General features: G+C 35.4%; 1 protein-coding gene and 1 pseudogene across 1 annotated transcript; both read right to left on the bottom strand.

Moving 5' to 3' along the window:
- Positions 1-30645: 30645 nt before the first annotated feature.
- Positions 30646-46670, bottom strand: LOC131147834 (adoMet-dependent rRNA methyltransferase spb1). Its single transcript, XM_058097439.1, has 12 exons — positions 46276-46670; positions 44754-45263; positions 38491-38538; positions 38249-38404; positions 38056-38102; positions 37606-37762; positions 37463-37524; positions 36238-36424; positions 35944-36033; positions 34741-34880; positions 34518-34644; positions 30646-31886 (listed from the first exon to the last, which is right to left on the bottom strand). Exons 2-12 carry the CDS (start codon positions 45225-45227, stop codon positions 30879-30881), a joined length of 2496 nt encoding a protein of 831 aa, XP_057953422.1. The 5' UTR covers positions 45228-45263; positions 46276-46670; the 3' UTR covers positions 30646-30878.
- Positions 46671-47454: 784 nt separating this feature from the next.
- Positions 47455-60711, bottom strand: LOC131148392 (uncharacterized; annotated as a pseudogene).
- Positions 60712-72089: the final 11378 nt, after the last annotated feature.

Genomic DNA, 72089 nt, shown 5'->3' with positions numbered 1-72089 from the left:
GCTCAAACCGAACCATAGAAAGACCTTAGGGTGAACCATCGGTCGACCTTTGGTCGACCGACACCGGACTTTTTTCGTGTTTCCAAATTGGACCCAAGTGACCTTAGGACACTCACTTTTGCACTTGTATGTAATAGGCACTTGAATAGGGTTTGAATGTTGCAAGAAGGGACTGAAATGCACACTTGGTGCACTTTCGGTCGACTGGCCAACTCAGTTCAATTTAGCCCGGTCGATCGAAACCGATCCGGGTCAACTGTTTGACCTAGGCCCGATCGACCGAACCCTTATAGGTCATTTAACCTCGGTCGACCGAACCTCCTGGGAGTCAACTTTTTGACCTCCCGGTCTACCGACTATATTTGTACTACAGCTACCTAGTCGACCGAGGGGTCTTGGGAGAATTCCCAACAACCTGGTCGACCGAGCCCTGTAGTTCAAAAAGGCCCCGGTCGACCGAACCTCGGTATTTTTGAAAATCGCCCTTTCCCGGTCGACCGACCACTCAGTTCAAAATGCCCCCGGTCGACCGATCTACTTGAGTCCTGGTCGACCGAAACACTTTTGGTCGACTGGACCTCTCGGGTTGCTTCTATTTTTACGGCGGTTAATAATTTTTTAAACAGGGTTAAATTATCTTAAGTGTCATTAAACTTTCCTAAAAATCCCTAATAAGTCCTCAACGGTCAAAATTTTCAGCATGTCTATATATACTCCTTCATTTGGTGGATTAAGCACCGATTAGCGAAAAAGATTAAGAAAATCTCTCTCAAGCCAAAATACTTATTTTTGCCTCTCATTACTTATACTTCTTTTGAAACCTACTCCAGCTTACATTCTTCGTCTATCTAAATCATTTGTAAGTATATTGAGTATCATTGCTTAGAGGTTAGCTCTCCATATTGTTGCATAGTTGAATCGATTTTTGAGAGCATAACCTAAGTTTTCTAAGGAGGCTTTGGCAATAAGCCTGCCCTAAGAAAGACTTGTTGTGACATCCCAAGTATTGCATTCTCATTGCAATATCTTAGGAAGTTCGTTTTTGTTTGGAGATTACAAAAATACTTTCAAACATATCCAAATATCTTGTGGTGTTCATATTGATATATTTGTGAAAAGATATTTGTGTGTGTGATATATCAATCTTTGTGGTATTATTTATACAAGTATATATATCATCTACCGAAAACAAAGATTATCTATTTTGCAATCCAAGCATATACACATTTGTATGATTGACACATTCTATTGATTGATTATGTTGAGGCTTATTTGATATTCTGTGTGAACACGCTTGATTGAATATTTTGAAGTACACAGATTATTATTGACACTCTCACGTACGTGCTACAATGATAGAAAACATAGTTGAGAGTTGACATACTTAGACCACACAGAGCTTACTTTTTAAATCATCTGTGGTGTTTGTGTTTGTGTGCATTTGTGGTACAAATCTGCTTTACGTGAAAGCACTCCTGTATTGTACCTTGTGATTGTATATCTGAGAGATTCCAGGCGTGGCCTGAGGGGGCGGTAATCCAGCCCGGTAAGGATTGGTGTAAAGGTTAAGGTCAGCCCTGTGTTAATTTGACCTAGTTTGTATAGGTGCTGCTCCACCCGTTTAAGTGAGCAAGGTATTGTGATAATCCTTGTGCTGGTTAGCCAAGGCGGGGACGTAGGCAGTTGGCCGAACCTCGATAACATATCTCTGTGTCATCCTCTCTTTACTGCTTTCTAGTGCTTATATGATTGTTTAAACTACCTTATTTAATTTCAGGTATATTTACATTAATTGCATTAGATTGACCCTAGTCTTGTGAACATACTGATGTTAGAAAGGAATACCTAGGAGGTAAAATTTAAAAATACCAATTCACCCCACCTCTTGGGAACACGGTAAAGCTAACACGATATTAGGGTAAAGGGAAGTTACCTGTATGAGCAGGTAAGCTTCCCTATTCTCAGGAACTTCGTTGGTAAACTTGGGTTCTAGTGAAAGATTTTGGAAATGAAGGTAAAAGCTTTTGAAAGCTTATCTTGTATATCTATATGATGATAAATGGGAAAAGGTATATTTTCTCAGAAAATACTAACACTGATATGCTTATTTGTTATGATATAATGAATCTCATATTGCCACACACTATAGATAATTTTTTCCGTCTTATTGAGATGTGTCTAACCCAATCCTTTAAATATTTCAAGAAACCGAGATAGACCCAATAATAGAGCTCCGAGGTAGAGGGGAGTAGATACCCTGGGTAGTCAAGGTGAGTATTTTGTGCTAGGGAGGTTAATTCTCCTAGAGTTTCTATGGTTGACTTGATTATATGGATGGTAGTGTACTCTAGTATGAGTATTCATTATAGTATGTATGTTATTATGTAACGACCTCAAAAATAATGATATTTAAATATTAAAGAGAGATGGAAATGGAAATAGAAACGGAAGGAGGCAACAGGGAGTTCACAGGTCCTTGTCGACGAACACAAGGAGTTCGTCGATGAACTCATAAGTAGGCCTTGTCGATGAAGCCACGTCTCGTCGACGAGAAAATACTGAGAAGGGTTTTTGGGATAGTCTGAAATTTGTCGACAAGGGAGGAAGTTCGTCGATGAAGTTATTAAAGGACTCATCGACGAGGTGACGTGTCTCGTCAACGAATTTGGCTCTATAAATAGTGAAAACCCGGATTTTAGATGAAATTCAACACAGGAAATCCTCTTCTCTCTCTCTCTCTCTCTCTCTCTCTCTCTCTCTCTCTCTCTCTCTCTACGTCCCTCTCTCATTCTCTCTTCGATTTCGGGCCTTTTTCTCGCTGGATCGAAGATCTGAAGCTACCACGACGCTCCTGACGAAGTTCTCTACGAGTTTGCTGGAGTTGATCGTTGGTGGAGTTGGCTTGGATTTCGTCCTAATCTCAGGGTAAGACATTTTATTTAGTATTTTTCTTTCCCTTAGTTATAAGAAATATAATATACAAAGAAATACTAATGTTTTGTTTTGGGGGAATTGATTTTTAGGGTGTTGAGTGGAAAACTCTGCAGGTATAGGGCCAGAATTTAGTAGGGGCTTTTCAGAATTAAGGTAAAGAAAATATGTTATGCTAGGGTTTTAAGAATATTAAGAGAGTTTTCAAAGATACATATATACAAGTTATTATGCAGTTTCTACAAAACGAATGTTTTAATGTTGTGTGGCCTAAGTAGATATTTACCTAATGTAAAATTTATATAGTACTTCAGCATATCATGTTGTATAACATGTATATATAGTTATTCACAGATGATTAACAGATAGATTTATATAGATTTTATTCAGTTCAGTATATCATAGTTTTTACAGAATGCTATGTTTTCCTAAATACCATAACACAGTTTATAAAGATAGATTATACAGTTATAGCATCGAGATATTATAGTTACTCAGATTTTACAGTACAGAATTAGAGTTTTATGGTTTGTTGTGGAAACATAATGAAAACAAAAGAGGTGTATATATATATATATATATATATATATATATATGTACTTATATAGTATCAGATCCTTATGGAATTATTATAGACAGATACAGTTTACAGAGCATGATACCGTTGCTATATATAGATAGAGTGCAACCACATATTTCAGATAGTGTGTGGGTACTGTCTAACCGTGCTCAAAGAGGATGCAGCTCCCCAGTACACTAGGTAAAGGGGGCCGGTTAGACGAGGTAGCAGCCAGTCCAGCACTTAGGAGTGGATGCAGCTTGGCTGGGCTGAGTAGTGTAGAGTATGATGACTTACCTGGAGGGCCGACCAAGTTAAGTCCCGCCTACAGGGCACACAACCCTGTCATAAGAGGTCAAATCATGACATACAAAGTCCTAGGGAAAGAACATAGTTATATATATGTATACAGTTTTATAATTTTTATTGTATGTAGTATGTTATAGCAGTATGAATGATAGAAAGTTCAGATGATACAAATATTTTAAGCTTTTATACATGTGTTTTATAGATTTTCCAGATCATGCAGTTTTAAATATTATTATTATAATTTTATGACTCGGTCGCCACACACTAGTAATAGCATATTTCCACTTACTAAGCGTCGACTCATACCATTACTTTAACATTTTTCAGGTGAGCCAGCTAAGCAAGCAGATCAGGCTCGCGGATAGAGATCACTTGGTCACCCTAGTTATAGGGTAAGTTTTGTGTAGAATTTTTTATTTTTGGGTAGTTGATACTAGAGAGAGAGATATATTATGTAGCTATGGTTGAAAATACTGAATTATGGTATTGTATATACATGTATATGTGGTTATGTGATTTATGTTTTTCTGCTGCATAGGGGTGCCCATTACATGCAGGTATTGGAGTAATTTATTATTGCAAAACAAATGGTGAAAATTTTGAGGATGTTACATTTTTGGTATCAGAACTTAGGTTGTAAGGTTCTGTAGATTCTAAAGTGCAGCGGAAAACAAGACCAGAATATAGGAAAAAGATTTGAGGTTTTATTCTGTGATCTGGATACATGATTTAGTGGTAGTTTCTGTGCTTTTCTTGGGGTGATAATTTCAGGAAAACCATAGTAAACTGTTGATGAGTCATGTGTTTGGGTTGCAGCAGTGGATTTTGGGATTAGGATCAGGAGGGATGGTTAATAAAGAATTTGGAGTTTTAGTTGAATAAGTTGGATCTGTAGGGAAATAGAATTCTGAAACGGTGTTCTATGTGTTTGCAGGATGGACCCAGGAGGCAATAGCGCTCACGCTAGTGGGAATGATGGTGCTGGGCCTTCTAACGCAGCAGGTGGGGATTCAGATGTTGTGCTACGTAGTGTGTCTCAGCAAGTTATGGCTGAGATAGCGCGGAGTTCTAGAGAGCAGGGAGGTCCATCTCCAGTTCAGGGATGCACCATAGATAAATTCATAAAGATGAATCCGCCAGCTTTTTCTGGAGCGACTGACCCTACAGTTGCTGAGAATTGGGTGTAGAAGGTAGAGAAGATCCTAATAGTACTTCACTACACCGACGAGCAAAGAGTTATGTACGCTACATATAAGTTGGCAGGGGAGGCCGAGAGATGGTGGTCAGCCACCAGACTGTTGGAGGAGCAGATGACGACTCTAGTGCCGATGACCTTGGCCTGTTTTAGGGATATGGTCTTTGATAGATATTATCCTGCTTCAATCAGAGAGGCTCAAATTTAGGAGTTCCTGAGCCTGTCCCGGGGGTCGATGGCAGTTTAGCAGTACGTAGCGAGATTTATCGAGCTCTCGTGTTTCTACCCATATATCATCCCCGATGAAGTAAAGAAGGTTAGAATGTTTGAGAGGAATTTGAGGCGAGATATCTACAGGCAGGTGGCAGTACTGAGGATCCAGGATTTTACAAAGTTGGTTGACAGGGCCATTATAGCAGAGGAGAGTCTACCGAAAGAGATTGAGACACAGAGTCAAAAGAAGAGGACTGCACCCTCGAGCTTTCAGGCGGGTCCTAGTCGAGGCCCTTGGAGGAGAGGTAGATCTAGCGGAGGTCAGAGACAGATGGTAGAGCAGGGTAGTCAGCCTCCCGCCATTTGTACCAGATGTGGACGGAGACACCCGGATGAATGTCGATTAGGGGAGAATGTTTGCTACCGCTGCGGGAGACCCGGTCATATGGCTCGATCCTATCAGATGACACCAGGTTATCTACAGACTCCTAGGCCATTTCGGGGAGGATACTAGGTGCCCCGCAGAGGTCAGCATAGAAATACCGCGCCGGCAAGGGTTTTCGCATTGACATCGAGAGATGTTGAGACGGCTGGAAACGTGGTCATAGGTACCTTTACTGCTTTACCATATACAATTGTTGTTTTCTTTGAAGCAGGTGCCACCTATTCCTTTATCTCGGCGGGGTATGTTAGAATAACTGGGGTAGAGACTCAGCTACTAGATGTAAAACTGTCTGTGAGTACGTCAATGGGATCTGTGGTTAGAAGCAAGAGGGTACTCTGGAATTTTCTAGTAAGTATTCACGAGAGAGTGCTATTAGCCGATCTTGTGGTCCTTGATATGCAGAGGTTTGATGTGATACTGGGCATGGATTGGCTAGCAACTTATCACGTAAGTATTGATTGTCATATGAAGGAAGTAAGTTTTAGACCCCCGGGCAAGTCAAAATTTAGATTCGCGAGTTCATGCGTACGGGGTGGTTCCTCCTCATGTCAACATATTTTATTGTCTAGGAGGAATTACCCTTACTTGTTTTTTAGTACAAGTAGCTATGAGGTTTGCTATGACTTTTTACTATCATCCGATCGTTACTGAGGCTTTTGCTTCTGTTCAATACATAATGACTGAAGCCAACTTCGGTTGGTTAATCCGATCAGTTCATTAATGGTCGGCAAGTATGATGGTCCTAATGATGATCCTGCATGTCTTTCGTGTGTATCTCACCGGTGGATTTAAAAAACCCCGCGAATTGACTTGGGTTACGGGTGTGGTTCTGGCTGTATTGACCGCATCTTTTGGTGTAACTGGTTATTCCTTACCTCGGGACCAAATTGGTTATTGGGCAGTAAAAATTGTAACAAGCCTCACCACAACTAGTGTCAGCTATTCAGGTGAGGAGATTGTTACAGGGTGGTTACCAGGGGTATGTCACATGCATAAAAGAATTGCCAAAAGAATAATTGGGACAAGCTGACATACCAATAGTAAGGGAATTCCCAGATTTATTTCCAAAAGAATTGCCTGGTTTGCCACCAGATCATGAGATTGAGTTCACTATAGACTTGTTGTCAGGATCTGCATCAATATCGAAAGCACCATACTGTATGGCCTCGGTAGAGTTAAAAGAATTGAAAGAATAGTTACAGGAATTGCTGGATAAAGGTTTCATCAGGCCCAGTGTGTCGCCTTGGGGTGCACCAGTTTTGTTCGTGAAAAAGAAAGATGGAACCATGAGATTATGCATCGATTATAGAGAGATAAACAAACTGACAGTTAAGAATAAATATCCTCTCCCTAGGATCGATGATTTATTTGATCAGCTCCAGGGGACCCAGGTTTTCTCTAAAATTGATCTGCGGTCAGGCTACCATCAGGTGAAAGTTAAAGCAGAAGATTTTTCGAAGACTGCATTTTGTACCAAGTATGGGCATTACGAGTTCTTAGTGATGTCATTCGGGTTGACTAATGCACCAACAGTATTTATGGATCTAATGAAGCAAGTGTTTCATCAGTATTTAGACCAGTTTGTGATTGTGTTCATTTATGATATATTGGTCTACTCAAGGAGTTTTGGGGAGCGTGAGCATTATTTGAGGCTAGTGTTACAGATATTGAGAGAAAGGAAATTATATGCAAAATTTAAGAAGTGTAAGTTTTGGTTAAAACAGGTCACATTTCTTGGCCATGTGATCTCAAAAGCAGGTGTATCAGTTGATCCAAGTAAAATAAAGGCAGCGGTGAGTTGGGAAAGGTCGGAAAATGTTCAGGAAGTCAGGAGTTTTCTGGAATTAGCAGGTTATTACTGGCATTTTGTGGATGGTTTATCCAGGCTATCAGGTCCATTAACATGACTTACGAGGAAAAATGTAAAATTTGAATGAACTGATGACTGTGAGAAGAGTTTTCAAGAGTTAAAGCAACGATTAGTTTCAGCTCCAGTACTGGCTATTCCTTCAGGGGAGGATGGGTTCGTAATATACAGTGATGCCTCTTTGAAGGGTCTTGGATGCATGTTGATGTAGTACGGCAGGGTCATTGCATATGCGTCTAGATTGCTTAAAGAATATGAGAAGAATTATCTTGTCCATGATTTAGAACTTGCTGAAGTGGTGTATGCTCTCAAGATCTGGAGACATTATTTATATGGTGGAAAATGCGAGATTTTCACAGATCATAAGAGTTTAAAATATTTATTTACCTAAAAAGAGTTGAATATGTTGTAAAGAAGGAGGTTAGAGCTTATTAAATACTATGATTACACGATTAGTTACCACCCAAGAAAAGTAAATGTAGTGGCAGATGTTCTAAGCAAGAAATCAGGGGGACCCGTATTGGCAGCTATGGAGATTCAGCACTCAATTCTGATGGATCTGGAGAGGCTCAGTATAGAATTGGTAGAGAAGAGTCCTCAGGCAGTTATTTCTAGTCTAGTGGTTCAGCCTACACTATACGAGAGGATTAAAGCAGCTCAGGGCGATGATGCAAAGTTGGCAGAGGTGATGGCTAGAGTGCGGGATGGTCGAGGAGAGGAGTTCAACATCATATGAAGGAGCTTTGCGATTCCGTACTAGGCTATGTGTTCCTGCAGATACTGAGATCAAGAGAAGTATATTGGAGGAGGCTCACAGATCCCTATACACGGTCCATCCCGACAATACTAAAATGTGTAGGGACCTACGAGAGTATTTTTGGTAGAGTGGGATGAAGAGGGAGATAGCCAAGTTTGTTCAGCAATGCTTGACATGTCAGCAGGTTAAAGCTGAGCACCAGAGACCGGCAGGACAGTTGCAGCCACTGTTCATTCCAGAATAGAAATGGGACCACGTTTCAAAGGACTTCATTAAGAGGTTACCACCAGTACGACAAGGATTGAATGCGATTTTGGTGGTTGTAGATCGTCTGACAAAAACTTCTCATTTCATCCTTATTAAAATTGGTTATTCCATGGACAGGTTGGCAAAGATATATGTTTAAGAGATAGTTCATGCCCATGGTGTGCCGGTATCCATATTCTCCGACCGAGATCCTCGGTTTACTTCACGATTTTGGAAAAATTTTCAGGAGGCTATGGGTACACAGTTAGCTTTTAGCACTGCTTTCCATCCCCAGATAGATGGTCAGACTGAGAGAACAACTCAGACTCTAGAGGATATGCTTCATGATTGTGTGCTTGATTTTGGAGGCAGTTGGATTCAGCTTCATTAGTTGAGTTTGCTTACATTAATAGCTATCAAGCTAGCATCGGTATGGCACCTTACGAGGAATTATATGGCATGGGATGTCGTTCTCCTCTTTTCTGGGATGAAGTAGGGAAAAGGCGAGTTTTGGGTCCCGAGATAATACAACAAGCGTCCGACAAAGTCCAATTAATTAGAGAAAGAATTAGTATAGCACAGAGTAGGCAGAAAAGTTACGTAGACACTCGCCGCCGGAAGTTAGAGTTTGATGTGGGAGATCGAGTATTTTTTAAGATAGCTCCTCTGAAAGGAGTTGTGAGGTTTGAAAAGAATGGCAAGTTGAGCCCTAGGTATATTGGCCCTTTTGAGATACTTGAGAAAATAGGGTCAGTTGCCTATAGGCTAGCGTTGCCACCATCTTTGGCTAGAATTCATGACATGTTTCATGTTGCTATGTTAAGGAAATACGTCCCAGACCCGTCCCACATAATCAGTTATGCAGAGATAAAGCTGAAAGATTCATTAGTTTATGAAGAAACATCGGTACAGATTTTAGACAGAAAAATACAAGTATTGTGCACCAAAGAAATTCAATTAGTAAAAGTTTTGTAGAAAAATCACGCTATAGAGGAAGTTTCTTGGGAACTAGAGGAGCAGATTAGACAGAGATACCTGTAGTTGTTCCAAGAGGTATAGAGGTACTCTGGTAAAGTATAATAGTTAGATAAGTTTCTTTTGCAGGTACATGTATTGATTTTAGTTAGTAGATAGTTTTTAGTTTTATATGTGTAATTTTCTAGAACATATATGTAACCGTGATATTCTTCCACCACAAATGAGGGCAGGAAATAAAATAAGTAGACCCTTTTTTCTTTACGGAATGATGGAGTGTATAGATGGAGATGCAGATAGTAAATTTCGAGGAGGGGAGAATGTAACGACCCAAAAAATAATGATATTTAAATATTAAAGAGAGAGGGAAACGGAAATAGAAACGGAAGGAGGCAACAGGCTTCGTCGACGAAGCCACGCCTCGTCGACGAGAAAATATCAAGAAGGGTTTTTGGGATAGTTTGAAATTCGTCGACGAGGGAGGAAGTTCATAGATGAAATTATTAAAGGACTCGTCGATGAGGTGACGTATCTCGTCGACGAATTCGGCTCTATAAATAGTGAAAACCCGAATTTTAGACGAAATTCAACGTAGGAAATCCTCTTCTCTCTCTCTCTCTCTACGTCCCTCTCTCCTTCTCTCTTCGATTTTGGGCCTTTTTCTCACTAGATCGAAGATCTGAAGCTACCATGATGCTCCTGGCGAAGTTCTCTACAAGTTTGCTGGAGTTGATCGTTGGTGGAGTTGGCTTTGATTTCATCTCAATCTTAGGGTAAGGCATTTTATTCAGTATTTGCTTTTCCCTTAGTTATAAGAAATACAATACACAAAGAAATACTGATGTTTTGTTCTGGGAGAATTGATTTTCAAGGTGTTGAGTGAAGAACTCTGCGGTTATAGAGCAAGAATTTAGTAGGGGCTTTTCAAAGTTAAGGTAAGGGAAATATGCTATGCTAGGGTTTTAAGAATACTAACAGAGTTTTCATAGATACATATATACCAATTATTATGCAGTTTCTACAGAACGTATGTTTTAATGTTGTGTGGCATGAGTGGATATTTACCTGATATAAAATTTATATAGTACTTCAGCATATCATGTTATATAGCATGTATATACAGTTATTCACAGATGATTAATAAACAGATTTATATAGATTTTATTCAGTTCAGTATATCATAGTTTTTACAAAATGCCATGTTTTTCTAAATACCATAACACACAATTTATAAAAACGGATTGTACAGTTATAGCATCGAGATGCTATAGTTACTCAGATTTTACAGTACAGAATTATAGCGTTATGGTTATTTTGGAAACATAATGAAAACAGCAAAGGTATATATATATATATAGATGTACTTATATAGTATTAGATTCCTGTGGAATTATTATAGACAGATACAGTTTACAGAGTACGGTACCGTTGCTATATACAGATAGAGTGCAACCACATATCTCAGATAGTGTGTGGGTACCATCTAACCGTGCTCGGAGAGGATGCAGCTCCCCAGTACACTGGGTAGAGGGGGCCAGTTAGACGAGGTAGCAGCCAGTCCTACACTTAGGAGTGGATGCAGTTTGGTCGGGCTGAGGTAGTGTAGAGTATGATGACTTACCTGGAGGGCCGACCAGGTTAAGTCCCGCCTACGGGGAGCACAACCCTATCATGAGAGGTCAAATCATGACATACAAAGTCCTAGGTGTCGCGACGTCCCGAAGCGCGTGTGCCCCGAGCAGCGAAATAAAAAATGGGGTTTAATATTTTCAAAAAAAATAGGAACATTGGAGTCGCCAGTAACCTTAAGTGTGGTTAGAACACATGATTACTACCCCGTTAGGGGTCGAATGGGCCTATGTTACCAGAGTTGGGGTCGGGAGTTCGGTTACGCGAGGGGAAGGTACGAGCACCCCCTACGCGCCCATTCTTACGAACGGTACCTAATTAATTTGGAATTATCCCTAAGTTAATCTAATAAGTCTTTCAAATTACCCCTCTATTAGTGGATTTATAAATATACATGCAGTATAAATAAATAAATAAATAAATGATACAAAAATATATGTACTATATATATATTCCCTCAGAACTAAAGGTACGTGAAGCCCGAAGGCTAATACCCTAACATTAAAATCATAGGGATTAAAATCAAAAATATTTAAGAAAATACACTCCCAAATTTTTAAATTGTATAGAAAAATTTTATAGAAAAATACTAGTATGGGATGTTTTAATATATATTAATAGGATGACAAGCTAAGAAATTAAACTACCATAATATATATAATAATACTAATAACACACATCTACTAAAATATTACAAATATCAAAGTAAGTAATAAAATACCATAATATAATATATGTTAAAATATTAAAGATACTATAAAAATAATGCCATATATATTAGAATACTAAAAGAATATACACTAATAAATAATACTAAATGTAATCATAATAATAATATATAATATAGAATAAAATACTAAAAATAACGTAATACTAAAATATACCAACATTCTTAATATAAACGTATAATCTAAGAATGCTGAATATAGCAACATACTTAATATAGCAATATACTCATATACATCATACATAAATACGTACAATAATAATAATAATAACTTACTTCTAATACTACTAATGATAATAAGGAAATGATGCATAACATAATCTTACCTTAATATTAACACACAATACACATATGGAAGCGTTTACCAAGATTAAGGAAATAATTCGAACTTATGATCAAAACATGGAAACTAATTAACTCTAAATTTAGCGAGTGATTATACAAAAGTAGAAATTATGGAAACAATTTAAAGTTGATACTAATGCTTAAATACTCAATATGACCACTAAATGGAAAATTAGGAAAATGGGTCGAATCGAAAATTATGTACAACCCTAAAAATTAATATGCTACATATGAAATAAACACTAAATATGAACAATAATAATAACCCCACATATGAACATTAACTATGACAAAAATCCTAAACACAAAATAACCAACACATTTAAAAATGTAAAAATAATTAAAACCCTAAATGAACTTAAACCTAAAGTAATCAATATCCTAAAATTAGGAAGTTGCCTAAGCAAGATTAGCATGAAATCCTCTAAACATTGACAAATATGAACATCACATAAATATAAGAGCAAAATTTTTCACAACTAATAAATAATAGTATTATATATAGTAACAAATAATATACAATAATTTGTGGTAGCAAAATGAAACAATAAACCATGATAAAATATAAATATGCACATGACACTAAACAAAATAAACAATGATAAATCACCATATCACCCACATAATACACCACAAATATACATATATACGTATTAACAATATAAAATAATAAACCATAATAAACATAAATATATACGCAATAAAAATCATGTCAACAAGATTCAACCTTTGAACACTGAAATAAGCCCCCTAAAGAGAATCCTACAAAAAGAAGACAAATGAATTAATATTTACGTTAATAATAATCATAGAAAACAAAACAAAACAAGACAAGAGAGTAAAAAAAAAGTACAATAAAATATGACAAAATAAAAAAAAAATCCTGCACAAACATGAACAACAATTGTTAAATACTGTAACTTTAAAAATATTAATATTCAATATTTACAATATACAGCAAACACAATAAAAAATCCAAACTTGAATAATCTTATCTACATGTATATATATTACAATATACAGCAAACACAATAAAAATCCAAACTTGCATGTGTGGGCTTGCTGTGTGCATGTGTGTGTGAGTATACTTACAGGGGACTCACGAGGGGTTCTTGGTGCTGGTCGGGATTTGCAGGAGCCTGAAGCTGTTGCCATAGCAGAGGCGGGTGCGGCTAGTTCTGGAGCAGAGGCAGAGGAGCAGCAGGGTGGCCGCGTTGGTGGTCGCAGGGTAAATGCTGGCCGGACGCGTGGCTTCTGAAGTCTGTGCAGGGGTAGCTGGTCTGCTGCTGCTTCGGGTTCAGATGGTGAAGATGGAGCTGCTCGGGTTTCTGGTGGTTGGCTGCTGTGGGGGTGGTCGGTGCAGCAGGGGAGGCCACCGGTGGCTGGAGTCGTGGCTGACGTGGCTATGGAGGCTTCGTCGGAGATGACGGTGGTCTGTGGAGAGTTGCAGAGGGTGGTTAGTGGCTGAGATGGGGACGGCCTACGAGGAGGTTGTTGGGCATGGGCTGGCTCTGGTTCGTGCTTGGATGAGGGTGGCCTCGGCTGTGTGGAGAGGGCTCTGCCCGTGCTGGTGTGAGGGAGAAACAGGGGTGGCCGGAGGAGTGTTTGGCTGGAGCAAGTATGGAGGTCGGAGTTGGGTCGCCGGAGTTGCTGTTGTTGCTGGGTGTCGGCGGCGTGAAGAAGAAGAAGAAGAAGAAGAAGCCCCCCCACACTAGCTCTGCCCTTGGCCTCCTTTTGTAAATAAAACTCCCAAAATTCTAAGAATTCTTTCCTTTTTAATTTTTTCTTTTGTAATGATAATAATAATAATAATAATAATAATAATAATAATAATAGTAAGACAATAATAATAATGATAGTAATAATAAATACTAATAACAATAATAATGATATCAATAATAATAATATAGTAGTAGTAGTAGTAGTAGTAATAATAATAATAATAATAATAATAATAATAACAATAAAAGTGATAAAAATAGTAATAATAATAAAGTACTAATAATAATATAGGAAAATAATAATAATAATAGTGAAAATAATAATAATGATAATAAATAATAACAACAATAAAAATCATAATAATGATAATAATAATAAAGTATTAACACTAATCATATATACGATAGTAATAGTAATAAAAATAAAAATAATATATTGGGCCCTAGGCAAAAATAGGGTGTCTACACTAGGGAAAGAACACAGTTATATATATGTATACCGTTTTATAGTTTTTATTGTATATAGTATGTTATAGTAGTATGAATGATAGAAAACTCAGATGATACAAATGTTTTAAGCTTTTAGACATGTGTTTTATAGATTTGTCAGATCATACAGTTTTAAATATTATTATTATTATAATTTTATGACTCGGTCGCCACACACTAGTAATAGTATATTTCTACTTACCGAGCGTCGACTCACCCCATTACTTTAACATTTTTCAGGTGAGTCAGTTAGGTGAGCAGATCAGGCTCGTGGATAGAGATCACTTGATCACCCTAATTATAGGGTAAGTTTTGTGTAAGGTTTTGTATTTTTTTTGGTAGTTGACACTGGAGAGAGAGATGTATTATGTAGCTATGGTTGAAAATATTGAATTGTGGTATTATATGTACATGTATATGTGGTTATGTGATTTATATTTTTCTGTTGCATAGGGGTGCCCATTACATGCAGGTATTGGAGTAATTTATTATTACAAAAAAAAAAATGTTGAAAATTTTGAGGATGTTACATATTATGTTTGAAATGACTTCTGCTGTTAGGATTATGTGTATAGATATGAATGCATACCCAGTTCCCACTTGCGAGTCGGGTTATGTTTTACAGTATCAGTGGTTGACGTGGCCGATATGTGGATATGAATTATTATTATTATTATGGAAAAAAATGGTTTGAAAAATTGGGGCATCACAATTTGGTATCAGAGATTAGGTTTGTTAGGTTCTGCAGACTTTAGTAAACAGCGAAATACAATACTAGAGTATAGGAATGGATAATGATAAGACATGAGCCAGAAATTGTTAGAGGATGAGATTAGAATTTAGGGTTCTATCTTGCGACTTGGAAGCAGGAGTTCCGCGGTTGTTTCTGTGTTTTTCTTAGGGTGACAACTTCTAGAAAACCATAGATACCATCTCCGAATCGTGTTTCTGTGTGGTAGGATTGAATCTAAAATGGGGATAAAGCATGTGTATAGTGGAATATTTTGTGAATTTTGGTATGCTGGGTGTGATAGTGAGTTATGATGATAAAGTTCTAAAATGGTTTTATATCCTTTGTAGGATGGATCCAAGGAGTAGTAGTGCACAAGCTGGAGGTGATGATGCAGGGCCTTCCAGTATGGGCAGAGGAGACCCAGATGCAGTACTATGTAGTGTCACCTAGTAGGTGATGGTCGAGATAGCTAGAGGTACAAGGGAGTGGAGCTGCACGATTGTTCATACGGATGAGACCCCCATCATTTTCTAAAGGAGCTGACCCATTGGTAGTTGAGAATTGGCTCCAGGACATAGAGGATATGCTGGCAGTGTTGCCATGTACAGATGAGCAGATAATCTTATTTGCGACGTTTAAGCTGATAGGGGAGGCCAAGCGCTGGTGGAGATCAGTGAGGTTGTTGGAGGAGCAAAGACTGGACCCTATAGCAGTGACTTGGAGCCGCTTCAAAGAGATATTCTTTGAGAGGTACTTTCCTACTACAGTTAAGAGTGCAAAGGCAGCGGAATTTCTGCATCTGACATAGGAACCGATGACAGTACAACAGTATGCGGCAAGATTTATCTAGCTATCTCGGTTTGCTCCATGTCTAGTACTTGATGAGGAGAGGAAGGTGAGGAAATTTGAGGAGGGTTTGAGGCAAAATCTATTCAATCAAGTTATGGGCTTTCGGGCTCAGACATTTGCAGAGGTAGTAGACAGAGCTGTCATGATTGAGGGTGGCCTTTAGAGAGGCACCGCAACGTAGAGTCAGGGAAAAAGGCCTAAGTCTTCAAATGTTCAGGAAGAGTTTAGTCGAGGGCCATGGAGGAGGCAGGACAACAGAGGTGGACGGAGACAGATAGTGAGAGATCAAGCTATATAAGGCAGTCAGATGCCCCTTCCTTGTCCTACATGTTATGGGAGAAACTCGGGTGAATGCCAGCTCAAGAAACGGTCTGCTATCGGTGTTATCACCTGGGACATATGGCGAGAGATTGTCGTGCACCGCCGGCGACAGTGCCTAGTCTGAAACCGTACAGAGGAGGTCATCAGGCACTTCATGGTGGACAGTAGTGAAATACTACCCCAGCTCGAGTTTACGCACTGACACCAAGGGATGTAGAGGCAGCAGGAGATGTGGTGATAGGTACAATTTCAATTCTATCATTTACAACTACTATTTTATTTGATTCAGGGGCGACACATTCTTTTATCACCCAGCAATATGTTAAATTTTATGGCTTAGAAACACAACAGTTGGGTGTCAGTTTGTTAGTGGCTATGCCGTCAGGGGCTATGGGGATATGTGATAAAGTACTTAGCAATTGTCTAGTATGCATTTAGGGGGGGGGGATTTTAATGGCTGATTTAGTGGTTCTAGATATGCATGGGTTTGAGGTGATACTGGGTATGGACTGGCTAGCTACTTACTATGCCAGTATAAATTGTCATCAGGGCGACGTAGTATTCAGGCCTCCGGGGGGACAGGAGTACAGGTTTGTGGGGTCTTGGGTGCGTATCCCACCACAGTTGTTATCTGCCATACAGGCAGGACAGTTGCTGCTAGATGGTTGTCTGGGATTGGTGGCCTGTGTAAAGGCGGTATTAGAGGGTGAACTGAGGATGGAGGATGTCTCAACAGTAAGGGATTTTCCTAATATTTTTCCCAAGAATTTTACGGGACTACCTCCTGATCGTAAAGTAGAGTTTTCTATTGATCTAGCACTATAAAAAAAAAAAACTGATTTTTAGTGACGGATTCAATTTCGTCACTAAAAGTGAGTATTAGTGATAGTTTTATCAAATGTCACTAATACGACACTATTAGTGACGGATTTATTTGAAACCATCACTAATAATTTCATCACGAAAACTAGGAAAAAATTGCGGGAAAATATTTTTTGCGCAGAAATTATCTCAAAAAAATATTAGCGATAACTTCTACAGTATTAGTGTAACGCCCCAACCCAAGTCTGCTAAGGAGCACTGCGTCTCTCCTCCTCCACCTGGACCAAACAACAGGGGGTTTTATCGAACTAATGACTGGCCCCACAAATCAACACGTGTCCTTTTTAGTGTGTTTTTGTCATCACTCACATACTTCCTGAGAAAACTTCCCAGGTGGTCACCCATCCCAAGATTACTCCAAGCCAAACATGCTTAACTATAAAGTTCTTATGGGAAGACTCCTGAAAAGAAATGTGCACCTTGTTGATATGAGTAGTAACATATAATCTTTTAAACCTTTCATCCATGGGGTATCACATTCTCCCCCACTTATAGTACGCAACGTTCTCGTTGCGAACCCACATTTCCAAACTCAGGAGATGTGAATCTCATCACACTTCCGGTTAGGTGTTGGCTCTGATTCCATTTGTAACGCCCCAACCTAGACCAGACAACAAGGGAGGCGGGTCTTATCAGACTAATGAGTAGCCCCACAAACCAACACGTGTCTTTTTCAGTGTATTTTTGTCCTCACTCACACACTTTCTGAGAAAACTTCTCATGTGGTCATCCATCCCAAGATTGCTCCAAGCCAAACACGCTTAACTATGAAGTTCTTATGGGAAGGCTCCCGAAAAGAAATGTGCACCTTGTTGATATGGGTGGTAACATCCAATCTTTTAAACCTTTCATCCATGAGGTATCACAAGTAGTGATGAATTAAATCTGTCACTAAAAGACTCTTATTAGTGACGATTAAATAACCGTCACTACTATTATTTTAAAAAAATAAAATAAAAATTATTTTAGAGTATTAGTGATAAATTTAAAGATTCGTCACTATTAGCCCATTATTAGTAACGGATTTGGGAACCGTTACTAATACCTATTTTATTTTTTATTTTTTAAATTATATATGAGTATTAATGACAAATTTAAAAATTCGTCATTATTAGACCCTTATTAGTAACGGATTTGGAAACCGTCACTAATACCTGTTTTATTTATAATAAAAAAATTTCAAAGTTTTAGTGACGAATTTGAAAATTTATCACTATTAGCCCCTTATTAGTAACGGATTTGAGAACCATCACTAATACCTCTTTTATTTAAAAATTAAAAAAATTATTTTAGAGTATTAGTGACAAATTTAAAGATTCGTCACTATTAGACCCTTATTAGTGACGGATTTGAGAACCGTCACTAATACCTCTTTTATTTAAAAAAAAAAATTATTTCAAAGTATTAGTAACGAATTTAAAGATTCGTCACTATTAGACCCTTATTAGTGATGGATTTGAGAATCATCACTAATACCTCTTTCATTTTAAAAAAATAAAAAAAATTATTTAAAAATATTAGTGACGAATTTAAGGATTCGTCACTATTAGACCCTTATTAGTGACGAATTTGGGAACCGTCACTAATACCTCTTTTATTTAAATAAAAAATTAAAAAAAATATTTTGGAGTATTAATGACGAATTTAAAGATTCGTCACTGTTAGACCCTTATTAGTGACGGATTTGGGAATCGTCACTAATACCTCTTTTATTTAAAAAAAAATAAAAAAAATTATTTCAGAGTATTAGTGACGAATTTAAAGATTCGTCACTATTAGACCCTTATTAGTGACTGATTTGAGTACCGTCATTAATAGCTCTTTTATTTAAAAAATAAATAAAAAAATTATTTCAAAGTATTAGTGACAAATTTAACGATTCGTCCCTACTAGTTCTTTTCTTTTAATAAAATAAACAAATTTTTTTAAAGCTAGTAGTGACGGTTTTTGGTATTTGTCACTATTAGTAGAGTAGTAGTGATGGTTTGGAGGATTCGTCACTACTAATCCTTTTTTTAAACCCCTGGGTTTCCCCCAATCTCCCTCATTTTCCCTCCATTCCCTTTTCTATTTCCCTCCTCTCCTCTGTTTCCCACCTCCCCTCTGCATCCTCCTCTCTTTATCGCAGCCCCTTGCCGTTGCCCGTGGCCGTCGCCCCTCGCTTCGCCGTCGCCCCTCGGCCGAACAAAGCCCTCACCTCGCTGTCGCCCCTCGGCTGAACAAAGTAGACTTTTGGAGATATTTATTCCAAAACTCCATTGTTGGATGCCATTGATCGTCCCTTCTTCGTATCTTACCAAGTATTTTTGCCCGCAATTTGTTTTTCCAATCAGACTTTTAGGTTAAAGTTGTTGGTTTAATATCTGCTATTTGTTTGCAAAACTGCGATAATTTGATGTGTTGTTGCCTGTTTGGTTGCTGAAAATGTTTAGGAAAAGAAAATAATTGTGGGGTTTGTAGAAAGTGCAATTGTCTACTCAGTTGAACCTAGTGCAGGTATTTGGTATAAACACCCCAATTTTAACCAAGTCATTCTGAGAAGGTCCTTGGTGCTAAAACGTTAAACTTGTATTCTCGGAATTAGAAGAATCTGATTAAGTCTCAGTTGAGTCTCGTTTTATTTTAATTCAATCCACGTATTTTAAAATTGAGGTCTAGTATTTTTAATTTGAGTCTTGGTATCTTTTTGAGTCCTTTGGATTTTTAAAATGAGTCCAAGTTATTTTTATATAAAATCTTTTTTTTTTTAGTCCCATCTAGAAATAAATTAAGTCTTTTCATTTTTTAAAAATTGAGTCTTTCACATTTTAAGTTTGGTATTTTATTGAGTCCCTAAAATTCGAGAACTTTTTTTTATTTTTTGAGTCATTTTATTAAATAGAGTTTGGGTCTATTTTTCTTCGGGAATCAAATACAATTTATTGGACCTCACCTTTATTTTTTGGAGGAAAAATATAAAAATTAAAGAGGTATTGGTTTTTTATAAATGGGCTGCCGGATTAGGGCTGCCGCACACACTGGCTTAGGGCATCTTAGGGTTTAAGTTGTTTTTTTTTTTCTTCTTTGGCTTATAAAAGCCACAAGGCCGGAGACTAAGGTGGGGGCGGGGGCACAACACCAAGAGAGGAATTCCATTTATTTTCTCCCGCTCTCCCTCTTCCTCACCCGCACCCAACAGCCTCTCTTTCTTCCTCCCTCCGCTCCCAGCAGCAGCACCCTGGAATCCCCATCCTCGCCTCTCATTTTCTCCCTCATCTTCTTGTCTCTGCAGCCACTACCTTTCCATCGTCATTCTCTATCTCGGCATCCATCTCACACACAGCTGTCTCCCACTCTCTCTTTCTTCCTCCCTCCGCTACCAGCAGCAACCGCAGCACGGCCACAAAGAGCACAGCCCGCCGCCCATGTTGCTGTTGCCACTGCCCACTCGTCGTCGCTTCTCACGGCCACGACACCACGCAGCAGCAGCCCAGTCGCAGTCACCCACACCGCCACGCAGGCGAGCCGCGGCCCACACCGCTGCTGCCATCGTCGCTGCGCCCACTCGCCATCACCATGTCCTCTATCAATGGCGCTGCCAACTCCAGCCACAGAACACCCACGGCCGCACACAGCAGCTGCGCCGTCGCTCTCCATTCGCAACTCTGCAGATCCTGCCTCACCAGCAAAGCAGAACGACCACGCCAACAGCAGCAGAACACGCACAGCAGCCCCGACACACAATGGACAGCCGCAGCCCACCGCCATTCCCCTACCTGCTGTAAGTTCCCTGCACACACACACACACACAGAGCACAAAGCACGCAGCATATACACACACACAGCTAGGGCTGTACAAGGTTCGGTGCGGTTTGGTTTTGGCCAAAACCAAAAACCGAACCAAAATTTTAGGTTTTGGGATTTCCAAATCGAACCGAAATTATGCTTTAATTGAAAACAAAAAATGTGACGGTTCGGTTGCGATTTTTCAGTTTTAAACCGATTTTTTTTTTTTACAAAAAAAAATAACCTTTATTTTTCATAAAGTTGTTTGAAAATTTATTAAACATTTTAATTTTTTATAGGGATTCATAATTTTAACAAAAAAAATTTGTTGGACACTTTTAGCAAAAATAACCTTTATTTTTCAAAAGTTCTTAAAATTTATTGAGCATTTTTATTTTCTATAGTGGTTATATGAATATATTGCATGCTATATTTTTACCAATCATATATATATATATATATATATATATATATATATATATAAATCGGTTTTTCGGTTTTTTTGGTTCAGTTTCAATATAAACTGAAACCAAAACCAAAACCAAACTTTTTTATTTTTGGAAACCGCAACTAAAAATCGAAAACCGAAAAATCAAACCATTTATGGTTTCAGTCCAGTTTTCGGTATTTTTTGTACACCCCTGCACACAGGGGCGGCCTTGCCTTTAGGCAATTGAGGCGCCCACCTAGGGCTCCCAAATTTTTGGCCCCTCAATTTTTTCTTAATATAATAATATAATTTTTGGGTCCCAAATTTTTTTTTAATTAAAAATATTAATATTATTTATTATGCTCTATTCCCATAATTGACTTCCCAACTAACAAATAAATAAAATTATATTTTAAAATATAAAATAAATACAATTTAATTCTTCTTTTTTTCAAGTCTTAGACTTCCCAACTAACAACTTTATTGTATTTCAAATTATCTATTACTCCCATCTCTCTCTCTTAGTCTCTCTAAAAAAATTTTTTCATCTCTTGGTCTCTCTATGATTTTTGCTCCGACTATTGTGTTCATCATCTTCGAGCCTCCGATTCTCCATAATTTTCATCAACTCTAATTTTGATTTCAATGTTTGTATATTATTTTCACTTTGAAATTTTTTTTTTCCTATTTTTTCTTAGATTTTGGAAGCTTTGAGGTGAGAGCGTTGTATCCAGTAAGAATCTGATATCTCTAAAGTCTCGCTCGCCGATCAATTTGCAATAATAATAATAATCAGGTTATATTATTTCAATCTACTATTTCTATAAATTTATTAAATTTATTTTTATTTGTTTACATAATTTGTTAATTTATAGTTAGTGTTAATTTTGAAATTTAATTATGTCAACGAGAAAATATGAATCAGGATATGAAATCATTCGCCTAGGGCCCTTGATTGAATCATTCGCCTAGGGCCCCATATTATGAAGAGCCGGCCCTGCCTACACACAGCACATAGCACACAGCATATGCACACAGTACACAGCACATACACACAGCGCGCACACACACACACAGCACATAGCACACAACATATACACACAGCACACTGCAGAGACACATAGCGTACACACACAGCCCACACACACACCGTGCACACACACCCAAACACACACTTTTACACACACTTAAATGCACACATGCACCCATTTTTTTTTTTTTTTATATGATTGTTATGTTTGTGTTTTTTTTAGGGTCATTATCATCATGTTTACATTTAGGTATTTTTATTGCTTATTATTATTATTATTATTATTATTTGGGTGATATTGTGGTTTATTATTATTTTTATCATGTATATATTTAGGTAATATGGTGATATATAATTTCATATTGTTTTTTATTATTATGGTTTATTATGCTATAAGGTTGTTATGCATATATAATTTAGGTGTATTAGGGTTTATTATATTGTTTCTATTATCATGTATATATTATGATTCATTATTTTATATTGTATGTAATATAAAGGTTTACCATGTAATATTGTATTATTATTATGTTAAATGTTTAAGATTGAATATCAAATTTTGATTTGATTTATTACTATAAGTTTAGAAGTTACCATACTAATTGTTTACTTATTAGTAATAGTTTGAATAGGTTTCCATAAGTTCATTATTTGCTTGTGGTTAATTTGATTTGTTTCATTAATTAATTGCCTATATACGTGTGTATTGTATCTTTAATAGGGTGTTAATATTAAGGTAAATAAAATATGTATATTATTATTACTATAAATATTGTTATTATTATTCCTATCATCATTATTTTATTATTATCCTTATCATTTATTACTTACTATTATTATCATATGTATTATTTACTATTATTATTATCATTTGTTTGTTGTTATTACTATTATATTTACTACATGTATAGTATGGTATTATTATGATATTATATACTACTACTATAGTGTAGCATCACAATATTAATATGATATTATTAGTATAGGGCTATTATTATAGTAATATGTTTTTATTATTATTACTATTGTTATTACTTTTTATTATTACTAATGTTAAATATTCTTAGTATTCTTGTTTCTTGGGTATATTTATATTTTGTATCATGTATTATGATATTTTTTTTTTATAGTATTATTTATTTTCGTGTATGTATATCCCTATGATTTTAAGGAAAATGTATGGGCTTTCGGGCTTCACGTACCCTGATTCTGGGAGAATATATTATATATTTTCTTGTGTGTATTTCAAAATTTGCTAATAGGGAGTAATTTTATTTAGGGATAATTTTATAATTAATTAGGCACCGTTCGTAAGAATGGACGCGTAGGAGGCGCTCGTACCTTCCCCTCCCGTAACCGAACTTCCAATCCCAACTTTGATAACGCAAACCGATTCTACCCTTAATTAGATAGTAATCAAGTGTTCTAACCACACTAAAAGGTTAGTGGCGACTACATTCCTGCTTTTCTTAAAAATTTAAACCATAATTTTTATTTTTCTGACCCCGGGGCACTGGCGCTCTGGGACGCCGTGACATTTGGTTTATTGTTTTCATTATTTTAATTTTATTTTTTAATGTAGTATTAAAATTTCCATTACAAAATTTAATTCAGATTGAAATTTTATCCCCTTAGATTGTATCATTCATCCAGCTATTAATGAGAATAAAGGGGCAGCAGTCTCTTGGTTAACATTGATTGCATTTTCATCCTAGACTTCTTTTATTTTTACATGTCAATCATTTTCATGTGTGTGTTTTTCCATTTTGGCAAATGAAACTAAGTGCATGTGTGATCTGGTTTATGAGAAATTTTCCATTGCAAGAACTTACCATGAATTTGGAACTCTTGCAGTCAAGGATTTATGTTTTAAATGTTTTAGACCAAGTGCATTTTTTTATTTTTATTTTTTTGAATTTCAGAATTCCCAAGTGTTCAATTATCTAAGCACTCTCCCTCCTATAAATTAGACGTGAGAAGCAAGTTCTCTAATTGGTTGACTTTGCTCTTTGCAAGTTCTACAAATCAATTCTCTTTTAGGAGTGTCATTTAAGAGGCAGTTATAGAAAATCCATGATACTAATGGCCAACTTGGATAAAAAATTTTGCTTGGAAAATGAAAAGAGAAGAAAAATAATAAAGAAATTTATTTGTCGCTAAATTTTCTCTCAATATCAAATACCATTTGAAATTAAAAAATTGTTCTAATATGATTCAAAATTAAGAAAAACTACATGCAAGGATAAGTAAAATTAAAATGTTATTAATTGTGTGTTTTAGTATATATTTTTTATTGAAGGATACACATTTACACATGCTTTCAATATCCATTAAAACTTCAAGCTGTCAAACTTAAATATTTTTTACTCTTGATATATACTATAACAATTAAAAAAATTTTAAATTTATAAATTTTATTGTTGCTAGTTATTATTTTTATCATACTAAAAGCTAATAGGTGATTACTAATCTAAGAACACATATTTATGCTACTATCTTTGATTATAAAAATAAATAAAGAAATATCAAGAGAATCCAATCTTTGGATTGAACATATTAGTTCTTTTTTGGTAATTGCATAAGCATCCAAGCTATAAGTGTATCCACATGAAGTAACCACAACCATGGTGAGATTATGGAGTACATGACATTTGCTTTGTGGCACCTGTCCAATAAGGGATTGGAGGAGACTAATTGATCACCTTGTCTAAGGCTTTTTATATGTTGGTTTTTGAGTTTGAAAACTGAAACTGAATATTAGAGCATTAGTTTTAACCTATAAACGGTTTTGACACATTGACTCAATTTATTTTTTTTGATTTTTCGGAGCTTAAAATATTAGGAATTGGGGCTAACCCATTTCAATTGAACACAAAGACCAAATATTTCTATGGGCCACTAGGCCAAAATGAAAGGCCATAACCATTATGCCATTGCTTAGTGACTTGCCTCGCTTAGTGGAACTTCTCTTTTTGTCCCTAAAGTGACTTGGCTACAAATCTCAAATTTCACCATTTGAATGTATATTCCTTTCTTATATATTAGTGTATTGTTTATCAAATAAGTGTTGTGTTAAGATGTTCTGCTCTTCTTGAAATTATATTGCATCTCTTCTGAAATACTGGATTGAGTTGTCATACTGGTTGTGAATAAGCCTTCGGCATGGCTGATGTAGATTTGTATATTGCATGTTGGTAGTGAATCTAGGTTCTCGCATGCCCTTCTATATATAAACTCCTTTTCAGGTCAAATTATATTTGGAAATGTTCACTTTACAGTCGGCATACTAGCGAAATTTTGTTAAAAACCTTTTCAAAATATGAGATAATAGATGTTGAAGTATATAACTGTATAAACACCAAATGAGATTATTAATGTTCTAACAACAACAAATAGCTATTACTTGTTGGAAATCAAGCTCAAAAGAGGAAACTATGTCCATAATTTTCGAAAACTGCCCATTTCGTGTTATAAGAAATGATGCGATATGAGACTTGAGTCTGAACCTTTCTCTAAAGAGGGATCTGTCTTATTATGGATCCAGTGATATGGTAATATTGTAGTATGTTGTACTTTCATGCAATTACCTATAATTTTCTTCAAGCTTAATAGTGTCAATAAGTACACTGCAGCTTGTATTTTTCAGTGTAGAATATTTATTTCATAATTAATGTTACAAGTCATCGTTTTGTGCTTAGCTACTTCTGCATGTTTTCATGCTAATGAATTGAAATTGGTATTGTTTCCATTCCATGGTTGCCTCAATCAATTCCATGTTCTTGATCAAACTGTAAATTTTACAGGTCTGAATTTTTATTGATGATTTTATGATAATGTTGTAAATGTTCGAGAAACATCAAGACAATTAATTAAATTTCAATTCAGATAGAAATTTTTGGAGTCTTGATTTACAGAAATTTCAATTTCAATATGGACTTCAATTTCATTTAAAAAGAAATGATGGAAACCTATACAAATGATGGCAACCTTGAAGGAACTTTGGGAGATGTTAATGGGCATGATTATGCATAATTTGGATAAAAGATAAAGTGAAAAAAATGTATTCATGACTAGTATATAGCATTTATGGTATATAAATGTTAAGTGTCTAGCATGTGAAGAAGTAAGGAACATCCAAATCATTACAATAACCATCTTACATTCATTTGATTGTCCAAAATCATCATTATAAAATGTCAATCCAACTTTTGAATCGGTTTGTTTGATTCGACGAAAATAGCTATTCATTTAAATAAGATGGAGTATAGTTTAACTTTTGGGAATCTTGGGATAGTTATTTCTTATATATTCCTAATTATTTCATTTAACACTAAATAAGAAAAGAATACACATCCCCATAATGAAATTTTGAAATAATTATTTCTTGTCTATTCTTTATTACGAACCGTTAAAATGTTTCACATTATTATTTGTTTTATAGTAATAACATATTTTCTTGTACAACTAATTGAAAATAACCTGCTAAAACTAATCTATTCTTGGAAACATGCATTTTGCTATTTAAATGTAGCCTCATAGTTTAATTTCAAACAGCATAATAAAATCCATGAACAAGCACTTAACAAAAATCAAACATTTTTCATAGAGATGTGCTCCAAACCTGAGTGTTTACAATAAATAGTTCACAATAATCCAACCAGTAATGAATTTTATAAGTGCACAATAGTTTCATATAATAAGCATTAAATAATGTAATGTATTCATGCATCCCACAAACAATTTAAATCAAAATATAGTTCTATGAAAAAATCGAATGTGATATTCATGGTTTACATGACTTCCTTAGAACTCAAAAACAACTATAATAATCAAATAATGCAAATGAATCCATGATTGATAGAATTTTTACTTAACATATGCAAAAGTAAATTTAGAGATGAAGTTCAAAATTCGTTTGAACTTCACTTATCCTTTAAAAAATGTTTTAACATTCAGCACACTATAAGCATTCTCACAAATATGGTATATGACTTTGATTATTTTGTGAAAAATTTAACAAATTTTCGGCAGCATGTCATTTGTAAATAGAATATTTCTCAAACCTATAAATCCTAGATTATATGGCTAAGCTAAGATGATTGTGGCTAAGCAACAATTTTCATTTAAGATTTTCAATAAAACCATCATGTTTAAATCATTCAAGTCACGTGAAATTTCTAGTTTGAAACCTAAGCCAAGCGTGTGGATGAGCACAAAATTACAACTTTAATTTTGAAAGCTCCCCCAATCGATTTGAAAAATAACCCTGGTAATTTTACTAGATATTAATAATGTCATATGAACCAATCAGTAAAAATATTACCATGGAATACACATGTACCAGAGAATTTATAGCTAGATCTTGCAAGATGTTCCTATGCTCCAAGAACAATCCATATCAGTATATGCGATAAAAACAGGATATGATGCTCAATGTGCTCAAGATAACCTTAGATCGTTTATTTTAGATAGGTTAAGACTTGAGCTTTAGGAAAATGTCATCAACCTTAAAAAGGAACATTTAGCTAAAAACATCCATACTCATCATAAAAGTATGAATGGTGCAAATTATTTTGTGGTGAAAAAAAAATATTTTATCTTTTAAAAGTAGGAAAAATAATCCAGAAAGAATAAAATTCAACAAAATTGAGACAATACTTCATTTAGAAAGTTTATTTTAGATAGGCTAAGGTTTGAGGGCTTTTAAAATCCATTTGATTAATAAAAATCTATACAAGTATGATAGTGCAAATCATTTTGTGGAGAAAAGTGCCATTGTCTTTTAAAAGTAAGACAAAATATTCTTAAAAGGAATTTAACTAAACAAATCTGAGATAAAATTGCATTTATGAAGTCTATTTTAGATAGATTATGGTTTGAACCTTAAAAAAATAGGTAAAAAACATTTATACATGCAGAAGTATATAGTGCAAATCAATTTGTGGACAAAAGTGTCCTCGTCTTATAAAAGTAAGACAAAATATTTCTAAAAAAATATTAAATTAAAAAAAAAATGAGTTAAAATTGCTTATAAAAGCTTATTCTAGGTTGGTTATGGTTTGAAACTCTAAAAAAAAACCCATTTAGTTAAAAGTAGAATAAAAATAACAATATAAATAGAGAAGGTGAAAAGAAAGATAGAATAGGCAAATTAAAAGTGAGTTTTATTTTAAGGTGACATTCAAGAGTTGTTGTTCAAAGTTCAAACTAATATGGAATAGTTAGGATACATATTCCCTTTGTAAATTTTTGGAATGGTCATCTATTGTCTATTCCACATTTATTGGGATACCACCAACATAATTTGGCTTGGAATGACACCCCTTCCTATTCATTTGTTCTTTGCCTTGCCCATTCCATTTTGTAGACCATAACAACCTATCTATTGAAAGTATTGATTTTTGCAAAGAGTGATAGACTGGGTTATGATAAAAATAGATGTGAGTTTAGGTTGCAAAGAGTGACAGGCTAGGGTATGATTTAATAGAAAAAAAAAATTATAGTAATAAATTGGAACACTTAGGCTTGATTAAGGTTGGTGTATTTGGTAGAGTCATGATACACGGACATTCAGGGTATAATTTCAGTATTATATAGATTTATCAGATTATTTAAACGTTATGTAAATTTATTATGAATATATTTATAAGCATGGATTTTCATGTATTATGAGCTACAGTTTCAGTTAAACTTTTATTTAACTATTTGTAGCATACGTTTATAATATGACATACTCATGTTGCCATACACTGATATTAGTCTATTTCCCTTACTAAGAGATGTCTTACCCTAGAATTACAAATATTTCATGAAATCCTGACAGACAAAGGGAGTGAGCTCCGTGATGGAGGAGTTTGTGAGTACTACCCAGCTGCAGGGTAAGTAGTCAAGTCAGGTTTATAATGGTTTTTTGGGGATTTATATATGTATATGTAGAAACAGCAAACTCTAGTATTGTAATTATGTAAAGTGTATTTTGGTTTCGCTGCCTAGGTAATATGTATGTATGAATAGGTAAATCCCTGATACCAATGAGTCCGGTTTGACTTTGGCTATATGATATGGTTACAGAGTATTATCACAATAGTAATATTAAAAAAAAAATGATTCTAAAATCAGGGCCTTACATTGTTGATAGAACTTCACCCACAATTTGGTTAAAAATTTACCTTGGGTCTCCAATTATTCATCATTTGTTCTTCACCCGCGACGGTATGTTCAAAAACCTTTGAAAGAGTGGAGTTCTCCCAGCCATCTATAGATTATATTTATTCAAATGAATTTGGAAAATCTATGTTTCTCCACAGCTTCTCAAGCGGAGCAAGTACTTTCTGAGGTTCAACTTTCTACATTCATGGAGATTTAAAGAAGAAAAATAAAGACAAAAAGATTATAAGAACTTAATATTTTTAATACAGTCCCAATTTTTTTACCTTTGCATTAATTGAAGCAAGCCTTTTTGCAGGTTTATAATTTTCTGCACTTTGCTTATCAAGCAGAATGAGTGATGCTGTATAATCTACAGTCATAGCTGGAAGCAAACATTAAATCTATGTAGTAATTCCAATTGAAAGTTGGGTCAAGTTTCAAAATTTTTGCCATATGTATGAACATTTATTACAAGATTATATCAAGATAAATCTATATTTTAATGTTGAACGATCTTTTAATACAATTCATTTGAACCACCTCATAGGTCTGCCTAACATTGAGACCCCATTTAAAACTTTAAAAACATTTATGCTACCTTTCAAGCATGAATTTTAAATTTTCAATTTGTACTTAAGAAGATTTAAATAAATTTAAATACATTATATTACATTTTATCCAAATCTATGACCCCTACAAATTTAGCATTTGCAAAAATTCTTCTTTAAAAAACCACCTTTTCATACTGATTATTAAAAACTAGAAAAAGAAAGTGAATGCTACAAAAAATTAATAAAAAAAATATTCAATTTTATTAGTTTTTAAATTCCTTTAAACTTTTAATCACATTCAAAAAATTAAAAACTTTCTTCATAACATTTTGCATTAAAAAAAAAAAATTTGATGAAATGTGAATTTTTTCTTATTTTATTTACATTTTGATTTCTTACATAAAATTCATCATCCAAATGGAGCTTCAATACCTAGTATAATTTTCCTATTGTCTAGTGCAGGCTATTGTTTATCAGGATGGAATGGTCAGCCAAAATGTACCTAGAATTTACGAGGTAGACATAAGTTTAATTTGTGATGTAATGATTTGAAATATTATTTAGACTTTTTAACATAAATATACTAATATACCCAGAGATCAATTCAAACAACCCAAATGACAACTAGAATGACACTCAGAAGGACAAGGTTAAATTGCTACCACAGTAAACGCAGCCACCAGCAGACAACTTGGACAAATTACCTCAAAATTTTAAGCCCAAAGGCAATAAAACCTTAGAAGACCAAAACTTCAGTGGCTCAGTCACGCATGCCCATTTTCTTTCCTTTGTTTGCCTTCTTCCCTTTATTCGACCCCTTACCTTTCTGTGCCTTGGCATTCTTTCCCTTCTTCAAACCACCTTTTCCTTGCTTTCCTGATCCTTGAGACCTTGCGTCCTTCTTCATCCGCCGATCAACAAGAACTTTCCCTTTTCCTGCTTTGACTTGTACCCCTTTCTTCGCAACCACATATTCCTTTTTAGGCCTTTTGGGTGCCGCCTTCTTGTATAATTTTTCGATTAACTTTCCCTTTGAACGATCAGAAATGTCTGCTTGGTCTGATATATTGTTTGCCTTCTTCCGAACCTTCTCGAGCTTTCTCATGGCATCCCGCTTCTTTCGGGCTTTGGCCTCTGCCACCTTCTTAGCAGGTCGTGCATCAATTTCTTTAAACTCTGCCCTCATTGCAGCGATCTCTTCTTTTGTAACGGGCTTAATTGGCTGCCGGTGCCTCTTTTCCTCTTCCATGAACCATCGAGGCAAGCCCTCGTCATCAAACATGTACTTGTTATAGGCATCATCAAGAATCTGCTCCCTTTGTTTCTTCCTTAGCATCTTCTTTGCGCAAGCCAATATTTCAGCTTTTGTGTCAACATCTTCATCCTCTGATTCATCTGAGGATGAGTCATCGCTTGAGTCTGTTGCTGGAGCAGGGACAATTTCAAAGTCATCATCTGGCATAGAAGGTTGAGCTTGAGCTAAATTTAACTCTGCAGAATGCTTTGCAGTTTTCTCCTTCACTTTCTTTGCATTTGAGGGCTGCTTTTCCTCCTTTTTATCCAGCCCCATTTCATCTTCTCTCTCATTCTTCCCTAAATCCACTTCTGCCACTTTGGCAAAGATATCTTGACTAAACCACTTAGCTGTAATCTCATCTCGAGTTGGTACTTCCTCAGCAAGTGGCACCATGAGAGGATTTGCTTCATGATCACTCTGACCATTGTCTGAATTGTGATCAGAATTAATAATGTCATCATCATCACCACCCTGCACAGCCAAGGGAAAAAACACAATCTATAATGGCAAACAAATTTCCACAATAAAAAAATAAAATAAAATAGTGTCAACATCATACTTTCACAGTAAGAGAGGAGTCAAGCCAGTCTTCAACAATTTTAACACCATGGATAATGGAGAAGAATGTGCAAGATAAGACTCAAAAGTGTACTTACAATAGAGGACATCATATCTTCGAAAACAGATTTTTTGTTGCAGGGTTTTTTTAGGTTTGTTTGGAGTTGGGAAAAGAAAATACACATAAGACACATATATACAAACTTTGACCAGACAAGCTTTACTATTTTACACCTCTATAAAATACATTTAAGAAGTCTCGCGCAACAATAGTTAAAACTTGTGACTTTAATGTCAGCAATCCTAAATTTAATCTTGAAAAAGGGGTATAGGATGGAAGGTAGCTCATCTTGTGAAGCCCAAGCCCAGGGCATTGGGTTACACATCATTCTTGTTATTTGTGCCCAAAAGAATAAAATAAAATATATTAAGACCCAGTTCAATCCTCTATGGGTGCGCTAAAGGGCAAGTGCTAGTGTGGTTTTCATTAGGGGGAGGGGATGTTGGTTGTGAGAGGTGGGTGGGTTTTTGTGTTAATATATAAGACACGTAATTGGGCAGAGTAAACTTGGAGCCCAAGTTTTGTCAAAATACATTGACCTATGTTTGGGAGCCACTTTGGATTTGAATTTGTATAGATTTAAACAAAATTTAATATAAAATTATTATTTTTATTTCAAAATTCACACAAATCCAAATTTAAGACCTAATCCATGTTTCCTAAGGCAGGATGTCCATAAAAACAAAGAAAAGGACAACTGTAAAGACTTATTATTCACAAGAAAGACCCATTCCAAGGCACTGAAATTACTAGAATACCCTTGGAGTGCAACAACTCAAAACTGACAATCTATAACCAATGTTAAGAAGCCAGTTCAGTTGGAATATTGTGGCAAGGAGTTGTTTTCTCTTTCCTCTTTCCATGCACCTATATTGTCATACCCTATCAAATTATTTTTCTTTTAAAAAAATTTTGTTTCGAAGGATTTTCTCCCTTAAAAATCTTACTTTATCTTGAGTGGTCAAACCGGTTAATGGGGCAATTAGATTATGGGTCAGTGTTAAATATGTTCGAACTCAACTCATTTCATAAATCAGTGAATAAACACAGATGCTTAAGTTCAATTAATTGGCCATAGTGAGTTACAAATAAGTACTCATTATCAAATTAAAATAAATTTATTTATTTATATTTTTTTCCTTTCTTATGCAAATGTAGGTAAGTTAGATACAGCTCCTATAGAAAATAAGATAAGAGAGGGACGAGTGATATGAACACTTGCAACGTAGCCACATAATGCACCAGTGAGGAAGAGTGGATTAATTACTATGAGGGGCAATAGAAGGGGCAGGCGTAGACCTAAATTAACTTAATAGGAGATAGTGAATAAGGATTTAATATCCCTGAATCTATCAAAAGAAATGATCCATGATCACATAAATTGGCGAAAAATGATTCATATAATCGACCCCACCTAATGGGACTTTAACTTTGAACTAAAAAGGAATGAACAAATTTCCACTTAATTCATATCATTCCTTCAATTTGTTCAAAGTAAAGGATGAGGGCTTATCTGACTATATTCCCTGAATGCTTAGGATTCTAGTTCGGTTAACCGAACTTGGAACCAAGCACTCAAACCTCGGACATTTAGCTACTGACTTTGATTCAGCCAACCGGTCCTCAATTTAGGCACCCAAATTTTAGAAGGAAAAGGATGTGTTTCACAAAGTTTGCAGACATGGTAATAGGTGCAAATCCTACCATCCGATTGCACCATTAGCTATCATCCAGAGAAAGCTAACGTGATAGCTGATGCGTTGAGTCGAAAGTCAGAGCATGCGTCAAGCTTGGTTTTGTTGTTGTATGTTAATGTATTTAAGTAGAACTGTGGAAGAATATTGAACTCTCTTTCCATACTCTCTGGTAGTGATGAATGAGCCAAATAGCCAATGAGTGAGGATTAACAAATCCGAATTTAAGTCAACCCATCCATAAATGAGTGAACACAATATATGTCAATCGACACAATTAACCAGTGTTGAAAATGGATACCCCCACAGTAATAAATTCATTTAATGAATTTTTCTCAACACTTAATATTTAATTGGAAAATAAGAGTACTGCAACCATTGGTGCATTTTATCAGCTATTTTATTATTATTAACAAATCTATGCTTGTCATTGCAATACTCATTAAATTATAAATTGTTTGCTCTGTTCTTTTTTTTTCACAAGCCTTTTTTAGTTGATCATGTGACCTACAATAATCTAAAGAGTAGTCTTGTAAAGAAAAATATAAATTAAAGGCGTTGTCAATATTTTTGTAATGTGTGTTAATATTAATGATTCCATGTTCATGCTAATCATCCACGCACTTTTATTTGCAAATTATCATCATATTAATATTTGTTAAATTCATTGAAAAAATTCAATATTTATTCGCTTTGCTGCGAAGTGCCCGTACTTATTGCTAGTCTTAATTAAAATCAGGCTTATAGTCATCACTTGTTTTAGTTAGGCATTTTACAAAAAAATTATACCTCCAAAAGTTGCCCATCTTCAGAATAGCTTTCCTTTGCACGCTTTCGCTGCTTTGTACTGCCATTCTTTTTAGCCATATAATGTTCATAAGCCTTATCAAGAATCTCTTCCAGCTGATCATTATATCTAGAATTCAAAAGCATCATTTAAATATCCAAGCACACAACTTTAGTGAATATTATCATCAAGCAGAAGAATGATGAAAAGATAAAAAAGATAAACCTCTTGCACTCTTCATCAGAGTCCATGTCACTGGGTGAATGTTCTTCAGTTTCCTCACAGACTTCTTCACTTCCACTGTTCTCAAATTCACCATCCTCATCATGTTCTGTGGAATCAAAAGCTACTAGATCTTTCTTGCCCTGAGAAGCAAAATTACGAATGCGAAAAGTAAAGATGATGCCAACACACACAAGCATATAAATGGTGTAAACATGTTGTACACATGAAAGAAAAGTCCCAAACCCTCCGCTATGCATACAATTCAGAAAATCAAAAAAGCAAACTCCTGTTAAACACCATATCCTTCAAAAACAATATAAATGTATAAAGTTAAACAGGTACACAAGGAACAAAATTTTTAGCCTCCCTAGAGGAATCTCTAGATTCCTAAAGATTCTCCTATTTTTGCTCTTTCAAAATACACTGCAAAAAACCAGACAGACTATTGTTCACATATTCTTGGTTCTTATTAAGGCAAAAGCAGTTCTCCAATTTACAAGAATATCCATCACAGTTTTCAAGCACAACCCCGTTGATGTAGGGTAGGAAGCTAGTTAGGCTTATATTTATGCAGGGGTTGATCTGTAAATAGGTGTTTTAGGCAGTATGATGCAATTTTCTTAATTTTAGTTTCCCATGTACATTAGTGGGCCGTACTGTTGTAAGGAGGTTGGTTATTTTTTAAAGCTAAATTGGAAGTTAAAATGTGTTTTTCCCCCAGTTTATCTTCTTATTCCTTCTTTCTCCTCTTTCTCCTTTCTTGATTCTACATCATCCATAAAAATCCAATGCAAAAGGAATCTCCAAAAAAGGCCAGAATACCAGGCAAGATACCATGAAGTGGTAGTCTTTTACACATGATACATTGATTGGGCATTGCCCTAACCTAGTTAATAAACACCTCTACCTTTAGAATCTTGTCCTTTGACAACTAACCACCAAAATGTGACTTTTGAATGTGCAGTTCATTTCCAAACCACCTAGTGGAAAGAGAGAGAGATCCAATACAGTCGAACCATTGCCCCCAAGCTCCAACACCAGATCTTCCTTCCAAAAAAGGAAAAGAAAAGGAAGAAGAAAATGGGAACAAGGCTACCCAAGCCCCTGCAATGAATTTGACTTGAAACGTAATCAAATGCAAAATTAAAACCAGTTCTGTTGCAAAAGCATGACTAAAAAGAGCAAAGGAAAGTGACAGCAAACCTTGATAGAAGAAAGAGAAAACAACTCAAGGTCAATATAACCATCATCCAGAGCATCTACTTGCATCCCTGTCGCCTTTCTTGCCTTGTCCTAAGAAATAGGAAACATAATGCAGTGACAAATCAGCCAAAATTATAAAGAGAAAAAAAGTAGAAGCATGCCACGATATCGTTTAAAACAAACAAATGAAATTTAGTTTTTCTTTTAGAATCAAATAAAACGCAACAATTCTTCTGTGTGCATGGTGCATGCATGCACGGATGCTTATAGAGAAAGTGTCCTAAACAAGCTAACCTTGGCTCGTCTTTTAGCAAGAAGCTTCTTTTCTCGTTTCTTCTTGCGCTCCATAGCATATGTCAACTCCTCCATTTCATTCAACATTCTCTCATCCTCGTCGACCTCATTCTCATTTTCAACCTTTGTGGCAGAAGAATTAGCCTTTTGTGCTGGACACAGAGCCTTTCTTATATTTGTCCGCCACCTAGATGTAAAAAAAACATTATATATGATAACTTGTGGAAAAGAATTTGAGTAAATTTAATGCCAAATGGATATGATAAAGCATAGCACTAAGTAGAGGAGAAGAGTGTTTACAGTGCATTATTAACTGTTCTGTCACGAATGGAACCGAATATCTTCAACAACCTTTGTTTCTTTTGAGAAATGTTACAGTTTCAAGTAATATAAATAACTTTGTATCACAGGATCCCAATCCATCATTCAGTTGCACCAGCATAGGAATCTAAAGTCCCAAAACTAGCTAAATAAAAGTTATCAAATCAAAGGTCACAGGGTCCCTGAATGCAGGCCTCAAGTATGGGCACAAACTTAAGGCAGTTATACAAACTTAAAACCACTTTAATTACAAGTACCAAACTCCTACACAAAACAAAAATTATTCTAAGAAGAAAGGGCAAGAGAAGGTAATTTACCCAAATAAGCTAACTATGTGCAATTGCAAACTGACCTCCTTCCAAACAAACAAAAAGGGGAAGAGAGAGAGAGAGAGAGAGAGAGAGAGAGAGAGAATCATGCACATTAAAGTGCCAAAACCCAAACCTGCATTATGAAGCTCCAAAATCATGACCCCAAGACCAATTATTTTGCATGCAATCGCATTGAGCAAAAGGATTGGAGCCCCAATGCAATTTGACAGCCACAATACCATTGTGAAATTTGTCGTAGGCATTGTCCACAAACAATGGGGCATCTGCCTAACCACCGGCTTCTTCTTTCTTATGAGACTTCTCCTTATTCTCATCTGGTTCAAGACTCACATGTAGGGTCTTCAACCTTGTCTTCTGTATCCCTTACTATCATGCCTAACCCACTTATGTTATGTTGACCCCTCGCTCTCTTATAAGAATATAGCACATGCAAAAATGCACAAATACGAATCCACCACAATCCCCATGGCCAAATAAATAAATAAATGCACAAAATAATAAAAGTAATTTATAACTAGATAAATAAGAAGTACTGAAACTACAGAAACAGCGATTAGTCTGAAATTCCTTACTTAAAAAGATGTTTGAAGTCTTGATTTCCCAAAACACCTAGATCGTCACAAAGAATTTTGATCTGGCAACAACATAGCATACAGACCAGTTAAAACTTCGATAGAAGGACAATAAAGGATACACCAACAAACAAGAAAGATACCTCTTCTGTTGTCAAATCATGATCCTTTATAGGCAAACAAGCTGGATCCTCAAAGGTTATAGAAGTAACTGAATGGAGGAGCTCTAGAGGAGTCTCAGACCAAACAAAATCTGCAGCTGAACATACTTTTCTCAAAGTTGTGTCTCCATCTTCATACCTGTAATGAGAACCTATCAGCAACAGTAATAAAATATAGCCCCAATTATAGGTAAAAAAAAAAAATTTTACATGCATACAAACAACCTATAAATGTGAAAGTTGTAGCTCACCGGTTGTATCATAAAGTAAAATAATGAACAGAGCATAAAGCGAATAAAAATCTTATTGAACTGTTTGTTCATAAAAAGAAGCAAAGAAAACCATCACATCCCTACTAATTGGATTTATGATGCACAAATAATGTTGTCAAGTGGAATGACAAAATCTAGGAGATCAATCAAAAGTTATTACCCATCACGGTGTCTCTTCTGCTTTGTTGGTCTCTGTATATCCACCACCTATAGACAGAAAATTAAAATTAAAAACAGAGAACTGAATATCAAATGCACCATAAGAACTCAAAAAAAAAAAAAAACAACGTTTGAAAATAGAATTTCAGAAAAAGAATATAATCAATATTTTCCAGATAGAAGTATTGAACTACCTTTCTGGTTTTGTCACCACCCTGAAATAGATGCTTCACATCAAGAAGACGTGAATCAATCTTTGCTGGGGCCTTGTACTTAAGTCCTAAAACATAAATCTCCGCAGATTCCTTACGACTAGCTGATGGTTTAACAACCTCAACCTTTTCAAATAACTGCAAACCAAATTCCAGAATCAGAAGCACCGTCCATCTACAGAAATCTGACTAGGATACTTTACTAAAGAACAGAGAAATGTCACCTGGTTAAGGCAATAGCGAACAGAATTGTAATCTTGTGACCTGAATACCTACAAGAATACAATAAATTAGCTCTTCATATTCAATGTATAACTACCCAATGATAAACAACAAAACAATGAGAAATATGGAGATAAGAAATGCTTGATACGAAAGAGACACGAGTATAGGGACCATTTGAGCTGCAGATTGTAATGCTCATAGAGAGGCATATTTCAAATATAGAGGACTGAGAGTCCCCAACAGTCAACGACTTGATCATATACTTCTATAAACCATACGAGCACGTCCTCTGTCAAACCCCACCATGCTAACTTTAATCAATAAAATCATTTAACTGGAAATTTAGGAATACTATACCTACACCCATTTCTCCTATGTACTTCCCATTCCACTTTTTTTTTATAGCTAAAGGAAGCTATACTGGAGAGGCATCAAGGAAATGCCAGCCAACGGTGTACACCAAATCAAGCACCCTGAGGGGTGTCACACAACATGTCAACATCAAAATCATTAAGAAGAGTCCTATTATGCCAGCTGTTGACGGCAGTAAACCAGTGTTCTTTGCTGATTTGGATTGTCGAGGATGAATTTTTTAACACTCACCTATTCCTTCTTTCCAAGCACACCAGAAATTTACAAGGGGAATGAGGGGCAAAGCCTTTCTATTTGCCTTCATGGCCCAAATCAGTTCCCTTCCAATAGAGTTAGGGATAACCCACCTTCGTCCAATCAGAGTCAGCCCCGTACTCCAGAGACTCCTTGTCCAAGCACAGTGAAGAAGGATGTGCTCAACTGATTTGGCTTCAACAATGCAAAGGGAACATCTATTGACAATTGAAAGACCCCTTCTCTGCAAGTTATCCATGGTCAAAATCTTATTATGGGTTGGTTCCCAAGCAAAGAAGGCATATTTTTGTGAGGGGTTTTTTCCATTCCACTTTAATATGTGAAAATTTGTGGGCAACATAATCATCCTCTAGATGAAAAAACTAATCATTGCGCACTGCACAGGTCACTAATTTCTTAGAATCTCTGTAACTTAATTCACAGACCAATACCAAGTGGATGCACACAATCCATTATTATTTTTACCACATTAAGATCAGTAAAGCCTCCATCAAATTAAATTTTCACATTCTACCCAAACAGTATGTAAATCCATGAATTTCCTAATTATCATTACATCCATGAAATTTCTCTTAAATTTTTCAGAGGAATGAAATCAAAGCAGTGAAAGATTTTTTTATAAATTTTGAGATATTGACAGGCTCATCGTTCTACTCTTCAGACTTCCATTTCGGTGAGATTTGGAGTACAATCAACACCAAGAAACCTCAGGTCAATCCTCAGCTAAGCTGCCTATTACTTGAATCTTGAATTTGGATTGAAAAATTCTTGCAATCTTGTTTTCATTATTGGCGTTTAATTTCTGATGTCAAAGAGTACTTACTGTGATATTTTCTAGTCGGTTTTCTTGAATTTAGATTGAAAAATTCTTGCAATCCTTCGTCGCTTCAATATTCTTCAATTGATTTTTCATTAGCAGCATCAAATTTCCAACACCAAAGGATACTTACTATAGTATTTTCAATCAATTGTTATTGCCATTTAGTTTCAGCCACGGGTGAGATCTTCTCCTCTCTTGTTATTTCTTTTCTTAATATTATTATTATTTTTCCAATAGTTGGTTAGTAGTGTAGATTTTGTGTTTATGATTTGTAGGCTTCATATACACATTTTTGTGTTCTCCATTTGCAAATCTTGGAGTATACAAACTTTTTCAAAAAATGTACTATTGCACTTTTTTTTAGTTACTTTAGCTTGGATTCACACCCAAACTTGTATGCTTCAGATTTTTAAATGCATTTTGTTGTTTGTGTGGTTTATACTGATCTTAGGGTATGTTTTAGAAAATTGTCTATGTTAAATAAGTCTACATAAAAAAAACACTCTTAACTTGTACATCATCTATGTAACACAAATTGTACAGGCATCTCTGGTCCCAAGCACGGCTAAAGGAGCAAGGTCGTGTTAGGTAGCTGACTGCCAATGTAAAACTTGGTCAAATTTTATTATCATGAATTCTTACCAAATTCACCTTGATCAAGGGAATAAATCCAATCATTGTAGAAGGGCAAGGGCTAAAAAGCTAGCACAAAAAACTACTACTAGATTAGCAGCTTGGAATATAGGGATACTTCTAGGAAAAAGTAAGGAAATAGTAGAAACAATGTTTAGAAGGAAAATTAACTTAATCTGCCTTTAAGAAACGAAATGGATAAGAGAGCTAGAGAAATTGAAAGGCAAGATTTAAACTTTGGTAAATTGGAAAAGAGAAACATAAAAATGGGGTGAGAATTATTGTAGATAAAGACCTAAAAGATAATATAATAGATGTTAAAAGAATAGGAGATAATTTCATTAAAATCAGGATAGCTCTGGGTCTAGAGATAGTAAATGTCATTAGTGCGTATGCTCCCCAAATAGGTATGGTAGAAAATTTTAAAAGATAACTTTGTGAATATATGAATAGTATTTTACATGCAATACCATCAGGCCATGGATATAGAGATAAAAATGAGGTTGGTAATATAATCTTAGATTTTGTCATGTCTTACAATTTGGTTATACTGAATACTTTATTTATAAAAAAAGAAAAACACTTATAACTTTCAAGAGTGGGCTTAATAAAATCCAAATAGATTTCTTCTTAACTAAGAAGGGGATTGTCTATCTTGTAAGGATTGTAAAGTTACCTCAGATGAAAGTTTGACTACATAACATAGAGTTCTCATATTAGATATATATACTAAAAATTTGAAGAGAAAGAGCAACATAAATCAACACAAGAGGACTAGGTGGTGGAGCTTGAAAGGAGATAATATAGTAAAATTCAAAGATAAAATGATCAAAATGTGTAATTGGACAGTAGGGGGTAAGGTAGATACAATATAGTGAAATTCAAAGATGAAAGTTTGACTACACAACATAGAATTCTCATATTAGATATATATACTAAAAAATTAAAGAGACAAAGTAGCATAAATCAACACAAGAGGACTAGGTGGTGGAGCTTGAAAGGAGATAATATAGTAAAATTCAAAAATAAAATGATCAAAAAGTGTAATTGGACAGTAAGGGATAAGGTAGATGCAATATAGTAAAATTCAAAAATAAAATGACTAACTCTATCGCAAAGGATAGCAGATTTTAGGTGAATCCAAAGGTAGGTCCTCGGATAGTAAAGAAAGTTGATGTGAGATCAAGGACTCCAAAAAACCGTTAAGACAAACAAAAATTGATATAAATATGGCTAAATTGTAGAAATATAAAAATTCTTGAAAAATATAAAGAAACAACAAAAAATACAAAAAAAAAAAAAAGCTATTAGTGAAGTTAAACATAGAGCTTATGATACTTTATATACTACTACACACAAAAGAAGGAGAAAAAAATATTTATAAACTTGCTAGAGTTAGAAAAAGAAAATGCAAAGATTTAGGCAATGTAAAATGTATAAAGGACAAGAATGATAATGTCTTAATTAGAGAAGATGAAATAAAAGAGACGTGGTGAAGATACTTTAATAAATTGTTTAATGAAAACCATAATGAAAGATTGAACTTGGAAGTGACAAATGAGGAGGAGACTAAAAATATAAAATTTATTTGCAAAATTAGAGTCCTTGAAGTTAAGAGGGCGTTAAAAAAGATGAAAAGTGGGTAATCTTTAGGACCAAATAAAATACCAATTGAAGTTTAGAAATGTTTAAGGGATAAAGAAAATATTTGTTTAACTAATCTATTCAACATTAATATAAAAGCCAAGAAAATGTCAGACGAATGGAGGATAACATATTAATATCTTTACACAAGAACAAAAGTGATATTCAAAACTATAATAACTATCATGGAATTAAGATTATGAGTCATACAATGAAATTATGAGAAAGGATAATTGAACAAAGATAAGACTAAAAACAAGAATTTCAGAAGATCAATTCGGTTTTATGCCTAAGAGATCAACAACAGAAGCTATTTATCTTTTAATGAGTTTAATAGAAAAGTTTAGGGGAAAAAAAGTGACTTGCATATGGTTTTTATTGACCTAGAATAAGCATATGATAGAGTATTGAAGAAAGTTCTTTGTTAGGTCTTAGAAAAGAAGGGATTATACAATAGGTATACTAAGATCATTAAAGATATATATTATAGAGTAGTATCTAACGTCAGGACTGTAAGAAGGGAATCTAGAGATTTTCCGATCACGCTAAGTGTACATCAAGGCTCTACTTTGAGTCCTTATCTTTTTTACTTTAGTGATTGATGAACTTACTAGGAATATCTAAAATGATATCCCTTGGTGTATGTTGTTTGCAAATGATATTGTGTTGATTGATGACAATATGAGCGGAGTCAAATCTAAACTAGAACTTTGGAGAGTCACATTAGAGTCTAAAGGTATTAGGATAAATAGGAATAAGACAAAATAAATGAAATGTAATTTCAATAATGTAAGGAATAGTAGTGGAAAGAAGATTAAACTTGATAATCAAGAAATTAATAGCACTAATAGATTTAGATATCTTGGATCTATTATACAAGCGGGAAAAAAAATTGAAGAAGATGTAATAGATAGAATTAAAATAAGTTGAGTAAAATGGAGTGGTGTACCAGGTGTGTTGTGTGATTGTAGACTGCCCTTAAAATTAAAAAGGAAGTTTCATAAAACGGCTATAAGACCCGCTATGCTTTATGTTTAGAATGTTGGCAACTAAGAAACAACATGTACAAAATGTAAAAGTTGTTGAAATGCGAATGTTAAGGTGAAGGAGTGATATAACATTAAAAAATAAAATAAGAAACAAGTTTATACGCAATAGTTTAAGCATAACACCAATCAAAGATAAGATAAGGGAAGGACAACTCAAATGGTTTGGGCATTTGAAAGTTTGAAACGCAGGCCCAATAGAGTGCATGTGAGGAGGAGTGAGTTAACTATTGTTTATGACATGAAAAGAGGTAGGAGTAGGCCAAAAATAACTTAAAACGAGATAGTAAGGAAGGATTTAATAACCCTTAATCTAATAGAGGGAAACATTTCCCCATTTAGTGGGACTTAAGACTTGTTGTTGTAGTAAAAGTTGTTGAAATGTGAACATTAAGGAGAATGAGTGATATAACATTAAAAGATAAAATAAGAAACGAGTATATACAATAATTTAATCATAACACCGATCAAAGATAAGATAAGGGAAGTACAACTTAGATGATTTGGGCATTTGAAGCGCAGGCCCAATACAGCACCTATGAGGAGGAGTGAGTTAGTTATTGCTTATGACATGAAAAGAGGTAACGGTAGGCCTAAATTAACTTACAACGAGATAATAAGGAAGAATTTAATAGCCCTTAATCTAATAGAGGGGAACAACCACTTTAGTGGCACTTAAGACTTCTTCTTTCATTACATCCATCATCTCCCGTACTTAAAATGGCTAGACTCCACAAAAATCCTAGCTCTTTGGACTCCCATTACTGCGCCCATCCACCACCCAATAGAGATCATTGTATATTACAATCATGTTACTCCCAGAAACCAATACCAAACATCCAAATGCTAATAAAAATACAAAAAATCAAATTTAGCATTTTAACCTCAATTTCAATAATATATTCAGAAGAATTCTATATAAATTGATACATTAAATTGGTGGATCTACTTACATTGATCATTTTCTTGGAGGGTTTGGAACAATTTGTTTAGATTATATAGGAGTTGGGTTTGCTTGCCCATAATGGTGAAGGATGTGTTAACTATATCACTTAAGAGGTTTTGGAAGGAATAGAGATGGATCAACTTTGTTGAGATGTGGTCTGGTGGCTGTCTTGTGGGGTATTTGGTTGGTAGGAATGCTCATATTTTCACTGAGAAAAAGATATCTTGGTCTCTGCTCTGAGAAAGGATGCAGTATATGGCCTCACTGTGGGCTTTTGCAGCTGTGATAGAAACGCATTTTTTATGCTTTTGTTTTTTTGGCTTTTTCCTTCCTTAGTTCTTATCTCTTATAGTGAAGATCTCTTATGATCTTATTTTCATATTCTCCCTTCTGCATTAAAATCTATTCTTATTTGGTTAAAAAAAATGATAAAGCAAATTGGATCAAAGCAGAAGTAGATAAATCCAAATAAGCTACATAAAACTGAAGATGATGCCATTATAGTCCACTGGACAAACAGAGAATTAACCAATTCCAATTCAGTACCTTGGTAACAAATGTTCCTTTCCGTGCCAAGAACTCAGTGGCGAGCTTCACAGAATCAATGACAAGCGCGTTCTGGACGGTGGCCTCCTGAGCCCACGCGCCGCCCACATTAGGCGAGCCATCGTGCAAGACAAGGTCGAAGGCGCGGCAGCCATTTTCGTCCATGAGCTTCTTGATGGTGGAGCGGCACTTGGAGTTGGTGATGTCAGCCACGAAGGAGATGGCACCGCGAATAGGGCGGATGGGGACAAGGTCGACGCCAACGATGAAGCTGGCAACGGGCATGCGCTGGACGGCGACCTGCATCCAGCCGCCGGGGGCGGTGCAGAGGTCGAGCGCAGAACGGGCGGTGCTGAGGAAGCTAAACTTGGAGTCGAGCTGAATAAGCTTCCATGCCGCTCGGGATCTGTATCCGTGCTCTTTGGCGAGGTGGTAGTAATTGTCCAACCTGTGCTTCCCCTTCACCTTCCCCATCGCTTTCTCTCTCTAGGGTTTGTTTCTCTCTGGATTCTGTGGGTGTTGAATATGTAAGTAGTTCATCATAAAAATAAAAATAAACCACAGCTTCTCTTAAAATTTATCAACATAGAGCCCCCAGGAGAAAGTAATAATGATATTTAAGAAGAATCAACGAATTTTGGCATAAAAACTATTCCTTGCCACAAGATGTTATTTCAATTTTCAAACCCTAGCAGTACAAAACAACGGTCATACTTTTAAAAACCTATAATTTTTAGCATTAAAATTAGATTTTTCACAAAATGCTTTTATATCCAAAACCTAACAGGCCAACAGTATAAAGTTAAATAATCATGAAACATGAGAATTAAAAATCGTTTTTTTTTCCCAACAACGATTGCAACTCAGAAATCATTCTCCCAAGATCATCACACTCTCTCCCTCTCCCCACACACATCGACATCAAACACAACAAAGATGCAAAAGAGAGAAAAAAAATCCACAAAATAAAAGAGAAAATTATTGATAAAACACAAACCCTAGCCGATTAAACAAATCACGACACAGAGGAGGGGAAACAAGTCAAAAGGTCGTACCGGATTATAAGCCCGAAGGTTTGACGAAGAAGATTAATTTAGAGCTCACTAAATATATACGTTGTATTAGTATTGCAAGTCATCCGGCACATCTTTTACTTGTGTGAGTCTAGATGCTAACTTCACATTATGTGATGATTGGCACAAATTTGAAATCTTATGTGGAGAATCTTTCTTTATAAAATAAGCATATATTTACAATGAAGGGGCAACTTTCATTCTGGTACGAAAACGCTCCTGAATTTTCCTTTAAACCACGAAATTGCCGTAGCCAGTAGAAGGGGCGAGGGACAGAAGACTCATTTGACAAACAGAATGGGAATTTTCCAGAGGGGCGGAGCCGCAGAGGCGCAGAGGGTCTGGTTGGGTTATCATATTGCTTCGCGAAATAGCAAATCGGAGAGGCCAAAAAGTCTGTAGAAGAACTGAAGAAGAAGAAGAAGAAGAAGAAGAAGAAGAATACTTACGAAGGGTATTCTGTAGCAAAAGCTCCTGCTGGTTCGAAGCCTGAAGGGTTGACGACGAACTCACGAAGGCCAGGGCCAAAGGGTCTCCGTCTTTCACTCTCTCCTCTCGTGCTGGCTCTCTGAACAGAGACGCTCGTTAGTCGTCACGCTCGAATGAAGAATCGAATAGGGCAGCAGGCAGCTAGGGCTCGAACTGAATAGGGGCTCGGAGAGGGGCTGAGGCGCTGAGCGGGGCGTGCCGTGTGGGCACTTGGGCAGTGGGCTCACTGGGCTGGCTGGGTTGAAGGGTTTGGCTGTAGCCGAGCTTTCCTGGGTTAATAATGTAAGCGGGTTGGTAGATAACCGCTGGATAAACCCAACCCGATTGCGGGTTGCTAAGGTGTGGAAATGAAAATAAAAAATTATAATCGACTTGTTTAGTAAATAAATAATTATAAGTCGGTTGAAATGGATCGGATACGATTCGAATTAACCAATTTTTATCCAATTTATCAAGTGTCAATTTAGGTGCTCTCAGAGATTTACTGAATCATATGCACAAGTGGCTCTCATTTATTCTTTGATCCTTAATTCTTCACCCAAGTGCTTTGTGTGTTGTGTGTATTGATTTCTTTATGTGACAATGTTGGTTTAATCATAAATTTTTATTCTAAATTTATACTTCCTTGTATGGCATTTTATGTATTATATTATGGATTTTATTTTTGTTTAAAAACAACTTAATTTCAAAGAATTAGTATTAGTGTCCCATGATGAAATATTACATCATAAATTATAGAAAATTATGCAGGACTTTTCCATTTGTTTAGCACCACTCCTGCCATTTCTGGACCTCATAACATTGGGCTGTTGCGGCAATACATATTCCACAGGTGCATACATTTAACTTTAAATTGGACTCTAAATTTTCCATAGGTCCACCCAAGTGCAATTAGAAGCAGAAGGTTTGTGCTTTCTCTATCAAAAGCTGAACTAGCTATGAAAAAATTTTTGGCAAAAGCCCCATGGCAAAGCTCATTTTTCTCTTTTTCAAGCAATTGTGTTCAATGCAGTAATCAAAATAATCTGTATTCATGTAGGGAAAGATTGTCTCATGTTTGTTTTTGTAAAAATGAAATGAGATGAGAATGAAAATATAATTACAAAATTAAATGGGAATTGCAGAGAACAATTGGCAGATTTGATTCCATTCCATTTAACTTCATCATATTCCTGTTCCAAACATATATCTAACATGTACATTAAAATCCAATTTCAATCTATGCATCAAAACTGGCAATCAATTTATCATCACAAGCCAGGGCCAGAAAAATTAGACTTAAGGTTGTGCATAGAGAGAGAGAGAGGAAATTCTAGATTAAATTTGGTCAGTTACATAAACCAAGGATTTCAAAATTAACAGGAATCAATATATACTGCTACTGATGTTAGTAACCTAATGGATGGTATGCAAACATATGGTACAGACTTTTCTTGAGAAGCCAAAAGGGAGAAAAAACCCTTTTTAGCCTTCCCAGCTTCCTACCGACCTGCATGTTTTTCCAAGCTAACCACCATCTGCAACCCATTGGCTTAACATCTACCCCAAATAAGAGAGTATTAAAAACTACCACTGCCACTGATGTAAGAAACCACAAAAACAAGTAGGACTGCTATCAGTTACTGCTCCTCATCATAATCTTCATCATCATCATCATTATTATTTATCCCCCTGTCCAAGTTTGCAAGTTGAATGGGATCAATGGCCATACTCTCCATGTCAGGCAGGGGCCAAGCAGGGCGCTCCTCATGCTTTGTTTCCAGGGTAGGCTTTAATGATGAGCCAGCAGGGGCAGCTGCTGGTGCTGCTGTTGTCTCACCATTGTCATCCAAGTCCACATTCAGGTCAAAGTTCCAAACTTGTGTATCTACAACATTACTGGACAATATATTCCCCCTTGATCCTCCAGTCTTGGCCAAATTATCCAGGCCTCCAGTGCTTTGGTTGTGATCGGCACCATTGCGCACAGAAATGTCTGGATCATCTTCATACTTTTCTAGAATTCTACTTCCTCGCACACGACCCCTCTGCCTCTTCCTCTTCCCCTTGCTCGGCCACCACCAGTGGTTTGGCCAGTCTCATGCTGCAAAATTAGATGGGAAAAAAAGAATCATCAATTAAGCATAATCAATTACAACATTTTAAATCTACCAACACCTACTTTTATCATTATTTTTAGCCACTTACGAAATTGCATATATGTAATATTATAGCACAAAATAATCATTCGAGAAAATGACCACCTAAAGAAAAAGCCATGAACGTTTCCAATGACATTACAACAAATTAGCATGAATAGAAGAATCGAGTAGATTTTTTATTAACTAACAGCATCAAACATCTGTTCAATTAGACAATGCTATTTTCAAATTTTAATTATTCAATAAAAAGGTATTTGCATCAAATGAATAAAAGCCAAAAAAAAAAAGGTGATTTTTTTGTACAATATATTGATTTTTTAGAAGTACAATTGTACAAGTAATATTTAATATATGAAGAGGTATTCTTTGGTAGAAAACCAATATGGAGAAATAACAATCCTTAATAGCTCATTTAGCTCAGCAGAATAGCTATTCCTTTGAATAGGATTATAATTTAAATTTTGGAAGTTGAGGGAACAGTTATTCCTTGTATTTCATTCAACCTCTAATAAAAAAGGAATAAAAATCCTCATGATGAAATTTGGGAATAGTTATTCCTTATTCCTTATTATGGATTCATAAAATGTTTCACATTGTTATTTGCTTTATAGTAACAACATAATTTCTCGTATAACAAATTGTAACTAAACTACCAAAACTAATCTATACCTGGGAATGACCACTTTAGGAACCTAACATTTTAATTAGCAGCACTCCTGACACTATAGGAAAATGACCACTGCAAATTCTCTCTTGCTGCAAGACATCCACTTTTCCTTTTTTTTTTTTTTTGGGTTGATGCTGCATGATAACCTAAAATAATTGTATGAACCATGATTTTAAAACCCAAAAGGGCAAACAACTCAGTGAAGCTAATAGGTTGGTTGGTGAGATTGGTTAAAAAATCCAAGGGTTGGATTATAATTACAAAGGCATTCCTTATAAATTATAATAGTCAATTAAAGCTTAAAATAATAAACAACAAAAACAAAGATAATTTTGGTACTACTCTCCCTATTATTAAAACATTCTTGAAACCTATTATTATTATTAACAAAAATAGCAAGAGAAAATATTTGATTCTCTAATATAGTTAAGAGTGTATACCCCACGCACATACATACAGAGTACAGTAACAGTACAGTAACAAGCCTGAAGTCCCTCTATTATTGTCAATAAAATTACACAAGAGATAAGCAGGTGCAGTGGTAAACAGTTGCTCACTCTCCTATGAGGCGTCTAGCTCTAGTCTCCTTGTCCAGCAATTTAAACTCGTTTTGGGTCAGTTAAATGATCCGGTTCCCAGGGTCTGGCTGAGACAGACAGAGTCACCTGGTTTTGGCCAGGTTGACTTTGGCTCACTGCAAATCTGGTTTTGTCATATCATCTGGATCAGTAAGATGACAAATTCCGATCCAGCCAAGTCAGAGCGGCAGGACTGATCCAGGTTTTTAAACTGTTCAAAGAAAAAAGTCATTTTAGAGTGGAGGTATTTTTGTGAATGACTTTTTTATTACTACTATATAAGAGGCAGGCCTTAATGCTCCAAAAAACTGCTGAGTGATTTTGCTCCTTTACTCCTCTTCTTCTCATCTCCATCTCTAAGCCTTAGTGTTGTATTTTCTTCATTGAATCTTCAAATTATTTCAGATCTACAACATGGTCTTAGAGCAATAAACTTCTCTGAACCTGATTAATTTGATGTAGTTACAGCCCTTATCCTCCATAACTTTTTTCCCTTGTCGAGTCTTGGAGTATAGTTTTTTTCTCTTCGTCTGAGTCATTTAGTGTTTCTCATCCTTCTCTCATCTGTGAGCCACTTTTGTAGGTGTCATGTGTCTTGTGGAACTTTGCTCAGGTAAAGACAGCAATCTACTGTTTCTAGTAGACAGCTATTGTTGCTCTAATGTTTCCTTTGATCAGTGGTCAGGTGGTGATACTGGTATGATGTTGTGATTGCTGTTTCCATGCATGCATATGCTTCTAGCACCTGCCAGGTCATTTGAGTGCCTGCACTGCTGTTTAAGTGCCTCCAGTACTTCATGGTCAACGGTAATCTTCCTGTTCTGTGTGGTACTGTGGTCGAAACCAACTTTGACTAGATGAATGAGACTATTTAGGTCAATGACTCCTAGGATCCTGAAAAGTGGTCATAGTTGCCTCTTGAAGTTCTGGACCTTTGAAGTTATGCAGTGTTGTTTAATGCTAGTGTATGTTGCCTGATTCAATATTTTTGCTAGTTCATGCTTGATACTGCTGTGCTGAATGTGGTGTATTAAGGGAGGCTCTAATGCCCTCTACAAAGAGAGCTTCAGCTGATGCTGTCAACATACAGATTACAGCCATCACTGGTTGGATCTTCCAGCTACTTGTGGTTTCAGGCACTGCTGTAAAAAGTGAGGTCCAAGGATTATGAAGAATGATGAAAGAAAATGACATATTGTTGAGAGGTTGTCGAGCAGCATGGAGGCACGAGTTGTTGTGAATGTGATGTTCAATAGGACATCCAAAGCCTTACTGGCTGATCTTAGCGAAAGCTTCTCACAAGATAAAGAAAATCAAGCTCGTGTTTTGACCAGCATGATGAATTTTTCAAGTAAGACCAAGGACTTACCATAACTGAGCATTACAACACTCTGATGGGTATGTGGGAGGAACTCAATATCCATCAACGAGTTAGTTCTGAAGTTGAGATGATTAAGAGACAGCGAGCAGAGCTCTTGGCTGCCAAATTTCAATTGGGATTTGTCTAAGTCTTCTTCTCAAGTCTCATGATAGTCCAGCTCCCGTTAGCACTACCCCTAACTGTAGTAAGGTAAATGTTGGAGGATGAACACAAGGGTTCATATGGCGATCATCGCATAGTGTATGACGATAAGGAGTTGGTGGTGGCAATTCTAGCATTTGAACACATTGTGGTAGGGGTAATGACACTATTGATCACATATGAGATCTCTCTGCAAAAACCGATTGGGCCAATAAGTGTCTTGCCAAGGGTGATTCTACCATTGACACTTCAAAATGCACTGGCCACTGCATTAGGGAGTTGAGTCCATCATCTACCATGTCCCAAGAGAAGCACAACAATCCTATCTGCATGGTTCAAAAACTCCAAACCCATTCTTCTTTGTCTATTGCTATTGTGGCACATTTTGATGTATAGCGGAGCTTCTTGCCTCTTCATCCTTCTCATCTAAGGTTATTGATTCCAGTGCATTCTTCCATATAAATGGTAGTCCTAATTTATATCAGTCCTAAAAACTCGCTACTTTGCACTCAAATGTTACTCTTGTCAATGGTTAGGTTACACCAGGCTTTGGTTGTGGAAATATTCTTTCATTTCCTTCTATTTTTGTCTCTTCTTTGTTATATGTGCTTAAATTTCCCTTGAAGATGTCGACTTAACTAAATCTCATAATTATTCCATAACCTTCTTTCCTTCTCATTGTATTATTCAAGATCTCCAAACGAAGAAGAGGATTGGGGCAGACCTTGAGAAGAATGGCTCGTATAGTTGTACTATTTCAATGGCGATGGTGGTGGTAGATCCAATTCTTATCATCCTGCTTATTCAATTTCTACTCATGCTGTTCCTCTAGATTATTGGCATGTTGATTGGGTTATCCATCCCTTCAAAAGCTACAAGAGTTGCCCACCTTCAAGTCTATTTCTCGTTTTGAGTGTTATGAAAGCATATTAGGGCATCTTTTCATCTCGAGTCAAGTCGCATAGTATGTCATTTTATCTTATTCATTCAAATATTTGGGGTCCATGTGGAGTTAAGAAATTTAACGGTTATTAATATTTCGTCCGAATGATTTTTCGAGTATGACTTGGATCCATTTGTTAAAAGATAGTTTTGAATTTCTTAGTTTATTAGGAAATAAAAACTCAATTTGTTAAAGGTATTCAAATGATTCGATCTATTAATGCCTTAAATGTATTCAAAATGAGTTTGTCATTTTGCTTAGTCAAAGGAATTATTCATCAAACATCATGTACCCGCTCAACAAAATGAGTGGCCTAATGAAAAATTAAACATTTACTTGACATGACGATCTTTACTCTTTCCTATGCATATTTCTACAACCTTTTGGATTGATGCTCATCTTACATTATGTTTTCTACTTAACATGATGCCTTCTAGTTTTCTAAGGGGACAAATTCCCTTCTCCATTGTGAACCCAAAAACATCCATGCTCTCAATTGTGCCTTATGTATTTGGGCGCACATGTTTCATTCATGTTCCACATTATGGTCATGACAAGTTCTCTCCTCGTGCCGTAAAATTTGTCCTTATTGGGTGCTCGGCTCAAAAAGGATATAGATGCTATGATCCCCACACTTGCAAGAAATATGTTAGGGCAAATGTCACATGTCACTTTTTAAGGGAAACCTTACTTCTCTGGTGTCATGTCCCTCTTGCATGAATCTATTTCGAGTCCATCAATAATTTCAAGTCAGCTCGGGTATTGATCCTCCAATTCATACCCGCATCCGTTTGGATAATACTTCTATCCTCTTCCAATTACATCAATTACGGACCCAGTGACATGATTGAGGATTTATGAAAAACAGAAAGCAGGCACATATCATCATTAGCACCATGCAGCCGCCTCTTCTACCCTTCACTATTTTGACTCTTATTTTTGGAGATCCATCCATCTTAATGTGAGGATCGTCAATTGCTCCAGAAAAGTACCCAAACATGTACTCAGCACCACACAGTTGCTTATCCTATAGAATATTATGTTCCAATTATTCACCTTCCTAGTTTAGTGTGTTCTTTTGCCTTGTCTATTTCCTGTGTTTCTATGCCTTCCTCGTATGTTGAAATGCTTACTTACCCTAGGCGGAAGGATGCAGTGGAATGTAAAAATGGAGGCCTCGACCACTCATAAGGGATGTGGGACTTGATGGATCTTCTTATTGGTAAGGAATTCGTTAGGTGTTGCTGGGTCTACACCATAAAAAATATTCCTAAAGGCTGTGTCAAATGGTTTAAGGCTCAATTGATTGTCAAAGAATACACCCAAACATATGGTATTGATAATTTTGAGACCTTCTCTCCTATTACTGGACTAAATCCTGATTGTGTATGATCTTGTTGGCAATTAATTTTAATCGGCCCTCACACCAATTGGTTGTGGAGAATACCTTCATGTATTTGTATTGCTTGAAGATGTGTACACAGAGCAACCTCCTGATGTGTTGCTTGGTAAGAGGATGGTAAAGTACACCAGTTGAGTACGGCCATTTATGGTCTTAAGCAATCTCCTTGACCCGAAACATGTATTGATCTGGTTTTATTGGTGCCATTCTGATCCACAAAAAGGACACAGGTATATTTTTTCTAGTAGTTCACACCGGTGATATCATCACTAATAATGACCAGAGCACGAAATTGCAGCAGTGACGTTAAGAAAATTTTCAAATCAAGGACTTGGGTAATCTATGTTACTTTCTTGGAATTGAGATTGTATGGTGCAAGAAAAGCTGAATATGCCTCGGCAGAATGTATCTTGAACATGTTAAGTAATACTAGTATGTTCAGAGCTACACCTGATACTCCTATGCGTCCCAACATGAAGTTATCCAAGAATGTTCAATTGAACTTTGAAAATATGCTTTGATATAGGGAGTTGATTGGCAAGTTAATCTACTTGATTATTGATTGTCATTAGACCTAATATGTCCTTTGTGTGTGAGGTTCCGGACTCAGTTTATGGAAAATCCAAAACAACAACATTGGGACTCAGGGATGCTGTTTGTAGAATGCCACAGTATCCCAAAGGCTCTCCAGGGCGGAAGGTTTGATATGCAATAGAAACTGAGAGATCATGGATACAGTGTTGCAGATTGGGCTAGCTTTGCTGATGATTGAAGATCTACCAATGGATAATGTACATTTGTTGGAGGTAGTTCTGTTATAGGCATCACAAGAAAGAAACTACCTGCGAGTAATCTTATGTGGTTGAAGTCTCTTATGTTAGAGATAGGATCCTTGATATCTATAGATGCTATTTTGCAATAGTTATGCTGCCATATTTATATTGCTAGCAACCCTGTGTTTCATCGCAGGACAAAGCACATTAAAGTTTATTGTCATTTTGTGAGGGATGCAGTGTTAAAGAACGTTGTGGGAACTCCAATTGTAAAATATGTGGATCTGTTAAGTGATGTTTCCACAAAGGCTCTTTTAAGACTGTTTTGTCTAATGATTGTAATAAATTGGGTTAGGTGATTTTATACACCTCCAACTTGAGGGGAGTGTTAGAAGACACTATATTATTCTATTAACTTGGTGGTGCAAGTGGGGGTCTTTTTGTCCTTTTATCTCTTTTTGATTATAAATATATGAGGGCAGATCTAGAGCTGCATATATGCTCAGACTCAACTTTCTCCCTTTCTTCTTTTCTCTGTCACTAAGCCAAAGTGTCGTGCTTTCTTCATTGAATCTTCAATTTATTTCAGATTTACAGCAAAAACTATGGTATAAAATAACAATATTTGCCAAAAGCTCAATAAGAAAATATTTTCCAAAACAAGTGAACAAAACCAACACCCTACCAAACCCAGCTGGGAGGGGAATATAAATATGGTTTAAGCAAAACCATCGAAGCATCTTACCATCCTACCCCTCTTGGACTCATCATCATTTTCATTTTCTTCATCCCCGGCAACTTTCCTAGAAAATCAAAGAGTAAATAGTGAGCCTGAGATTACATTGTCCACAAGCTCATAGAATATTACAATCTCACAAACCTTCTTTTCACAATAGAACGATCCTCACCAACAGCATCATAGCCACTTAAATCAGGAACCTTACTGAAAATTTCCCTTAGAAAATCAAAAACATTAAAGCTCTGTATGCATTGCTTTCCGCAATTGTTTGGAAAAAGTTAAATTATCTCAGTTCTTAAAAAATTTTATATATATATATATTGGAAAAAAATGTGCAGCATAATCATTTCCTAGAGCATGATTCATCCTAATGTTATTTGAGAGAGTGGGGGAGGGGAGACTCACAGAGAATTCTGTTAAAAGGGGATATTAATTAGTGTGAGCTTAGGTCATTGCTTCGATGATTAAGAAAAGTTAGAAAACAAATAATACGGAAGGGCCAATTTAAATTTATTACATACTGGTGGCCTGCCTTCAATCATCTTAAAAATGAACAAAACAATTGGCTTACAAATGCAGAGAAGTCAAGGTCTTTACACCACGTTGGAGGGTTATCTCATATGTCTGATCACATAGATCTTGCAGAAATAGTTCCAACGCTATAGCTGCATGTATTCAATTAAAAAATTGCATTGATTAAACAACAATATAATTGCAAATAACCAATATTATTTAAACCAGAAAAATATCAAAATAGATCGGCACAAAATGCTTTGAATTACTTACAGACAAGAAGTGGTACAGCCATCGCAATCTTTCCAACATCCTCATCAGCTTGCATTATCCTTTTTATCCAGCCCTACCAAATGAATATGCATATAAAATCAGATGACTATAAATTCAGAACTTGATTTAGTGATCACCATTTTAATACTATTGTTTAACTAGGTGATACAACTTTAATACTTAATTTTATCAAACAGCACCAAATTTGGAAAAATGGCATTGCCAAACATTAATCTGATGATTGTTAGAAATTCATTACCACTATCTTATATTAAAAATTGAAAGATATTTCTCAAAAAACTATAAAAGAAACTCCGTTAGATTTTCACTAGGCAACATTTGATTGCAAAGAAAATGGAAGAAAATTTAATAAACAAAAACAAATCCTGCATCCATTTTTTGACTCATATACTTGAACCCCAGATCTCCCTTATCCCACCCAACCAATTACAACCTGAACTAGGTCTCAAGGGTAAGTCCTACATCTGAGCTTAGTTTTCATTGTTCAGAGCAAAAATAAACTTGTGCACTACTCACTTTAACTCATGGTAAATTTCATTTTGTACGAGTTTCAAGAAAAAGAATAATGTTTTTTAATGGAAAAGAAGCTCCATTAAAACTAGCAGGAGAAACAAATACATGACAAGACAACAAGAATTCCTCAAACATAAAAAGATTAAAAAAAAAAACTAGCACCATCTTAATAATGCAACCCAATGTCGGTTAAAATCCTAAAAACAGCAGCCCTTAAAACAGCCTGCGCCATAAATATGTGACCCTTAAAATCAAAATTTCTGAAGGAAAAGAGATCATATCTGCCAACTACTCTTCAAAACTGCTCTCATAAAAAAATAAAATAAGATAAAATAAAAACTAGCATCATCTTAATAATGCCACCCCATGCCGGTTAAAATCCTAAAAACAGCAGTCCTTAAAACAGCCTGCACTATAAATATGTAACCAACATAATCAAAAAGTCTGAAACAAAAGAGATCATATCTGGCAACTACTCTTCAAAACTACCCTTAAATAAATAAGGAAAGGAAAAAAAACTCAATGCACCCATCCCGTCTATGTAAACAATGAGCAAAACAACATCCCTGAATATTCTACTACAAAGAAATACAACCACCTTTCTCCACGTTCATCTTCAAAAAAAAGCATATTATTTTTAAAAAAAATAACAACAACAAATCAACTTCCTTCTACCTCTAAGAAAAGTATTTTCAACATATAAAATACATACAATCTATTACAGGAAGAAACTTATAAGGCCATCTTCAAATGCATGAATAACACTTTTAAAGTACAAAGAACGATTCTCCAATCACTGTCCTGTGATATAGCAGCATACATTTGGCACAACAAAAGGCAGGAACTTTTTGAAAAAAAAGCAACTCCGATCTAACTCTAAGACTCCACTTAGGGAAAATGAACTGTACATTTGTAGAATTCGTTAAAAGATCTATGATTTCTCTGTTTGGAACAATGTTTTTTTAACTCAGACCAGGCATTGAATCTGCGAGTTGTTCAGTTACAGGTTGAACAGTTCAACCAACTCAACCCATCCTGTTCAACCATGATGTCAGCACACCATATATAGTATACACTACATTATGTTTTTACCTATTCAATTAAAAGCAGAGTTAAATGGCTTGGTGATAAGTACTTTTGGTAATGTTCCAGGTTTGAGTATTTACAATCATTGTTGTTGTAATTGTATGATTCTCTCATATGATTCAATTCAATTTAATTCACCATCCGACCCACTTAAATCTAGTAGGTAGGTAAAAGAAAGACTCAATTGACCATAAATTGTGTGATTCTCAAGTTGAATCGGTCCAATGTTTTCAATGAACCCAGTTGGTTGTAACTTCTAACCAAACCCAATTATTTAAAAGCCCAAGAATTCACCATTTTTTTATACAAAAGTGCCTTAATAATCTTTTCCTAGAGTCTCTAGAACTGAAATAAATAAAATTCACCAACTTTTTCTTTCTTTTGAATTGATTCAAAAATTTCAGGGTTTCTAAACTTTTTCAAGGCAGTTTGAAAATCCCATTAAGTCTTCATTTGTTTAATAATCATGAAGAAGAGTTAGTTCGGATGCTCAACATGTTTGGGCATGAAGAATTTTTGAAGTTTTGATATTTCAAAGGTGAGTTAGTTTGACATTGTTAACTTGCTAATAAATGAGTATTTCATTTCCCGTAAGGAGATGCTATTGGCACTCTGAAAAATACCATTAGTACTAATCATTTTTTCCACTCAATGAATTGCAGCCATTATTTTTTGTCTTTTCACTGTCAAGTAAAAATTAAGAAATAAGGTGAAGGTATGACATTTGAAATATCGAAACTTTAAAACACCTTCATGCCCAAACTAAAAATATTGCATTAGTACACCATCTTTTCCGCACAATGAAATGATGAATTTGCAGCCTCCTTTTTTTTCCGTCATTTCATTTGTAAAGTGAAAACTAAAAATATAAAGTGAAAGTATGAGATTTAATACATTAAAAATAAATATGGAGTACCAATCAAATTTTTTGGAGCATTAATAGAACGTTTTTTTCTTCAGTCACGGGTTTGACTCCCGAGGCATTACGCCGGTGAATTACTAGAATACGTCAATGGGCGGGCGGCTTTCACCCCCGGGTTTGGTGCCACACCATAGTGTCCAAAGTGGCACGATGGTGGCCGGAGTCACCAAATTATCAAAAAAAATATTCATTAATATATTAACATATTTATTAACAATGCATCACAGCTCGGCACACTCAGAAAGCAATTCCGAAAAAAAACAGTAGACGGTTACACCAAACCGTCAACGGTTTCATCAAACCTTCGACAGTCACATTTGTCCGCTGCAAGTTTAAATGACAAAAATCTTAGGCAAATTATCACAATAAAGACTAAGAAGCGTCAAAGATTTAAAGTAAATTGTGTGAGGAATGAGGATCATATATGCTAAAAAATCAGAGTCTATTGATTCAAAAAAGAGGGTCTAAGGCAACAAAGCAGATCTTATCTCAAATCATGAGATTTATGATATCTTATTTATTATTACCTATATCATGTAATAGTGTATAAATACCCCTACTTGTATCCTCTCTAAAGCACGTAGTATTCACGGTTCAGTTATTTGAATAAAAAAATCATTGTTCTTCATGTTTCATTTTTTATTTATGGTATCAGAGCCATTGTGAACACTATGTCAAAATAAAAAATATAAATAAAAATTTCAGCCCCTGTAATATCCATATCTTTTTTTTTTCACCATTGTGTACACTACATCTCAATACTACATCATAGCATGGCGGAAGTCTAATTGTCTCCTTCGAGGAAGGATCGGACCCGTCAACACCATTTCTCAATTGCAGATGCAAAAGTCATCAATAGATCAACTATCTTCGGAAAGAAGATCATACAACAATACCAAAACATATCCATACCCTCAAAGGCCGCTCTTCATTATTTTTTTTTGCAACAAACTTTGCCTGCAACCCTGGCAAAGTTTGCAAGAGGGTGTTAACAATGCATCACAGCTCGACACACTCAGAAAGCAATTCTAAAGCAAACCTATCGACAGTTACACCAAATCGTCGACGATTTCATCAAACTGTCGACAGTCACATTTGTCCGCTGCAGGTTTAAATGACGAAGATCCGAAACAAATTATCACAATAAAGACTAAGGAGCGTCAAAGATCCAAAGTCAATTGTCTACGAATCATATATGCTAACAAATCAGAGTCTATTGATTCAAAAAATATGATATATGACAATAAAACAGATCTTATCTCAAATCATGGGATTTATGGTACCTTATTTATCATACCTATATTATGAAATAGTGTATAAATACCCCTACTTGTATCCTCTCTAAAGTACGTAGTGTTCACTTATTTGAATAAAAATATCATTGTTCTTCATATTTCATTTTTTCTTTAGTTTATAGTTTTTACATGTGCATGTGTAAAAACCAACCATTAGAATTTGTTTACCAAGCCCCACAACAATTGCAGAGTTCATTACACATGCGTGTCTTACAACATACAACCAAAAGATTTTTCAAAAAATTAAAAATAAATATAATTAGAAAAAAAAACTAAAAGATGAACATGAAAGAAACAGAACAACTTACTGCAGGAAAACGAGTGTCTAGCTTCTTCCTCGTGGCCTCAGACTCTCACTTACTAATAGAACCACAAAGAGTGCAGACCCGAAACCCAAAACCCAGAACCACCAAAACCCTCCTCCCTCTTCCCGTAATCCTAACGAAACCCACGTCAGATACGAATTTATAAGGAAACCCACTTCATAGATGCATGCAGAAAGTGGGAATCCGTGTTCTATCAATTCGCAGCAGATGGTATGCCCGCCAGTTTCCGCCCCTCCACAGTCCCAAGTCCCAACTTCCTTTTTGATTTTGTTATGCTCTTTTTACCCCAAAAGCAGTAAAGCACTCGTTCGCCTTCAATTGGAAAAATTTTAAAATGGTTTTCAAAATCTGTTTTCCGCCCCCCCACTGTTAGTATTTTTCTTATGGCGACCCCTGGGATATTTTTTATATTTTTCATATTTTTAATAATATATTTAAACCTTGAAAATTATTAAAATTTATTTAATTACTAAAAAAGGAAACAAATAAAATATATATTAATTATAAACAAATACTTAATTTTATTATTTAACAAATGATACGAGATAAAACAAGATAACTATCTAACTACATAACCAAAAGTATAGCCACGTATCATGACCATACAATGACATGAATTCCGGACTGATACTATAAATTTTTTCTTTTCTAAATGCTTACATCTGCCACCCACAAACCTCATTAGAAAACGAGAGCAAATACACAACCACCCATCTAAATATATAGATATTTCAAAATATTAAAAATACTAAAATATGTCATATGCATTCAAGTGCGTACATGCAGGTACTAGTGTTTAGTTGGTACATTGTCGAACTCTTGGGAGACATTTAGAATGTCATTATTTAACTCAACTCCAAATGGTGTAATCGATATGGATCTAACTAAAAGCAGTGTATTGAATGAAGATATAAGAAGAAAATCACAGGGATCCTCTTCACAGTCAAAAGTTTTAGTTACAGAAAGAAGGGGGAGGAGTAAGAGCAGAGGTTTGAAGAATAGAGGTAAAAATTTAAATAAGTCCAACAGTTTTGCTGATGTTGAGTGTCATCATTGTGGCACGAAAAGGCACATAAGAAAATATTGCAGACAGTTGAAGAAAGAGAGCAAAAAGAAAGGGAAGGAGACGAAGAATGGCGATAGCAAGAATGATGATCGAGTTGGCATCACTACTTTTGGAGACTTCTTCGCTGTATATGATGATGATGTCATTAATTTTGCATGCCATGATACCAACTGGGTGATTGATAGTGGTGCCTCAACTCATGTTATATCTCGACGTGATTTCCTCACGTCCTATACAACCAGTGACTTTGGGACAGTGAAGATGGGCAATGGTGGCTTGGCCAAAATCGTTGGTATTGGAGATGTGTGCTTAGAGATGAGTAATGGCGTGAAGTTAGTTCTTAGAGATGCGAAGCATATTCTTGACATCCATTTGAACTTGATTTCTATAGGTAAACTTGATGATGATGGGTATTTGCAGCACCTTTTGCAATAGTCAGTGGAAGCTCACTAGAGGTGCTATGGTTGTTGCTCGAGCACATAAGTTTTCTACCTTGTACATGTTGCAGGAAAAACTCTCCAAAGACATTATTAATGCAATGGATGATGAGGTTTCAGTAGAGTTGTGGCATAAGGGACTTGCCCAAATAAGTGAGAAAGGCTTGGCAATATTGGCCAAGAAGAATCTTCTATCTAGGATTAAGAGTGCACCTTTGAAAAAGTGCACACATTGTTTGGCAGGGAAGCAAAATAGAGTCTCCTGCAAAAGTTCCCCTTTCACAAGAAAGTTAGGTATACTTGATCTTATATATTTAGATGATTGTGACCCTATGAAGACTATAACACTTGGTGGCTGCGTTTACTCTGTGACCTTCATAGATGATCACTCAAGGAAGTTATGGGTATATACCTTGAAAAGAAAAGATCAAGTATTAGCTGTGTTTAAGCAGTTTCAGGCTTCAACTGAGAGACAAATTGGGAAGAAGTTGAGGTGCATCAGAACAGATAATAGGGGAGAGTATTTGGATCATTTTAATGAATATTGCAAGCAACGGGGTATTCGACATCAAAAGACACCTCTGAAGACTTCTCCTGTAACTGTCGGGACCCAAAAGGGCCCCTATAGCTCTGATACCAAAAAACTCATCACGACCCAAAAATATATACAATATAATATTGTCTTTGATACTACATCACTGACGACCCGCAAGCAGCAAAAAATATTTTAAACCTCAAATACCATACCAGAGTACAAAACCACCACAACTACATTAGTATCTCCCAGTAATAATATTTATATCACGTAAAACATAAAACATATTTCACTGGTTTTTACACAAGCACTTACTTTAAATTAAATTATCTAAGTCCCGCCCCAAAGCTCGCTAAGCTTGATTCCCTGAATGTCCTGAAATATGAAAAGGATATTGGGGTGAGATGTAATGCCCCAAACCCAGTGGGGCCTAGAGTGCTATTCCTCATAACATATCTCTAATACCATATATATAATGACCTAAACCCGAAGTGGGATACCGGGTATACCTGTCCATAACTTCTTACCTAACATGTAGCGGAAAACATAAATACGACAATAACTATATTAGAATTCTAATACCACCATAATTATACATATACCTCCAATATCTTGATTATTTACATCTTAAATAGTCAAAAGCATATCTACATACACATATCAGTGTCTCACCAGAACTTACCGACACAACACTAACTAATCTCGCCCCTAAGCTCTCTGGGCTTGGTTTCTAGTACTTTCTGAAATGTTGAAATTATTGGGGTGAGACACTTTTCGGTAAGACGGAATAAATTATCATCGATGTGTGGAATATGAGTTTTTACATAAGCAAAGCATAACCATTAATTTAACTTTAACTGAAAAAAGCATTCACTTATACAATTTTAAATACATAATTTCTACTCAAACATACTTTAACTTAATAAATAATCATATTTTCATAAATCTACGTATATATACATAAAAGAATTTTCCTGATGGAACTATCATTTAACATTATGTATAATCTCCCATGATTGGATTATGTGGCTCGAAGGCTAGACTTAGTCATGGTTGGTCTACTAGACTAAGTCAAAATTGTTATGTTTGTAGTACGATTGCCTACCCAACCTGGTCCAGGCCTAGTGGGTAACCTGCTCCTGCAATACATCACTTTAAGGGCCAATCAACTGTCATCCGCCTACACTTTCCTGATAGTGTGGCTGCACTGCATGTAACACTAGCTACGGTATCGTGGTCTGAATCATAACTAGTCCGTCAGAGTTTTGCTACCATATAATACAATTCATATAATAAAATCATTACATGATCCCATTTTCATAATTCTATATAAAATTTGACATGTTCACAATTTTGTATAAAATTTATCATATTATATCTCTATATAAAACAATCATTTCATAACTCAGCATAAGCCGTCTGAACTCGGCATAAAGCCATTTGAACTGTCATTTCATAACTGTATAAAAACCATCATATTTAATCATACAAAAATAATTATCTCCATGCCACATGATTTGATTGATAAATCATAATATAATAATTGTCCGGAAAAAATATATTTTGCTGAAAACAAGGATATGATTAATTTCACCTATTTAATTTAATTTCATTATATTCCAAGAAAACCATATATACTCAAATCCCTGCAGTTTAATTTAATTCCAAAATATTCTCAAAAATCTGATATAATCAAATCTCTACAGTTTAATTTAATTCTAAAATATTTCAAAAAATCTTATATAACCAAATCCCTGCAATTTAATTTAATTCCAAAATATTCCCAAAAATCTAATATAACCAAATCCATGTAGTTTAATTAACTCAAACATATTTTTAAAATAAAATATGAACATAGATATAATTTGTTACGACCTAATTTTTCATACCATTTTTTTCCTTATAAATATATACTGTGAAATTTCACAGCCCTGACTCCTTTAATTATAACTCACACCACCATCATGGTCCTAAACTACCTATGCAGCACAAAGCAGAGATACATACAACCATATCGATATATACAATACCATAATGTCAGAATATTTTCCAAAATATGTATACACAACCATTTCCCAAAATACCCTCATCTGGACCTAGGGACTACTCAAAAATGACTTCCCAAAATACTCACCATACAGACAGGGCAGTACTGTAGTCCCCTCTATCTGCAAGCCTGATCTACTCGCCTAGTTGGATCACATGAAAAATGTTTAATCGCTAGGATGAGACAATGCTCAATAAGACGAAATATGTTATTACTAATGTGTGACAAGTGAGTTTACATACTTGTAAAATATGATTTAGAACTACTATAAATAACTGAGTCTGAGAAAACACATATAAATATTACAATATAGCTCATACCTATGTTTCTTAACATAAACTAATTTTCAAAATAATCTATTCATAATACTTCTAGTATTTGTAGGTATGTCTATGGTTTCTGAAAATCAGATTAATAATTGAGAAATTTTCCTTAGATGGATAACTGAAAATCATGATTTAATCCCTCATAACAAGGTTGTGCGGCCCGAAGGCGTTCCCTATCCTGGCTGGCCAACCAAGATAAGTCAACTGAACTCTGAAAGTCAGATCGGCCTCCTCAACCCTAACTGACGAGGAGTCTATTCACAACATAGGCACGATCGACTATTGAATATCCACATACTATCTGAGTTATGTGGTTGCACTCTAAACTGAAAATAGTTACAGTACCGTACTCTGTTGTCTGAATCTAGTCCATCAGGGTCTGATACCATATACATAAGTAATTGATACATCTATATTACTGTTTTACCATGATTTTGAAATAACCAAAACATTGTAAAATTGATATGATAATCTGAATAATTGACTGAATATTTAATATCTATATATCTGAATATCTTACTAAAATCATGGTATTCTAAAAATGCTGTAAATATATGTTTCTATACATATACTATAAATCATGGTATCATGGAAAATATATATATCATGGTATTCTGAATATTCTGTAAAATTTTTATCCATATGTATATTGAAAATTCATCATTTTATAAAATATATATTTATTCCATGATATTTTTCTGTCTAGTATACTGTAAAACATGGTATTTGTAAACTATATAAATAATGTTCTAATCTGTTCCAAGCTCATGCCACACAATTAAATAATAAGATTTACATGCTCAAAAAACTATATTTTCTGTTATACTAACATTTTATGGTTTGAATAATAATCTGCTATAACATATAATTTATACTGAAACCACACTAAAATTTCCTAACATAACATATTTCTCTTACCTAACTATTTAAACACTAGCTGCTATTTATAGTCTCACACGTGCAGCATTTATAACTTCAACATCCTGAGATAATACACATATAATTTCCCAATCAAACGACTGAATTCACCTAAATAATTATCGCATACATACTTCCCCAAATCCACATATGCTGAATTCCTAAACTATAATCCATATATCATTTTACCTGTGTTCCTAAAATACCATCCACTGGGGTCCTCAACCCTTGCCTGCAAGGTCCCAAAACACCTTATTCTTGAAAATATAACCCTGATTTTACTTCACAAAACTTTAGTATATTCGCATATAATACAGAATCTAGTCTTAAATGAATTGGGTAATACTGAAAATACTCAAATAATCTACTTACCCTGGTTTTGGGATGGTTCCCAAACTTCTCAAATCAACATTTCGCTTCAGCTATATTGTAGAGAATCTCCCCAAGATTACCTTGGTAGCTTCTGATCATCGAACCGGGGGGAGACGAAGTCGGGTTTCTAGTGAGAAGTAAGAGGAACCGTGTAGAGAGAGAAAGAGAAACTGATAAAATAATTTTCCTTCATTAAAAATCCATTTTAGGCTATATATAAAATGTTGTCCACATGGCCTCATTGACGAGCCACGTCACCTCGTCGACGAGTCCAAGTTGTAGTCTGTTGACTCTATGAGTCCAATCCTGTTTTGATAATGACAAATCACTTGGTATTTGATCTGTGCATTGAGAATGTGAGCAGGAACATTAGTGAGCATGCACGAAAGGTTAGAAAGTCATGGAAGCCATGAGAATTAAAGGATATACAACTTGACACAATTCATGGAACTAAAAGAGTAGAAGAATGAAGATACAAACGTCAAGTTCAAGATCGTCATGGGAATGGGTTTTTAGAACTGAATGTATTTACATATTTCATATGATTTAATTCGAAGCTCAAAATATACCCTAAACTGACCTTAGGATTCATGCATCTCATGAAAATCTTTTAGGATTTATTCATTGACTTAGAGACTCTATTTTAAAATCCCAGAAAATGTTTTATGAAGAAGCAAAGTAAGAAAGAAAAAATGGTTTTTGAAAACAAAATAAAAAAAACTGAAGTTGGATTACTTAGACGACTGAGGATTACCCTCAAAAGTATGAAGATGCAACTTCAGACGTCTGAAGTAAAAACTTCAAACGTCTGAAGAATTTCCCCTGAAAAATTAGTTCAGTCATCTGAAGAATTAATTTTGAAACATAGAACAGGCAGAGCACCTTCAGATTTCTAAACCTTCAGTTCAGTCGTCTAAATTGGGACTTCAGAAGACTGAACCTATAGTTCAGTCATCTGACCTTGTATCGAGACTATGACTTTCAGAGCTTTAAGGAACTTCAATCGTCTGAACCCGAGAGCACAGTCGTCTGAACTTGCAGAAACTTTAAAATTCTGGTTTTTAGCGAGAGAACATTCGAGTCATTTAAGTAATCAAGTTGATCAAACGGTCAAGACTTAACCTACGGCCGAGAACACGTATAAAATCAACCTCTAAACCCTAGTGCCTCATTTTTTGCATATGATTGAGGAGCCTTGAACATTCTTGAACATCTCTTGAGATTTTTAAATACTATTTCTAAGAATCATTGCCTGCACTACAAAGAACACACATTTACCTGGGCATTCGCATATTCAATATCTGAGCAAATACATACGCAACCTCTACTAAATCTAGGTTTGATCTTGAGGTTTGGAAATTATTTTATTAAGCTTTCAATTTTTATTAATTGATCATCTTCTTCATTATTCATTTAGTAAAAAATCTTTTTGGGAGCAAGAAACTTATTTTCCCATAGTTATTTATTTGAGAAATATTTTGGGAATAGTATTCTAAAGTTTGATTCATTGTGATATTCAAAGTTATATTTTTATTCAAAGAGGTCTATCTTATTGGTGCAAAAAGTATTCGAAAAATATTGTTTGTTAAATCTTTGAAATACTCAAAGTCATACATTTATTCAAAGGTTTGATCTTACGAATTATTTAATAGCAGAACTTAGATCTTCATAATATTCAAGTCAAATTTTTTAACAAGATCACATTCTGTATTATTGCATCTAGTAAGTTGAACTAAAACCCTAAGTTCTCCAAAACATCTACTTATATAATTATTTTGGGAGATTTGATCAAAGGGAAGTTTTGTGAAGCATATCATTCATATAACGATTACATCGTTACATACATACTAAGCTTCAAGTCTTATCGTATAAATATGTGTTAGGATTTCAATTGTACTCACTAACTTGTGTAGAAGCAATATTGAGTTTTTGCAGAATTCTAATTCTATATTATAATCATGGTTCAGGTTGTGAACCGGGTGAGGAGGAAGTTATGCCTCTTGTAAGCAGCAAATTGTAAGGGAAGTTTCATCCGGGTTAAAGGAGCAAGGATTTAGTGGAATCCTTGAGTGGGTTGCCCAAGGCAAGGACATAGGCCAGGTTGGCTGAATCTCATAAAATCGTGTTTGTCTTCTCTCTTCCCCTATCTTTTTAATTTCAACTTGCATTTCATTATCAGCTTTTGCATGGTTGTATGTTAATTTATATTATATGCACTTGATAATTAATTGGGTAAAATAAAATTTATTAAGATAATAATTTGAATTAATTTCAAGCCCCTACAATTAATTTGTTAAATATTGAAATAGGAATTAAATGGTAAAACAAACTTAAAGATTTTAAAAATAGCCAATTCACCCCCCTCTTGGGATTACACCTGAATTAACATTTGGTATCAGAGCGGGTTTACATAGACTTAACTCTTCATTTTGTAAAAAGATCGCATGGCACACATCGGTGTAACTCCATTCGGTGAGGGACACTCGTCCACTAGACCACCAATATTCTGCGGTGTAAATTACACCTACTGGAAAAGAAGAATGAGTATATATCTTTTAAATGTGGATTGGAAAGTGTGACAAATTGTTTCCAAGGGAAACCATGTCCCTATGAAAGTAGTTGATAAGGTAAATGTACCCAAAACTAAAGATTAGTATATTGAAGAAGATTAGAAATTTGTGCAAATAAATGCTACTGCAATAAACTTCCTATTCTGTACACTAGATGTAAATGAGTTTAATAGGGTGATGACCTATAACACTACTAAAGAGATTTGGGAAAAATTAGAAGTCACATATGAAGGTATTAAGGAAGTAAAAGATAGTAGGATAGACATGCTCACTAGTGAATATGAGACATTTAAAATGACTGTTGATGAATCTATTCAATCCATGTATACTAGATTTACACACATCAAGAATTCTTTAAATGCTCTTGGTAAATCTTACCCTACTTATGAGTTGATCAGGAAAATACTTAGGGGACTACCTCTATTTTGGGAAGCTAAAGCTACTGCAATAGCAGAAGGGAGAATTCTGAAGGAGATGTTTGTTGATGAACTAATTGGATCGCTCATCACCTATAAGCTTGCAATAAATGAGAGGAAGAATGAGCAAATTAAAGTAAAGAAAGCTACAACACTTAAGGCATCATCTCACTGCTCCAGTGAGGGAAGTGATCCAGAATCGAATGAAAACATGACACTTATCACTAAGAAATTTGGAGAGTTCATGAGAAAGAACAAAAAATACACCAGAAAATTCAAGAGTTCAAAAACATAAAAGGGAGAGTCAAGCAGAAGGAAGCAAAAGGATGATCCTCCCATGTGTTATAACTGTAGAGAATTTGGACATATCAAGTCAGATTGTTCCCAGCTGAAGCAAGTGTCTAAGAAAAAGAAGAAGAAGAAGAAGGCTCTAAAGGTGGGTTGGGACACTCACAGTACCAGTAGTTTAGAATCTGAATCCAGTGATGACGAGATTGCAAATTTATGTCTGATGGCTCACGATGACCATGAGGTACAATCTTTTTGTTCTACTTCATCTTACTATTCAAGTGATTCTGAAAATGAAAATAACATGCTTTCTTATGATGAATTGCATCAGGAATATCTGTATATCCTTAAAATGCTTGACAAAATGAATAAGAAAAGTTCTGGTTTGAAATTAAAATTGAAAGAATTTTTGAAGTTAGTTGAAATTCAAATGAATCTCATGCATCTCTCATGAAAGACAAGGATTTGAAAATTGAGGAGTTAGAAAATAATTTGAAAGATAAATCTATGATTATTTGTAAATTTATAGAAGGTCAAAATAATTTTGAAAAACTCCTAGGAGCTCAAAGAAATTCCCTAAAGAAGGAAGGTCTTGGTTTTAATGGGAAAGAGAATCTAAAATAGAGACATCTCTACATGAGATATTTTGTAAGAGAGTCAAAATCGTATATTCCAACTAAAGACTATCATATAAATATTACATGTTTTAAATGTAAGAGATTGGGTCACATAAAATTTGACTATCCTTTCAAAAATAAAGATGTCAAAATTAAGAAAGTCTGGAAAGTCAAAGGAGAATCAACCCATGGACCCAAGAAAATTTGGGTACCAAAAGTAGTTATCTGATTATGTCCTGCAGGTGTGCTTGAGATTGTCCTCCTCGAAGGACAAGTGGTATATGGATAGCGGATGCTCGCAACATATGATAGGAGATAAAGCTAAATTCGCATCTATCATATCCAAAGATGAAGGATTCATTACATTTAAGGATAACTCTAAAGGTAAAATCATTGGATTTGGTAAGGTTGGTAAGGCACCTTCACTTGTCATTGATAATGTGTTATTAGTTGATGGATTGAAACATAACTTATTGAGTATAAGTCAACTATGTGATAAAGATTATAAAGTCTCATTTGAACATGACAAATGCACTGTAGAGAACAAATCTGAAAACAAAATATTGTTTACTGCTGATCGTCATGAAAATGTCTACATCACTAGCCTTGACAATCTTGCTTCTTAACATATTACTTGTTTTTCGGCTATAAATGAGATTAGTTGGGTTTGTCATAAGAGACTAGGACATGCAAACATGGACTTAATATCTAAACTTGTTAAGGGAGAATTAGTTAAGGGATTGCCTAAGACAAAATTTGTGAAAGATAAAATCTGTAATGCATGTCAACTAGGAAAACAAGCAAGAACTAGATTTAAGAAAAAGAAAGTAATCTCTACTACTAGGCCACTTCAAATGCTATACTTAGATTTATTTGGTCCAAACTCAACTCAGAGTTTAGGAGGAAAATCATACGCATTCGTCATAGTTGGCGATTATTTAAGATATACATGAGTACTATTTTTAGGTCACAATGATGAAGCATGTGAACAATTCATTAAAATGTGTAAGAAAATTCAAAATGAAAAGGGTTATACTATCACTAAAATCCGAAGTGAAAGGGGTAGAGAATTTAAAAATCAAGGCATGGAAGACTACTGCAATTCATTAGGAATAACTCATAATTTTTCGGCTCCTAGAACACCACAACAGAATGGTGTAGTTGAAAGAAAGAATAGGTCTATATAAGAAATGGTTAGAACTATGCTTAACAAACATAAACTACCTAAGTACTTTTGGGCTAAGGCAATAAATACCGCCTGCTATGTTCTAAATAGAGTTTTGATTAGACCATCTCTAAATAAGTCTCTTTACGAATTATGGAATGGTCATAGACCAAACATATCATATTTTCATGTCTTTGGCTGTAAATGTTTTGTGCTTAGAGACAATGAACATTTAGGAAAGTTTGATGTGAAATTAGATGAAAGTATCTTTCTAGGGTATGCCTTAGATAGTAAAGCCTACAGAGTATATAATAAACGAACATTAACTGTGATACCCCATAGATGAAAGACTTAAAAGATTAAATGTTACTACCTATATCAATAAGGTGCACATTTCTTTTCGGGAGCTTTCTCATAAGAACTTCATAGTTAAGTGTGCTTGGCTTGGAGCAATCTTGGGATGGGTGACCACTTGGGAAGTTTTCTCAAGAAGTGTGTGAGTGAGGACAAAGCACACTGAAAAAGACATGTGTTGGTTTGTGGGGCCAGTCATTAGTCCGATAAGGCTCGCCCCTATTGTCTGGTCCAGGTGGAGGAGGAGAGACGCAGTGCTCCCTGGCAGACCCAAGTTGGGGCGTTACAAATGGTATCAGAGCCAACACCCAGCCGGAAGCGTGATGAGATTCACATCGCCTGGGTTTGGAAATGTGGGTTTGCAACGAGGATGTTGCGTTCTATAAGTGGGGGAGAATGTGATACCCCATGAATGAAAGACCTAAAAGATTATATGTTACTACCCATATCAACAAGGTGCACATTTTCCTTTCGGGAGCTTTCCCATAAGAATTTCATAGTTAAGCGTGCTTGACTTGGAGCAATCTTGGGATGGGTGACCACCTGGGAAGTTTTCTCAAGAAGTGTGTGAGTGAGGACAAAACACACTGAAAATAACACGTGTTGGTTTGCAGGGCCAATCATTAGTCTAATAAACCTGCCCCCTATTGTCTGGTCCAGGTGGAGGAGGAGTGACGCAGTGCTCCTTGGCAGACCCAAATTGGGGCGTTACATTAACCGTTATAGAATCCATTCATGTAGTATTCGATGAGTCAAATTCCTTCTCTAAAAGGACTGATGAAGATGAAATTAAGATAAATAAGGAATTTGAAAAACTGTCTATTGAAAATGATTCAGAAAAGAGAAATGAAATTAAGGAACCATCTACTGAAACTAATCAAATTGAAAATGAGGTTAATTGTAAGAACCTAAACCGTGATAAATGGGTTTAAATAAATAAGAGAGGGGT

Source organism: Malania oleifera, chromosome 2, assembly GCF_029873635.1.
Source record: "Malania oleifera isolate guangnan ecotype guangnan chromosome 2, ASM2987363v1, whole genome shotgun sequence".
In the NCBI taxonomy this organism is placed as follows: Eukaryota; Viridiplantae; Streptophyta; class Magnoliopsida; order Santalales; family Ximeniaceae; genus Malania; species Malania oleifera.
The sequence above is the reverse complement of the archived record's forward strand: the minus strand, read 5'-3'. Positions and strand labels throughout refer to the sequence as shown.

Coding starts and splice junctions, on each gene's coding strand:
- LOC131147834 (XM_058097439.1), bottom strand. CDS start 45,227: ATGGGGAAGGTGAAGGGGAAGCACAGGTTGGACAATTACTACCACCTC. Junction 38,405..38,490: donor TTCGCTATTGCCTTAACCAG/GTGACATTTCTC, acceptor TTTGGTTTGCAG/TTATTTGAAAAGGTTGAGGT. Junction 37,763..38,055: donor CAGAAGAGACACCGTGATGG/GTAATAACTTTT, acceptor TTCTCATTACAG/GTATGAAGATGGAGACACAA.